The 72,089-nt window shown below is 38.0% G+C and overlaps 1 protein-coding gene across 1 annotated transcript; it reads left to right on the plus strand.

Annotated features, from left to right (window-relative positions):
- Positions 1-4,892: 4,892 nt before the first annotated feature.
- Positions 4,893-43,367, plus strand: LOC149774329 (prestin-like). Its single transcript, XM_089945422.1, has 17 exons — positions 4,893-5,229; positions 9,460-9,570; positions 10,120-10,331; positions 11,501-11,665; positions 13,157-13,318; positions 19,895-19,977; positions 21,386-21,533; positions 23,346-23,459; positions 26,388-26,465; positions 27,396-27,491; positions 33,249-33,355; positions 34,417-34,486; positions 36,862-37,077; positions 38,254-38,436; positions 38,942-38,996; positions 40,559-40,677; positions 41,351-43,367. Exons 1-17 carry the CDS (start codon positions 4,893-4,895, stop codon positions 41,636-41,638), a joined length of 2,544 nt encoding a protein of 847 aa, XP_089801548.1. The 3' UTR covers positions 41,639-43,367.
- Positions 43,368-72,089: the final 28,722 nt, after the last annotated feature.

The raw sequence follows: 72,089 nt of genomic DNA on the forward strand, positions 1-72,089 counted from the left end.
AGATACACGTAGGAAGAGATAAGGATTTTTGAGAGTATCAGAAGTTTGATTTCTAAACGTTGTGCCAGATTAACATTTAGAAGGGCTTGTATTAGGCTGAAATACTTTTCTACCAGAAGACTGCTAAGTGGAAGGCATACTTATGAAAGAAACGTTATGAGCTAAGAAATGCTCGTCAGAAGCACGATCAGCATTTTCCAAGGTTACGACCCTATGCTCATCAAGATAAGTCATAATGTCACTATGGACACAGTTCTTGAACTCTTCAACTAATACGAGTTGTCTGAGACTTTCGTAATCTTTATTAATCTTTTTAGAAGAGCACCACCTATCAAATTGTTGTGCTTTTTCTCATACAAATTTGACATAGGTCTGGTCAGTTGATTTTCTAGAATTCCTAAAACCTTGTCGATAAGTCTCAGGGACTAAAACATAACCCTTCAAGATACAGTCCTTAACCACGTCATAGTCAGCACTTTGCTGTAGTTACAGTGAATTGTAAATATCACTAGCTTTACCAGTAAATTCACATTGTAATAACAGAGTCCAATGCTCCCTTGGCCATTTAAAATTTTCAGCAATTTTTTTCAAACTGAGGAGTATATGTGTTTACTTCTTTTTCTCTAAAAGGAGGCACTAAGCCAGTATTCTTAGTAACATCAAAACTTGAATTTGTTTGTGACGTCGAACGTGCATTTCACTTGCCAGCTCTTTTTCTCTTATTCTAAATTGATATTCCCTCTCTCCTTCCCTTTTTGCGCTCGTAGCTGCATTTCTATTTCTTCTTTGTGTAACTGCATTTGTTCTTTCTGTAATTGCATTTGTCTCTCTCTCTCCTCGTTCTCCGCTTGTAAGTGCATCTGTTTTTCTCACTCCTCTTTCTTCAATAGCATTTATTTTTCTTCTTTCTGAAGTTCAACCTTTCTTAACTCTAATTCCATTTTGTATTTTAAATTTAATTCTTTTACTTTTGTTTCAGATGCAGACTTACTGATCGAAACCAAAGCACTTTTATCCAAAACACTCTTTTCCACTAAATACAGGGCCAAAATGTTTTGTAATTCTTGCTTCGTTAAACAAGCTTTTGCCTCAGAAAAAAATCATATTTTCTAGCAAGTTGAAGCAATTCATGTTTTTTTCAAAAGGTCTAACTGTTCCTTAGTAGGATTTGAAAGAAAGATCTCCATTTTTGATGGCATTGTGAAAAAAAAGCCTGTTGATTTCACTAAAGATTTCTAAAATGTGAAATAATACTTGGGATTTAAAAAAAATTCAAACACTAAAGAAATTTAAATTAAAAAAAAAACACAAAGGTTTCTGAAATATTTTAGCCAAAATTCATATATCCCAAGGACGAGCGCCACAATTTCCTTGTTACGAGTCTAGGCTCCTACAAAAATTAACACGAAAAAGTAAAGACAACAAGCTTAGTAAAGTTTAACAAATAATTTATTTCCCTTCAATATAAAGTGAAAAATGAATAAAAGAGAACATACGATTTTACGAATCAAATCCAAAAACAATACAATAATTAAACATAAAAGTCCTAGTAATAAAATGTCCTGAATGGAAATGAGTTCGAATCCCGATGACGTCTGCTGTAACCTTCAAAGTGCTGCAGTGTCAACAGTGTTTTGCTGAATCACAAAAAAATATTATTCCAGTTTTTGATTTCTGTATAAATTTCGATAAAGATCCATGTCCAATAATTAATTTAGGGCACGTTAGTATTTCCAGGGAAAATAATCACTTGAAATCTAATAATTTGAAGAAAATAAAATCTCAGCCCAAACTGGTCACAACAACACAACTTAGCGTGTCAAAAGTTTAAAGCCCACTGACTACTTCTATAAAAAATAAAATAAAAATCATTAGGTATAAGGCTAACTTAAGACGCAAAACAGACTCCCGGATGGCGGTCAAGAGTTCAACCTTCCAGAAGAAATGAAAGTTTGTTACATGAAAATTATCACGTGATCCCGATATGACCTTGGTTCAACTTAACAATTCTTACTATGAAAAAGAAATTTAAAAAAAAAAAGTTGTTTACCAAAACTGCCACTGATTTTGAAACAAGTTTAGGAAATAGGTCAGCATTAGATACAATGTCTCTATTATTAGTTGTTTATGTCAAAAATTTAAAAAAATCAGTCAGACCTGAACTCTTTTCTAGACAATATCAAATCCAGTAAACAATGTTACATTACAATAGCATAATATAATTTAAGAAAATTTAAAAACTAACAAAAAATAATCAAATTAAGTATACATAACAAAAGCAACGGTTTTTAGATTTTCGGGAGATAGAAAAAAGATTCCCAATGGTCTTATATATCACCCAAGTTCAAGGCCAATGTCACTGAAAGAAGCAAAATTTTCTACATAATAAGTTTAGCTCTGGATGACAGACCTTCAACAAATTTAGTGACAAAGAAAGAAGCCCATTAATTTGGGGATCAAAAGGTCAAAAATCAATGCCACTACGACTAAAAGGATAACACACAGCCAAAATAATTAAAACATGTTGATTGGGGTTCGAAGGTCAGGGTCACTTTGACGCAAACAAGGGAAAAGGTTTCTATAAAACAACACCACTTACTCGGCACATACTGGCTTCATACTTTACAGACGGCTTGCTGGTATGGGAAGGAAATATTGTACAGATCTTGAGTTGCATAGTTTAAATGTCACATCATGTCACATTAACCAAGACAAACATAGTTGGATCATTGTATTATCTTCTTTCACCGACATTTTCAAATGGTTTGGCCTTTGAGCAAGGAACGAACTTATTTTTTCCAGGTTTGAAAGGTTCATTGTCAGTCATCACGTTCAGTAAATACGATACTTTTAGTCAAGCTAAAATATTTCGTTCAAGTATATGCTTAATGTGACCATATTAATATAAAAATGTACATTCCTTGAAAGTATCACTATAAATATCCAAATATTTATTCTTGAACTTTACTGCTAAACTTGTCGTTTGACTTTTTTCCTACAATTCAGGTGCAAAATAAAAACATATTTGACTTACATTAATGTTTGATAAGATAGATCTCTCAACAGTTTGATGGCAACATCGAATCCTTACATTGGTTTCCTCGTCTTCGTCTTTTCTTTTCCCCACTGAACTATTTGTTTGCTTGTGTCAATAGTCTCCAAAAGCACTATCTAAATATTTTCCCGTCATAAAGTAAGAATCGAAATTTGATTATATTTGTGAAGCGCAATGCAGGAAAATTTCAGCCAATTTTCGATAAGAACTATTGAAATATCTAAAGGTGAGAGTGTGGTTAGTAAAATACAAATTTTCTCTGTTAGTTCTACTTTCCTTTTTTAATTTTGTTTTTCTAAAGATATTTATTAAAAGTATTTAACTCTAAAAATGAGACAAACATTACACACAGTCTATAGATTGTCAATCAATTATGTAAAACCTACATATAGGCTTTTCTTTAAAATATACCAACCATGACACCCTCTGGCGCCTCCTACGGCACAACTAAATATTTTGGAGCTAAATTATATGCATAAATACAATCATGATTTATCAAATGCAAGCAAAGGAAGAGACAACAATCCTGATATTTGATGAGTGTGTTTGTATGTTGGCAGACGTTTCATGTGCTAAAAACGCAACGTAGTCTGAATCGTCCTTATAACTAAATATTAAATGCCCTTTAAACGATCATTCCAATAAATTTAGCGTTTGTAATAAATATATCTCACTAGTGAGTCAGATGACAACTATGCACACTTTGTATTTGCTCCTCGGTGTAACTAATTTATCCACGCTACAATCTAGCACTCGTATAAATGTTTGACACCTTTGTTCTCCATGACATAAGAGAATTTTTTTTTGAAATGCTGTCATCTCAATTACACCTATCAATCAAATTGTAACCGACACTATGTACTGTCGATCGCTGAAGGCAAAGAGCAAATCGCGTGAAACGGTCAGAGTTATGAATGAGTATTCCTAGCAAACAAAGAAAATAAATAACAAATATAAACAAAAAGCAAACGAACCAACACATGAACATATCGCACGCGACACACACACACACACACACAAGAGTGGGAAGATTGAAAGATAGAAACACAAACATCGGTATAGAAAGTAATTAGGTAATTGTTCAGGGTGGTTCTGCAAACTTTTTAAAACTCATAATATTTAAAAGAATTGCAAAAAAATCTTCATAATTTTATGCCTGCATGCATGCATATATGTATGTATGTATGTATGTATGATTTTATGATTGTATGTATGTATGGATGTATGGATGTATTCACAACGACGTTATTGTGTGTCCTTTTAGATGAGTCCTTTTATCAAAGGACGTCAAGTTATTATGACTTAACTTTCTCTCCACATTTGTCATATTAAAATTGGAAAGATATGAGAGCAAGTGTTACATTTTTATCTAAAAGCAAGATCACACAGAAGAAAACATATCAACCCTTCCAGCTACAAATACGTGCACTAAGATGTTCAGAGTAAGACTAATCCGTCAATGGAACTGATATTTTGTAATGCTCGCGGGAATACGAGGCGGATGATCGATGGCGTAATCAACTGAACAAATGTCTATAGTTTGAAAACTTCATCCTATCGTACTGAATGTTGTGTCAAAGTGTCATTCACATTGGTCACTCATTTACTGATATTCGTCTAACTACTTCATTTATAGCCCTTTAAAACTTTGACGTCCAGATTTCAACGGCTTCTATCAAGCAGTACGGACGGATTTGTATAGATTACCATCTATTCTCGGAACGGATTCTTCAAATAGTATAATTCAGTTGGTTACTATTGAATTTACAATATTCCTGACATATTTTGACTAGAAAACAGGAGTGGAATTAGACGATATAATTCGCTGATATTCATTATGGTGGCCAATAAAGAGATTCGCGAGTCCCTCCTGCAGCACACGGGGCAGAGAAGACGATTTCGGGTTCACATGCTCAACAAATCCCAGAAGGCACTTAGAAGCAGCGTTAAACAAAGGTTACAGCTGAAGAAATTCTACCAAAATGTTAAAAACACTGGAAGAGAGATACGGAAAGAGATGTGCCCAAAATTCGAATGTTCCAGAAACTGTGTCACGTATTGCATGCACGAGATTTTCCCGTTCATGAAAATCATGCAACGGTATAGCTTGAGGAAGTACTTACTGAGCGATGTTGTGGCCGGGATCACCGTTGGCATCGTACATATTCCACAGGGTAATGTTTAAAACTGCCCTTCGTTATGTCTGTCCACCTATGCACTTGATAGACATTTTGTTAGTTATTACCAACAACACCACCAAAAGCAATAATACTATTATTACTACTACTACTACTACTAGCATCATCGTCGTTAATATTCTTGTCGTCATCGTCATTATGTTTGATAACAATATATAGAACTGCAATGACAATGTCAAACGCTACTATGCTACTAATAATAATACTACTATCGATACTATGTTTGGAATCAATAGCTCCAGCCACAGCGGCCGTAGTAGTAGTAGCAGTAGTTATAGTAGTGATATGAGATCGTCCTGCAATGAACTTGTCCCACTCCATGGAAATCATCTTCACTAGCCAAGGGACGTCGATCCGCTTTGTTCCATATTAGGGACGAAGTGGATCGATGACGCTTATCTATCCAAGAAGCCTAGGAAGGTGCATGCTGTTTGCTTTGTAGAGGGGATGGAGGTGGGGGGGGACGCAATTTCTCAGCGTATGATATGCTATATATGGCGACCATTACAACTGGTGGAGGACGAACCCGGGAAAACTTCAGAAAGAACCACTGACCCACAGGAAATTAATGGCAACTTTCTCACATGCCCACATTGACCGAGCCTGAGATTCGAACGCACGTGGACAGAGGTGAAATGGCAGTGATCGGAAAAGGTGAGCGCTTTTAACCATTAGACCATCCAGCCTATGAAGGTGTAAGATTCAATTATGTTGGTAGCAATGTGACTTTTTTATCGTTTGAGATAGGTCAGAACAAAAACAAACAAACAAAATAAGAAAGAAAGAAAAATCTGACCTTTGGATGCGTTTATTAGGTTAGCTCTGCCCAGAATTAGGCTTATAATAATCTTGAAAACTTGGTAGATTAGCTAACTATTAATTTCTAAAAGAGATGAGCTCTCTTATTAAAATAATGTAGGACAATGGACAAAAATCACGCATAATTTAAGACACCGTCCAAATTCTCAAGCAATGTTGGACACTTGTGAAAATCACGCATAATGTAGGACACAGGCCAACATCACACATAATGTAGGACACAGACCAATATCACACATAATGTAGGCACAGGCCAACATCACACATAACGTAGGACACAGGCCAACATCACACATAATGTAGGACACAGGCCAAAATCACACATAATGTAGGACACAGGCCAACATCACACATAATGTAGGACACAGACCAATATCACACATAATGTAGGCACAGGCCAACATCACACATAACGTAGGACACAGGCCAACATCACACATAATGTAGGACACAGGCCAACATCACACATAATGTAGGACATAGGCCAACATCACACATAATGTAGGACACAGGCCAACATCACGCATAATGTAGGACACTTGCTAAAATCACACATAATGTAGGACACAGGCCAATATCACGCATAATGTAGGACACATCCCAAAATCACACATAATGAAGGACACAGGCCAACATCACACATAATGTAGGACACAGGCCAACATCACACATAATGTAGGACACAGGCCAACATCACACATAATGTAGGACACAGGCCAACATCACGCATAATGTTGGACACTTGCTAAAATCACACATAATGTAGGACACAGGCCAATATCACGCATAATGTAGGACACAGGCCAAAATCACACATAATGTAGGGCACAGGCCAATATCACACATAATGTAGGACACAGGCCAAAATCACACATAATGTAGGACACAGGCCAATATCACGCATAATGTAGGACACATTCCAAAATCACACATAACGTAGGACACATGCTAAAATCACACATAATGTAGGACACATACCAGAATCACACATGATCTAAGGCACAGTCCAAAATCACAAGTAATGTAGGACTCCAGTGAAAATTAAATGCAGTATGGGACACATGCCATGGTGGGTGGCCGAGTGGTCTCATATCTTCCCGTATATGCACTTTTTTTTTCATCTTAAGGTGGGTGGCCGAGTGGTCAAAAGCGCTCGCCTTCATCTATCACTGCCATCTCACCTCTGTTCCTGTGTGGTTCGAATCTCGGGTTTGACCAATGTGGGTATGTGAAAAAGCTTGCCAGTAGCTTCCCGTGTTTCGGTGATTATTACCGGAGTTTCTCAGTTTCTTCCGCCAACAGTTATACTGTATTGCCTATCGTGTGCTGAAATATGGCGTTAACCCCAATAGCGGCAACAACAGGCACAACAACATTTTAGTGTATGGTCATACTTTCCGGTATTTACTCTGCTTTCATGTCAGCATGTATGTTCGTAACTATCTAATTTTAAAACAACTACCCCTTGATTTACAAACTAATTTAATGTATAATGTAATTAAATTATACATGTGCGGGTCTTTACCAAAGTCATGATTACTAATTTTGTAAACTCTTAATAGTATTCATTTATTTTGCTACTCCATGTTTGTATGTTGATATCAACGATTCTCTGCTTGAACAAGCTAATGGAAACCCTATTTCGGTTAAAACAGGTTTCTCCAAAGCCATAAATGAAAGTACACGTTTGATTTCCTTAACAATGGAGTTACAACTTATAGTATAATACAATTTAAGATGCATCTTGCAAGATATTTCAGGAAGTCTGCATTACGTAATCGGTTGAACAATATTCAGACTATTCCTTCATGACTTAACTATAACGAAGCTGTTCATGATAGATCTTGAACGTTTCAGTGTGTATTTACAAGAACTGATAAAGAATTGAAATAAAAAACAAGAGTAACGCCGATAAATCTTTGCAACTAGTTTTGCATTTACTGTATGCCTCTTCAAACACAAAATGTTTTGAAAGAAACCGCTGACGTCTTTATATTTTAAAATAACAATTCAGTACGTCATTGACGTAACGTCATAAATGATATGCATCATCATAACAATTTTATATGCAAAACAGGATGAAAAAGATACACGAGTCTCTAATGAAAACTGAATCAGTGAAATAATAATGACGAGACAAAACATATTTCAAAAATAGAAATTATCCTCTGCATGTAATTGATTCTGTGTTGAACAAAGCATTTAATCTTACTCAACATGAAGCTTTAAACACAGCAAATTGTAGAATAGAGAAAAATTAAATTCCTTACACAATACAATATAATCCTTCATTACCTAATGTAGGCCTTATAATTAATACATATTGGAGCCTCCACAATTTATCAAATAAAAACGACACAATAACACTTTAAAAAAGCCAAACAATTCTTAGTTATAGAAGACTTAAGAGTTTGCAAGATTATTTTTTTTATTGAACTAAAACGACAGAAAATATAAAGACTTTTTTTCATCTAAATATAACAGACGTCGTTGCTCTCAATGCACAAATATTAGAGAAAGTACTTATTTTATTATCTTCATTACAAAAGATGTGTTTTCTCTATTTTATAACATTGAGTATCAACACATGTTATTTATTTGATAACCTGTAAAACGAAAAAGCCCCCCCCCCCCCGCAACAAAAAATAACACACACAAAAAACATGCAATATGCAATATGTTGGAGAAACACTTCAACAAGGTTCTAAGAGAATGAATAATCATCGCTTTCTTAGAAAAAAATCGTATGGATCCTCAGTTCGCCTCTAATGTTTCAATACAGTTTAATACAAATAATCACTCTTTAGGTGATTTTTCTTTCATGCCAATCGATATCGTGCATAGAGACATAAAGAGACTGATTGAAGAAAGTTACTGGATTCATAGGTTAGATACTTTGTATCCCAATGACCTTAATACAATTGCACTGTATAAAACTGTATTAAATTTTAATGATAGAATTGATATGTTGTATATCCTTTATAAATATATAATTGTACTTGTGACTGTTTGTCTCTACATTATCACCAATGTTCGATGTCAGGAACTCGACTAAGAATTTCAGTTCAATCAAACATTAATAGCAGTACCTTTTTATCAAATTATTCTAATTTCTAGCGGAGATAAAGATCTCAAGAGTGGGTGCACCTATTATGTGTTACTCTTGCACGAAAGAAAACTTGGTGAACTGGACAGTTGTCTTTTTGACACCTTGATACTCCATATTGCTGTATATACCAGTATCCTTTGAACTATTTCTGTCCTTATATGAAAACTTGCTCCCCATCCCACCACCTCATTATCTACAAAATCTTCTGAGGAGAAAAGAATTATGTTATTATCATTACAATCGTCAAACTACAACATGTTGGATCAATTTTATTTCAGGTATGGCTTACGGGTTTCTCTCCCAGTTGCCACCAATCTATGGCCTGTACACGTCCTTCATCCCAGTCCTGCTCTACTTCTTCTTTGGCTCATCCAGACATATTTCCATGGGTAATTCTTCTTGCATCAGTGAATATTGGACAAACGTTTTTTTTTTTTTTTACCAGCATTTAATTCAGTTAATTATTATATTGCGATTCTTCAAGTTCCAACAACTGAAAGTACAAGTAAGATTTGTGCATGAAAAACATTTTCGTCTCGATGGCATCAACTTTAATGAGAAGAAACGTTCCTTGCATGAGATATCGGTCTATCCAGTTAAATGACGTTACTATCAAATTTCTGAAATTTTTCACCCGTATCCAAATTAGATGGTGTTTCATAGTTCTGTACAATTCGGCGACAACTAGAAATGGCACTTGACCAAGTTAAATAGAGTGAAATTTTCTTCAGGATTCTTAATGACATTATTTATCTGAGGAAACTTAGATTTTTCAGTTAAAGATTTTTTTTAAGAATAACTGTGTCTAGCTATGTATCTAGCAGAACCATTTTGACACCTATTCATCAAAATCTCTGTCAATTGAGAAACGTCAGGTCGCCTTAGTTGCAATGTTTTTAATCTAGTTACCCGAAATTTTTCGACTATTTCTGTTTCAGGTACATTTGCTGTGGTCAGTCTGATGATAGGTACTGTGGTAACACGTGGCTATCAGATTTACGGCGAGATCCCAGAGAACGTAACCATGATGACCAACAGCACTGTCACAACAACCACAAAACCTAGGTTCTCTCTGATCGCGCAGAATCTGGCTGACCCTGTCAAACTCGGCTTTGCCCTGTCTGTTACGTTCGTTATTGGCTGTGTACAGGTATAGACTTTTTATTACAGAGCAGAACATAATACTATTGTTTCTCTTTTCCTTCTTACAAGTCAATCAATACGAGCAGTGCAACTTATTCTATTCACGCAAATATTGTACATAATGCTTCCAAGTAGTATGGACGCTTATTACATTATCTAGGAGGGTTTCAGTTGGTTACAGGTATGCTAGCCAGTTACAAATATCGTAATTGAACAGTTATTGTTTTAAACACCCTTCTTCAAGGTCGTGTCCTGCTGGCAACATATTGATTCAGAGTAAAGACTAATACAAAAATATGTTATTGTACTTCATTATTCCTATATACGGCCTCAAACAGTATGTCAATATCATGAGAAAGCACAGTGTCGGGAAAAACTTTCTTAAACCAAATACACAGAAATGATGAAGCAGAAATGGCACATTTCCTCGTGTTATTTCAAACATTTAGAATATGCAAAACGTTATATATATATATATATATATATATATATATATATATATATATATATATATATATATATATATATATAATATATGTGATTTGGGCTTTTAAACGTAGCATTAACAATGTTTCAGTCATATCACTACGACGTCTGCAGTGTGGTAGTTTATAGTGATGTCTAGAACTAGGGCATCATGCCGCAGACATGCAGCATCATGTCCCATCCAGTCACATTATCCTGACACCAGGCCGACCAGTCCTAACACTAACCTCTTAATGCTGAGCGCCAAGCGAGGCAGCTGTTAGTACCATTTTTGCAAGTATTTGGTATAACTCGGTCGGGGATCGAACCCACGACCTCCCGCATCCGAGGCGGACGCTCTAACTACTCGGCCACCGGAGCGGTTTTATATCAGATAAAGGATTACAGAATTATAGCTTTGTGTCACATAAGTAACTTAAATATCAGGACAGGGCACCTAATCTAGAACAAACCACAAAAAGGCGGTTATCTGCCATCTGCAGTAAAAACATTGAATGTAACTGTTTTTTTTCTTCATGTGAATTATAATTAATGCATGGGAAAGTGCATATTTATTCTTTTCTTCCTTGTTTTTTTATTTATATAACTTTATCATGCAACAACATGAACCCCGTTTTTTATTTTGGTCACGTCCCATAATCTATTATTATTATTATTATTATTATTATTATTATCATTATTATTATTCAGCTGACGATGGGAATTTGTCGGCTGGGATTTCTAGTATCCTTTCTGTCAGACCCCCTCATCAGCGGGTTCACTACCGGCGCCGCCGTCCACGTCGTCTCTAGCCAAATCAAGCATATTTTCGGAATTCCGGTTGGCGAACACCACGGACCTCTCAACCTCCTCTACGTAAGTTACTTAATACTGAGATGCTACTAGTTTATATTCAGAGTGGGTAGTGTTTCCTTTTGTATCCGACAAGCGTTTTAAGAATATATTTGCTTTTGAACAGCCTTGCTAAAGTCCTTAACCCCGAATTTGTGCCATGTTGGGTGACTTGATCGAAAGAAGGTTGATGAATCTGAACATGCGCCAGTGTTACAAATACCAATCCAACCATGACTCGGAGCACTCCATTCGAGCCATGACTGGGATGATTTTACCTGCTAATCTGAACGTGACAGTTAAACTATGACATTGATGAACATGTAGGCCTATGTAATCAAACTGAGAGAGTTGTCTCCCTCCCCTTTTTCATTCTAACCTAGCGAAATTTAGAATTTTTTAAAAATATTTTAAAACTGTTATTATGCACTCTTCTTACTTTAGTATTTTGTTGTGTCCCCCCCCCCCCTTCGCGATAAGCGGGAGGCACATTATTTGTGTTTCCACCTGTTCATCCGTCCCAAAGGTACTTTCGTTTCCGCCGTATAACTTTAAAGTCGTTTGAAATAAATTGGTTAAAACTTGGTATACTTATCACTTGGCAATGTGTCTTTATATGCTATATGCTGGATTATATCTTACAGGTCAAGACTGCTGGTCAGTATTTTATGTTGTCCTTTTCCTTTATGCTATGTAACTGTGTAATGTTGTTTGACGTTCATGGATACAAGATGGTATATTCTGATATACCGTCACCAGATGGCGTGTCGTTTACCATATCTTCAGAGTCAAGATCCCTGGACAATATTTTAGCCTTCAGTCATATTAGAGTCGCGGTCAATATTTAAGCTTTCAGACACATTAGAGTCGAGGTCAATATTTAAGCTTTTAGTCACATTGGAGTCGCGGTCAATACTTAAACTTTCAGTCACATTGGGCTCGCGGTTAATATTTTAGCTTTCCGTCACATTAGAATCGCGGTCAATATTTAAGCTTTCAGTCACATTCGAGTCGCAGTCAATGTTGTAGTTTTCAGTCACTTTATAGTCGCGGTCAATATCTAAGCTTTCAGTCTCAATAGAGTCGCGGTCAATATTTAAGCTTTCAGTCACATTAGAGTCACGGTCAATATTGTAGCTTTCAGTCACATACTTCTTTCTACTCTTTAGACTACATAATGGCTACTACTTGGTAGACTTGATGATTAGAAGCTGTGTTGGGTCATCACTTTAAAATTAAGTTCACACATCAGCGTTAAGTTCACACATCATTATTTTCTGAAATGGGTTGAGGGCGCTCTGCTTAACAACTTGCAAGGAGTTAGACCCAAAGTCAGGTTCATGACTAATTAAACCGATGGAACTGCCACAGTCACAGTACCGCGTGCTAGAATCATGAAATGTTATTCGTATCAGTGCCGATTATGTTGAAATTAAATATTTTTTAATGCATATTTCTTAATTGATTATTTTTGGCGTACTTTTAACTGTTTTATTAAAATATGATCTATTTCAGTTTTACTCTGAATTTTTCCTAAACATAAAAAACACGAACATCGTAACCCTAGCAGCGTCCATCACATGTGTATTAGTCCTAGTGTTGATCAAGGATGGCATCAACGGTAATAAGAACTGCAACAGGGACCTGCCCATACCCATTCCTATCGAGCTTATACTGGTATGTTTTCTTCTCTCTCTCTCTCTCTCTCTCACACACACACACACACACACACACACACACACACACACACGCACATTTTCATGGATGCGTCGATCAAAAATACGTCTTAATTGTATGCGTCCCTTTAGTTGGCATTTATCTATGATATTTTGAAAACAATATAAACAACAACTATTTCGTTTGTATTTAAGAAGTAATCAGGAAACACAAGCATCTCCCACTCCAGCTTAAACTTTAAAAAAGAGATTTGCTATCTGCTCTTGCCAATCCGAATCGATGTAATTAATAATATAGTTCATAGACAACGGCAACTCTCTTTTAATAAAATGCTGTTAAAGATACATATTCTAAACTCAAGACAATATTGCATAACCGAAGAAATAAAACATCTTTTTCTTTAATAGTCAGTGTTGTGCACTAGCAATTATATGTTGGCGCGACTCACAAATTTCGAGATCTGGAACAAAAGGAAAACCAAAAAATTCAGGAAATCGAAATTGATGATGTTGTTTAATTATATGGACAACTCCTGAGGCCTAAGTGGTTGGAGGGTTCGCCTCGGATGCGGGAGGTCGGGAGTTCGAACCACGGCAGAGTCATGCCAAAGAATTATAAAAATAGTACTAGCAGCTGCCTTGCTTGGCGCTCAGCATTAAGAGATTAGTGTTAGTACTGGTCAGTCTGTTGTCAGAATAATGTGCCTGGGTGGGAGATGATGCTACATGTCTGCGGCATGATGCACCAGTGCTAGACATCACTATAAACTGCTTCACTGCAGACATCGTAGCGATATGACTCAAATTAGTAAAGCTACGTTAAAAATAATTAAAACAAACCAAACACGTAAAGATATGCGTATTAGAAGTATCGGATTGGACGTTGTAGCTCTCCTCTTGATTCCTGACTCACAGCCCGTATCTCCCATGATTTGGCAAGCAAGCGAAATACAGAAATGCGCAACCCGTGGATGATTAATCGATGAAAGAAGAAAAAATGAATACACATTCTTTAGGCTGTACTAGACATCCAATGGTGCTAAATTAATTGATGCTTTCCAGGCTAGTTATCACCTCAGTCTGCGTGAGTTCGAGTCTAGGATTCGGCTAATGTGGTTATGTGAGAAAGCTTGCCAGTAGCTTCTCGTGGGTCGGTGGTTCTTTCCGGGGGTTTCCCGGGTTCTTCCTCCACCATTTATACTGGCCGCGATGTATAGCCTATCTTGTGCTGAAAAATGGCGTTAAACCCTACAACAACAACAACCAGGCTAGTTACTTTGCGATTACGTCATCCAAAACTGAGGTAGATTGTATCAAAATGTCGCTCTTACTCGACTGTTATTGTTTGTAAATCCACAAGAGCACAATTTCTTATCTGTGCTCGGTGATTTTCAATTTTCGTAAGCACTGTCTCGAATTGAGCCATACTAATTATATTATTCTCAAAAGCCACCGAACAGAGTTTACTGATCGAGTTGAGAGTGCCTTGTACCACTGCAAGCAGTTCTGAAAAAAAACGCGGATTTTTTTAATGTAATCGTATCGAAATTATTTTACTAGCATCACCATCACCATAGACACCGGTAACTATCGATATAGCACCGACAATAATTCCGATTGGTGCAGATACGTTGGATGCAGTTGCTATGATTCCAGCTACACAAAGACAAACCGTTGATGCTGCGGAAAAACCACCCAAGTAGCATCTATAACCAAATATGCGGATTTGTATTTTGCGATCAACGTGGTTCTCGTGGTTGTTGTTCTGCTTCGATTTTTTCCACGTCGGTAACAATGAAAGTCTATCACAGGTCTTCTGTTAATGATGCAGTTGCGAATTTCAACTGCTCGACTGGCAGACCTTGTCTGGAATCATCACGTCCAGGTACAATACGCACACGTAGTTCTAGCCAATTGCTTTTTTTTCTCGCACAACTGTCATACAATCATAGAAAACCTCTGCCTCTGGAATATTTAAATTTCAAGCGATTGTACATTTAGCGATATTTTCTATATCCTTTTCATTTACAAACACACAGATTACGCATGTACCTTTTGCATCTAACGATCGTCTTTGTCCAATAACTAATACCCAAAACAAGTGCATCCTTGCTGAAAAAGTCGAGATAATTTTCCTCGTAAGTAAGTCACTGTTGATGTAAAATATTCATTGGTGAACTTAACCAGCTGCGAAAATCACTTCTCTGTTATAGAAACAATCCCGGTGTGTTTTCACATCTGGTGATGAAGTCAACTTTTGGGCGTTTGCCAGTGCGATGGTTCCGAGCTGACCTCGAGGTGGCTCTGGTAGACCAGTGTGATAACAACGGGTGATTTCACCTTGACCCTTAAAACAAAATTATATGGCAGTTTATACAAGGGTTTGGTAACATCACTTTGAAGCAGATATTTATTAAGAATTGGAGCAAAATTGTTGTCATTGTTAGCATCCGTAGCCCGTTGGTCCAAACCCCATCGGTAAATTCCGCAACCACATCTCCGCGGTCAGAATCCATTACTTCAATAATGATAAAATCTAATCTTAAATACAAACACCAAAGATGGGTAAGTTGCCGTCCGGATAGTATAGTACTAAAACCAATAATCTGTTCATCATAAACTAATATTCCCATTCGACCCCAAATGCATATTAGTTATGATAAACAAGTATGATCGCCTTTAAGATGTGACTTTTAGGTCTATCAAAGCCACTACCGATGAAACTAAAAATAAATTGACGATATCCTAAGGTTGAGGCGTCAGTGTCTTCCTCTTTTTCTTTGATTGATATTCACATACTTGTGTTCCGTGAAGTTACTACATGTGGTGAGCTGGCACGTGAGCTATTTCTTCATGCAGGTATTGTCTTATTACAATATTGGTTGTATCAACATAGTTTTTGATAAACGCAACCGATTCCGATTCCTCCGTTTTCAGTGATCTCAGCCGGGTTCTTTACGGTAAAGTCGCCTTTGAGCTTGACAATTAATATATTTAATGTCAACATTAGATGTTTTAAATTTGCCTGTTTGATCTTCATAAATTGCTAGTTCTCCTGGACAAACGCAAACAACAACACGACTAGTAAAATGAGACAAACCCGCTTTGGTGGCAAATCTGCTCAGATCCACATCAGCACCGTGTCGTCTAGCTAAATAACGTCCGTAAATATTAATAAATATTTTGTATAATATTAAGCATACTTTAAAGTGAAATCAATAAGTGCTTGCGGTGTCGGTGAACTTTCCATCGCACGCAACGCTTCAACGACAAAATGCCTGCTTATTGGTCCATCCAAACGTATTTGTAAAGGTATGGTCGAATAAACAATAGTTGTTGTCTGTGCTTAGTTAAATAATTAACAGCTTCAAATGGTGGTGCATGTCCATATGAGTCAAAATAAAAGCGATGTCGAGGTTTCATCAAGTATGAAACCCATTTAATACCAGGCCCTGTTGTCAGATCCTGGTTGACAATACCTGGTCCATGTGTGCTGGGTACCATCAATGCAAGTTCATTTCGCATAAAGACACAACAAAAGTGTTTGATCACCATCGCGAGTAAAACAAGGTTGGTCAATGGACGGATCAACGGCGTGATATTCTGCAACCGAGTAATCGAAGACCTCTGCCCGATGGTATTCGATAACTTGTTTCTGGTAATCGAATGCCTCTTTTTTATGCGTCCACCGATTGCCTTTTTCATCGCCATTTCTGATGCAGTTTCGACAGCTCGTAACGCCTCTATAATAGGCGCAAGACATTTTTCATCCTAAATACGACCGTATCTTTCATCCTCAAGACGAAGACGGCGTTTTTCTACCTCAGTACGGCGACGGTGTTTTTCCTCCTCAATACGGCGACCGTTTTGTTCAAACACGTCTACTATCTCAAGTATGTCAGCTTTTTTTGGTACATCTTGGTATTTCTATATTATGCTAATGTGCATATTATTTTAGTTATAGTACCGTTGCTTTAGTAGTAACAGCCGGTGGTGGAGCACATTGATTTAGTGCAAGTATGGGTCACAATAATTCAAGTCAGTATTTCGTATTCCATGCTGTTGTGCAATTTGCTTTAGCTGAGGCACAGTATGTATATTTATATAAGAGAAATGGTTCTCAATTTAAGAAATTCTCTGCATCATTTTTAAATTTTGTGCTCTAAGAGGATCATAAACTATAATTGCTTTGATCCGAGCTATTATGTCGTTTATTTCTGTATCTGTTTACGCAATCACGGGCAGTAGAGTCAGGCGATTTGGTTTTTCTGCAATAACAAGTGCCTGTGTTTTACGTGCCTTGTAATATTCACGAATAGATCCACCTAACTGGCAAGGTTGATTACGTGATTTGACTCTGATGCTACATTTAAGACATGGTCGAGTACCTGAAACAGTACGTAACACTTGCATATTGTTTTTCAGTATTCACTGTGACATGTTCTGCGCAGAATTAATATTTTTCAAGGCAGATGCCTTTTAATTTGTTGTATTGCAATGCCACAACCATCTCTCATCTTTTCACCCAGATTGAGTATGGAATCCACATGCCACTGATTTATTTCCTCCGGAGCATCAAATGGTATAATGATTTCACGGCTAGATGGATAGAGAACTTTACAGAGTGTATTACGCGACTTTATATTAACTCGGAATTTTAAATCAGACTTTCTCAACTAAAATGGTTTGTTCTTTCTGGTATCTGCAGCAAATGTTGCTAACGTAGATATAAATTCATCTGCAAACACGGATATGTTGAATTCCAAATTATTTTTAACCAAAATTAACTCAAATGACCCATCACTGAATATTACACCAACTCTAGTACGATCAGACGTTTTGCGTTTGTATGCAATAACATCAAACGTCTTGGAGCGGTGGTAGATTTCCTCAACTGGTTTGCTCCATTACTTTTAGCAATAGCTTCTGAAAATTGTTTTCGGTACTTGGGTCACTCCTCTTCTGCGTGTTTGTATTCAATTTCGTATTCCGCTGAAGTTTGGTGAGTTCAGATTCCATTTCTATATATTACCCCAAATTGTCTGTTTAATTAGTCTACTCTTGGATGTCCTCATAATTACAGCTAGAACAATTGCTAAAATAATCACAAGTTTCAGACGCTTCAGACGTGATGAGCGATTTAGTCAGAGACTCTACTTTTCTTGCACAATATTATATAAAACTTTCTTTTTCTTTACTTTCATGCTTGCTTAATTTATTTTGTTCCATTTGTAATGTCACTCCAAAGTTAATCAGTTTATCAATGTTCTCCGAATGTGTCTCTGAAAACGTAGATAACATTGTTGGGCTTCTTTGATATATCAATATGAGGCACTCAGATGATACAGCAATTGAAGTATCTCTTCTACACTTCTTATATCCCAATCGTTTGGTAGTTTAATACCATTTCTAGAGACCTCAGTAAACTCCTTCAAACCAAAGTTAGTATCGACCTGCTTTTATGCCATTACATACCATGGTCATTCTTTAATATAATAGAAAATCTAGCAGTCTGAGCTGTAATTATACCTGTACCAATTACAAGACTTGATTATCGATCGAAACTGCGCTACTTTAAACTGGTAATGCGAGCTTACACATCTTATTTATCGATCGATTCAGCACTGCTGGCTTTCTAGTAGCTGTATGCAGCCTAATGAATGTTTATACATTTTGACTATTTTCGTCGATTAATCATCAACGGCTTGCCCATTTCTGTATTTCTCTTGCTTGTCAAATCATTGGGGATAGAGGCTGCGGCTTTGAGTCATGACTCAGTCGGGACGGGAACCCAAAACGCCCAATCTGACACTACTGTATTTCTACGGATTTCACTTTGAAGTTGTTGTTGTTGTTGTGGGGTTAAACGCCATTTTTCAGCACGATAGGCTATACATGGCGGCCAGTATTAATGGTGGAGGAAGAACCCTGAAAACCCCGGAAAGAACCACCGACCCACGAGAAGCTACTGGCAAGCTTTCTCACATGCCCACATTGGCTGAATCTTAGACTCGAACCGCCGCAAACAGAGGTTCACTTTGAAGTACTTGGTCTATATAATTCTATGGAGGCTACTCATTTAATGACTTAATGAGTCAGTTTGTGACATATCAGGAAATTGTTGCTATGGAACTAGTTGGTTGTGTGTAAATTAAAGACACCGATTGCTACTTTGTATGCCTAGACAAAGTGGGACTGGTCTATTAAGACACTTATTACAGAATTTTGATTAGCATGTCTTTTCTAGAGGTAAAATGTCTTTATTCAAGGTAAATGTCTTTATTCAATGTAAAATGTCTGTATGAGAGGTAAAACATAATTAAAAGGATTGAACAGTTTATATAGTTTTATGTTCAGCAAAGTATGAACAGGGAAAGAAACGCTGCACAAGCTTCATTCGCAAATCACGTAGTATACACATCATTTATTTGGTTCATAGTTTATTGAATGTAAAAACAATAAAAAATGGTAAATCTTCAAGTATTCCTAGTTACCTTATTCATTTGTAACAAATGAACGATCATATCTGTACAATTTTATGTCAACAAACATTGGTTCTTCCTTTCCTTCTCTACAGATTGTTATCAGTACCCTGATGTCCTATTACGCTAACCTGCAGAGGGACTTTGGAGTCCAAGTTGTCGGACACATTCCAAAAGGGTAAATGCTTTTCTCTTCGTAGGCCACTTCACAACACAGAATAGCGAGTGACAGATTCGATGGGAGTCATTGGGGTTTTCGTGTTACTCTGTTAGGAAGTACCAGTGCTAATATTTGAACTTATTATTTCTGTCTCACTTTGTGACCAGTACAAAAATGATGTGCCTTTACTTCCGCTCCATCCTTTTAATTTCCAATAGCTCTATCTCGCCTAGAGTTTGCTCCGTGCTCCTAATTTCTCCGTTCTATGTTATTCTAAAGATTTTCTGTTGCATCCCTTGTTCTGGCATTCATATTGTCTGTCTGAATTGCTTCGATCGTGATTTTGTCACCCAGATAATGTACTTGCTTGCAAACGAAAATATCTTAAGGCAAAACTAATTGAACTATTATCTTCACTATTATCTTCATAAATCATTGAGCGTTTGTTTAATTTTATATAAAAACCTACTTTCGAGTTTTAATAATAGTTGCAGTAGATTTATTAATATTGAAAATCTTTATGCTTGCTTTCAGAAACGCTCGTCCGCGTGCTATCCTTTCATGCGTTAATGTCTAAATGTAACTCCCAGTTACACGAAGCAATGACGAGTTCCTGTGTTAAAGAAGATCGCAAAATGATCGATAAATGACTACGGATGAAACCCTTGCCTGGTCGTTTTCACTACAGTACAACACATATTACTAAGATACTAAAAGTTCTACTGTCTGTTGTAGGCGCAGTCATGATGAGTCTGAACAGTTCTCTGTTATTTGTCATTTATGACCAACAGTTCATGACCAGGTCAGCTACCGAGTCACTGAATTTACTCTAGTGTCTTCTGGTGATCATCCTGCTAAATGATTTCTGTGTTTATCGGCCGCGTGACATACAGTATTCCTCACTTCGTGGTCAAGATCGGACTATGTAGTCCCACGGTGTCTCACTAACAGTAGCTGTAGTCTGTATTTTCTCTGACCCTTCCCACGCCAGTGACACTGGGGCATTTTAGTTTGCTATACCCGCTAGTAAGCGGCTACCCTATGCCGTTATCGCACGGTGGCGGCGAATCCCAACGTTTCGAAAGGCAATTGGCACTGACCACACCCAAACATAACTGTCAAAATATCTAAAATGGGGATGGAGTCCAGTGGAACTTGGACAACATTAGATGTAGTCCTTGGTAATGGAGAGATCGTCAAAGTCACGTAACTAGCGTAAGCTTCCTTGTCATGGGTGTCTCACTTGTTCTAGGTTGGTTACGCGGTTGGTTTGGGACGGGGAAGTCATTATGCCAACACTGTCTCATCTCTAGTGTAGATTTCTGAGGCCCAAATTATCTCACTCGCTAACAGTTTTCCCTGATTTGTATAGTTTACCTAACCATGGCGTTTCCAACTTGCTAACAATAGTTCTTGTCTATTGCAGTTTACCAAGCCCCAGCGTGTTACACTTGCGGTACATCTCAGAGGTGCTTGGGGATGGTATGGTCATAGGCATTGTGGCCTACACGATCTCTTACTCCATGGCCAAGATTCTAGCGGACAAACACAACTACAGGATAAACCCCAACCAGGTACGCTGTACACAGCATTCCTGATTTGAAGATATACAGAACGACTCTCTATTCAAATTCATAACTGAACATATCTTACGTAATTCCTTAAAAAGGGTATACAACTGGTCTACTGGTTTTACGTTTCATTAGTTCCATTCAAACAAGACAAACCCGCTGGTACAGAGCAGTCTTCTAGTTCCATAGTGCAGACGTGGCATTATTTTTTTTTTTTTACGTATGAAGATTGATGTCGGAGTTCCAGTATAAAATTAAACATGTATTATTCATTATCGCTGAATCTGGAGGTAAAACTCTTGAACATTCTTTGAAAATTGTATCCTTATAAGCAGTTTCGTTTACACCAAAAATGCCTTTCCAGCACTGATTTCACCGAACTTTTCAGTTGAAAACAGAAGTACATTAAACACGAGCCTGCTTGATAATAAGCTAAGCAAACTTTACGAATTAATAATGTAATCCGCGGTTAATTTGCGATTTTTTTTTGTTTAAAGATTACGTTGGTCAGATCAAGAACCTATGTAATCATTAGATCGATATCATATGTATGTGATATACAATGAGTAGATCCATATCGTATGTATGTGATATGCAATGAGTAGATCCATATCGTATGTATGTGATATGCAGTGAGTAGATCCATATCGTATGTATGTGATATGCAGTGAGTAGATCCATATCGTATGTATGTGATATACAATGAGTAGATCCATATCGTATGTATGTGATATGCAGTGAGTAGATCCATATCGTATGTATGTGATATGCAGTGAGTAGATCCATATCGTATGTATGTGATATGCAGTGAGTAGATCCATATCGTATGTATGTGATATGCAGTGAGTAGATCCATATCGTATGTATGTGATATGCAGTGAGTAGATCCATATCGTATGTATGTGATATGCAGTGAGTAGATCCATATCGTATGTATGTGATATGCAGTGAGTAGATCCATATCGTATGTATGTGATATGCAGTGAGTAGATCCATATCGTATGTATGTGATATGCAGTGAGTAGATCCATATCGTATGTATGTGATATGCAGTGAGTAGATCCATATCGTATGTATGTGATATGCAGTGAGTAGATCCATATCGTATGTATGTGATATGCAGTGAGTAGATCCATATCGTATGCATGTGATATGCAGTGAGTAGATCCATATCGTATGTATGCGATATGCAATGAGTAGATCCATATCGTATGCATGCGATATGCAATGAGTAGGTCCATATCGTATTCATGTGATATGCAATGAGTAGGTCCAGATCATATGGATGTGATATGCAATGAGTAGATCCATATCGTATGTATGTGATATGCAATCATTAGATCTATATCGTATGTATTTGATATGCAGTCACTAGATCTATATCGTATGTATTTGATAGGCAATCACTAGATCTATATCGTATGTATTTTATAGGTAATCACTAGATCTATATCGTATGTATTTTATAGACAATCACTAGATCTATATCGTATGTATTTTATAGGCAATCACTAGATCTATATCATATGTAGATGATAAGCAAAGGTGCATTTCTGGCTTATTTGATAACAGTTATTAACATATTTGTTCCTAGAGATATCTTATGGCTAATGTTGTCTTTTTCCTGGGGTCATATTCGTTTTATAGGAGCTGGTATCCATAGGGGTGTGTAATCTGGTGGGGGCACTCTTCTCTTGCCTGGCTACCGCAGGAGCACCGTCTGAGACCCTGCTCCAGGAGAGTGCCGGTGGTCAAACTCAGGTGCGTCCAAATCATCCCTCACAAAATGATACCCAGTCTCTTTTCTTTTACCAGGAGCTAGTTGCAAATGGAATCTGTAACTTTGTCGGCTCATTCTTCTCGTGCTATTGCTGTGCAGCTTCCCTCTCTCGGAGTCTCGTACAGGACTCTGCAGGCGGCAAGACTCAGGTGTGTGTATGTGTGTGACTACTATACTGCAATTATTGTTGTTGAATGAAGTTCACAACTCATTTTACAAACCTGACTGAAGTAATATATTCTTCATGACTGCACGTTTTGCTGAATATAGATATGTGCTCGGGGTAATGAAATTAGGTATCAAAAAGAATCGCAGGACAATAATGTTTTTAAAATATTATTATTTAGCCACATTTACTCTAAAAATGTTGCCTTTCCGCAATATTTCTCCTATGACAATGTGTATACTTTGGTGCATACTGTATTGAAAAATGAGGTGCATGTTCCATTTGTAATCGTTACGATTGCATTATATGAGATAGTAAAGTTATTAGGCGATTCAGTACATAGTATTAGTTTTGCTGAAATATACAGGTAAGTTGCGGCCTGCTGTTCTGGCAATGCATATCGCAATACGATTTTTCATGGTCTTGCTTTCAACCTTCAAATCCGTGTATTCCTCACAATATTTCCAATTTAAGTCGAGAACCATATTTTTTTTTACTCGTAGATGCACGCGTAGCACGAGACTGTAAGAGAATGTAAAACGCGATGCACATGACCATTGTTCAGGCAAAGTTTAAGGCGGGGTAGGGGAGGGCAAGTCGAGACCAGGAGATGTTTCCAGTTTTAATTTTTTTTATTATTATAAACTTTACTTACCTCAAATATGTATGTCTTGTTCGTAATGACACTACAAGAACAGTACTCAATCCTGACTTGACCGAGTGAAGCTTGAAGCTGACTTGTTCCGTATTAATGTTGGATGAGAATCCTTTGAAATGGTGGAAAGCCCAGCAGCACAAGTTTCCACTCCTTGCACAAGTATCTAGATAAAGACTATGCATACTTACAACTTTCGTGCCCTCTGAGAGAGTCTTTAGTACAGCAGGAGAGACTGTTACCGCACAGAGGGCTGCTTTGAGTTCAGACTTTGTCAATATGTTCATTTTCTTCAAGAAAAATAAGCAATGACTTATTTAGCGTCTTGCTAAACAAAATTAGACAAGGTAGTTCAAAAGCGTGCAGAGGTTTGAAATAATGCTCATGTGAAAATTAATTTTTTTATAAAAAAAAAAAGACAGACTAGAAATAGCAGTGATATTTTTATTTGCTGATAATTTTACTGCTATCAGTGTTTGTAGATTTGTTTCATCCTTGTGTTAATTTGATATGTTCATTTGACTACCCTTTGAAGACTTACAATATAAATATTATGTGTCAAGTAGTAAATGTTATAGTGATTATTTTATTGTTTTCATTTAGTGTTACAGCACTGCAATACGTATCGTACTATGGGTTTGGCATATTGCAATTTTTGAGTATCGTTCACCCCTTCTTAATACCAATCTGAAAGTTATCTTTAAAATAACAGTCTCGACTAGCGAATCTTCATGTAGAGCATACTGGATCGAGATAAAATGTGTCACACAACTGTAACACTTGTATGCAAGTTATATATTTCTTTATAACAACTTTGCAACGAAAGAAGTGTTGAAATACTTAATGAAATTTCTTATTTTGTTGTCGTTCGACAAAAGCACAGGTGCTCGACGCGAGCTTGATGTTGAGAAAACAAACAATAATCTGAAGGAAACAAAATCATACAGAGTGACAAAAAATACCTTAGATTACCCCCATGGCCCGTTTTGACATAGAACCCTCTCTATCATACTATACAAGAGAGTAGGTACGTAACTTCCCAATACCTAGTTCCACCCATGACCCTCGATTTCCTTGTTATTTCCATCTTTAAAGGCACACGACCATACTCTATGGCTTGTTTTACTCCTGAGATATTTTTCTATTCATCAAGCCATTACTAACTTTTCTGCGTTGTACCAAACTGAAGTTACGCGCTCCGAAACGTGCGATTTTCGCGAAATTTATCTCTTTGGGACAAGTTCGAGCACACGTGACAACCGGTGAAAAGAGCTACATGTACCATGTTTGCGACACTACGATACACCCCTTCTTTAATTACATAACAGTGGTAGATTAAAAAATAAGTTTTTACTTACCATTAACTCAATCCAACTTTAGGAATCATGTTCCATGGAAGAATTAGACATTGTCTTCTTCTCACTGCACATACATCGTATACAAGCGACTCTATTTTCAAAATAGGTAAACTATGCGGCACACACGTTAACGCCGAAATATGATTGGCTCAAAAGGTTATATGTATTGTCACATGAGCTCGGACACGTCTCAGCAGTAAACATTCGCGAAAATCGTAAATTTCCGACCCCATAACTTTAGTTTGGTACAACACAGAAAAGTCATTGATGGCTTGATGAATAGAAAAATATCTCAGGAGAAAAACAAGCCATTGCGAATGGTCGTCTGCCTTTAAAGACGGAAATAGCAGAAGGAAATCGAGGGTTATGGATGGAACGAAGTATCTGGAAGTTCCGTTCCTTCTCTCTTATATAGTATGATATAGAGGGTCCTATGTTAGTACGGTTCATGGGGTTAATCTACGGTATTTTTGTCACTCTGTGTGATTTTTCCCCCCTTCAGATTATTGTGTTTTTTTTTTCTTTCATCATCAAGCTCGCGTCAAGCACTTGTGGACAAAAGTTGCCACTAGTGTGTACAATACAATTCGTTAGTGAAAACTAACTATAGTTTGATTACGTATACAGTTTCTGTTGATCGACCGATCTAATACTGATTGTATATTTTCAATAAATAATGAATAAATGATATAGCATTTTTAGACGGTAAAAAGCAAACAAAATTTGTATAAACTTAAAATAAAAGGATTCCAGTAATGATTAACGTAAAGTCATCTCTGATTCAAGACTTTTCGAACATAAAGAAAGCAAAGAGAATTTAAATGGAAGTGTATATAGATCGCTTCCTGTTCAGCTTACTATATATGCTTATATGTGTAACTCTGGACTTTTATTTCAGGTGGTCAGTTTGGTTTCTTCATTCATTGTGCTGATCGTAGTGCTATACATCGGACCCCTGTTCGAGTCCCTTCCCGAGGTCAGTATTTCCAGAAAAGTCCACATTCTATTGTGTTCCCCATTTCTCTGTACCCGGCTTTCACCTAAATATTATGTCATAAATTGAATAATTTATTGAAAGTCATGAAAATTAAATACATTGATTGGGGTTTTCCAATTTGTATTCATTATTCTAACAAAGTATGTATACAGCGGTTAACATGTTCCGTGCTTCCCTCTCCCCATTAGATTTGTGGACAATCGCTTTCCTCCTTTATTACTTACCCAGACGGTGCCGTCTTCTTTCCGGTTCCATCCTGGAATTGTTTTGCACATCACAAAATTCGTTAATTTACTAAATCAGTGACTCATTTATGTTCCTTTCTTAGTTTCATGGAGACCATTGTTCCGTTTGCAGTGATTATTCCTTAAGAAACAACCGTTAAATGATAAAAATGTATTATCATGGGTCCTGCCTCTCTTGATTCGAAATATTAAAAATATTTGAACGTAGTCATAAACCATAATCAAGTCCTGGTATGACAACATCAGATAAATAGTGTAAGTAGTCCAGTGAAGCTTCATACGGAGAAACCGTCTAACTCGATCGTGAGAAAGAGCACTTTGCGATTTCTGTGGTGTCATTGTAAATTCATAATGCATCTCATAATGTTCTGCAATGTCGTGCGTTTAGCTCTGAAGTTAGATGTTTAAGAACGGGTATGTGCTATAAAAAAAATTCATTTCCTAGCCAGTATCGTGATAGTAATTTCACTCACGTTACTCTGTGTATCCTGGCAAGTACCGAAATATTATGTTTTCTCTCGTCACGCAATGTATCCTGGCCATGATAGTACTTTCACTTCCGTTATGCAGTGTATCCTGCCCAGTATCATGACAGTACTTTTTATTTCGTTATACGGTGTATTCTGGCCAGTACCATGACAGTATTTTTTCTCTCCTTATACAGTGTATCCTGGCCAGTATCGTGATAGTGACCGTCAAGGGGATGTTCCAGCAACTCAGCGAGCTTAAAAGGCTGTGGATCCTTTGTAGGAAAGACTTTGTAAGTAATAACACCAAAGGAAGATAAGAAAGCAGCAGACACAAAATTTAGGATATGCGATGAATACATAACCAAATGCGTCATTGGGGAAAATTATTGTTATAATTAAATGTGTATGTTTTATATTGATATACGATATATATTCTAATTGGCATTATTCTGTTTGCAGTTTTATGTACGTAGAATGTACATTCTGAGTTATATCTTTATCTCTGCCATACTTTCTTTCTAATTTAGATAATGTTTGATATTGGAATGCTGCAATTTCGTACAGTGAAATTATGCACATGGAGTCACCCGCAGTAGGCATTCAGTATTAAGAGGTTAGTGTTAGGACTGGTCGTCCTGGTGTCGTGATAATGTGACTGGGTGGGAATCAAGCTTTATGTTTGCGGTATGATGCCCCAGTGCTAGATATCACTATAAACAGTCACACTGTAGAAATCGTAGCGATATGACTAAAACAAAGTGTTAAAGCTACGTAAAAAATCCAAATCACACACACTTATACTCGCGTTCTACACCACCTCATCAATACGAACATACTCAAGCCTTCCCGCCAATAATCGGAATAAAACCCTCAGAAATACCACAATAGCCAAATTACATGTGCATTTACCTTGTTTCGCAAAATGACCTCATGTGTAGATTATAAATCATCAGGCGTTTATTATGGCGACATAACAGTTGAGATGACTTATTCTCCGCCTAAACATTAGAATTTTATTTTAAAAAATTATATTTTTTTTCTCCAGTTTGAACTTTATGGCAAACAAAATTACGGTTTATTTAAAAATCCATATTTCTCATAGAGTAAATAAGACAATATGTACTGCATAAGATATATACTAAATTATATAAGCTGGCTTTAAGAGATATCCTGTATACTTTAAATATAAGCTTTACGATATTTGCTTTCAAAATATGTAAGATATCGGACATTGTTTGTAACATATCTCATACATTTTATAAGAAATCATCTCACAGATTCTGAGAATGTATCCCCAATCAGACCCATATGCCCCCCCCCCCCCTTGACTGTCTGTGTCTCGCCATTAAATGGAAATTAATTTATTGTTCTGGTGATCTCAATCCAGATATGTTGGCATAATGACTTATATTTCCATCAATATTTAATCATATTTATTTATTTATTTGTTTTCATAGCAGCCTATCGGAATTTGGGACCAATACAAATTTACAAAATGGGGCAATCCTTGGATATAGATACACACAAAAAATACCACTTTTCGCTTTAATGTCAGGAGATTAAATGATACGCTTCTTCTGTCTGTCTGTACGTATTTTTGTATGGCAAATAGAGGATATATACGTTTTTGAGTAGATATAAGGAATATATTGCCTCTCCTGATAATACAAACTGTTTTGATTTCACGAGGGAAATATTTCCTAATTATCTATTAAAACACATAGACATCCTTGTCATTATATATTTTGAAGGTAAAAGCCGTCGTTTCGCTTCGATTTATTTTCAGTCCACTCTACGACAATACAATTGAGAGAGAGAGAGAGAGAAAAAAAGAAAAAAAATACATGGTCAGATATATTTCCTAAAAGCCATTTTCTTTCACTTTGATATTTTAATATCATTTTACGAAATATCTGATAAATATCTTTAAGGGGGTGGGTAAAGTTTACCTTCTTTCCGAACGTTCCAGGAGGGGTATTGTCTCTTCATATGCACACATTCAGAATAATTAAATCTAATGTATTATTTTTTATTATTTAAAATTTAAGTTTTTAACACTTGTTATGACAACCACTTATAAAAAAAAAAATTCGTTTTTCATGTTTTCGACACGTCGATATACCACCTCCAACATTGCAGCTTCCTAATATATATATATATATATATATATATATATATATATATATATATATATATATATATATATATATATATATATATATATATATATATATATATATATATATATATATATATATATATATATATATATATATATATATATATTTATATATATATATTTTCAATAAACAGACAACGAACAATGCGAATAATTAATTTTTGTAGAAACAGCCATGTAAAGTTTCGCAAACATAACCGTTTTTCTGTTTTATTTGTTTGTCTAGTCTGTTTTGTATTTGCCTTTGAAAAATACTCATTAAAGAGTCGAAAGCGCTCAGGCTAGTTAGATACTAGTTTCGGACTGTTCGTTGTCAGTTTATTGAATGTATCTAATCAATCCCTGACATATATTATGATCCCTTGCTGGATCCAGTGCACTTGAAAGGATTGTTATTCGTCACATATATATATTGTTACGAATCTATGGTATTAAACTACATAACAAGTAAGAGCAGACCAATAAGATTTGTATAATTGTGAAATATAATTTATTTCCCTAAAATACAGAGTGAAAGAATTAAAAAATAACTAACAGTATGATTAACGAATTCTAAAATCCTAAGAGTTCTATCAATTCCAATAGTTCCGAGTAATCTGAATAAGCTCCAAAGGTATTCCGAATGATATCACTTCTGTACTGATGTGTCACTGTTATAACACCAAACTATGTTTAAATGAATTCGCAGTACTTCCAATACAATTATTAATCCAAATGTATTTTAATGAATTCACAGTAAATCCATACGGCTTTTAATCCAAATGTCTTTAAAGGAATGTTAGAGCACTACAGTTCCAATGAATGATTAAAATTAAATAAATGAATCAGTGCTCTCTTTGTAATTCTTCCAAGATCAAGAGTACTATTAAGAATGTCTGATTCCGCGTAATAGTTTTTTTATGTACTTAGACAATACGCAATAGAAAGCAAATGAAATACGGGGCTTTGAACGAATAATCTGGCATTTTGAAATACTCAATCAATAAGCAAGGGTCACGTGGTTTACATAAACTAGTCTGGAAAGAGGTCATTTTGGAACAAAATCACGATCTGCATGCACAAGAACTCTTTTCAATGTTGGATTAGGTGATGTTTACTGGTATTACAGTACATCTCAACCTTGAAGCTTATGAGTTAAACAATATACAGGTTATACATGACTCATCTTAAAAGTACAGACTGCTATCATAGGATATTAGCATTAAAAATGTCATTAACTAAATGACTATTACAAAAGCTAGTATTACTACGCATAACATAAATATGTATGTATGTATGTATGTATGTATGTATGTATGTATGTATGTATGTATGTATGTATGAATGTATGTATGTATGTATGTATGTATATTTTGTGAGCTGCAGCGGCTCAGTAACTAGCGTTTTGGACTCGCTATCAAAGATGCCAATGACCCCAGGTTGGTATTCTGTTCGTTGTTGTTGTTGTTGTTGTGAGGTTTAACGCCATTTTTCAGCACGATAGGCTATACATGGCGGCCAGTATTAATGGTGGAGGAAGAACCCGGAAAACCCCGGAAAGAACCACCGACCCACGAGAAGCTACTGGCAAGCTTTCTCACATGCCCACATTGGCTGAATCTTTGACTCGAACCGCCGCAGACAGAGGTGAGATGGCAGTGATCCGTAACGAAGAGCGCTTTAGACCACTCGGCCACTCGGGGCCCCGTATTCTGTTCGTTACAGCCCGGCTGCTGTGGTGTGTCTCTGGGCAAGACAATTTACTTCCTTTAGCTCAGTACTATATATCATTTCACGTGTTAATATGCCGATAAACACCGAACAAAAATACCCCCTCTCTCTTTTCAAACTGTGTTCGAAATAATGTTATGGATCAACTAAGTGTGACATATTTAGGACCGACACATGTCCCACTGAAACGGAGGAGACGGTTCCCCACTGTTTGGCTTATATAAACTATTTTTAGATGTCTTAAATTTGTCACTTGAGCGCTTCTAAAATAAATCGCTAATGATTCTTAAACAGTTTTTCAAATAAATGGTTGGAAAAATGCAAAACTTTTCCAAAACTTACATTTAATAAAAGAAAGATATATACAAAGTCCTAAATCCGAATTACTAAGCAAGAAGTAAGATTTTATTTTTATTTCTTATAGCTATAAACAAAAAAATGACAAGTATATTAATCATTCAAATTATATTAAATATCCTTGTGCCAATTATGCTTCTCGTGGTTTTTTTTTCCATCACGCGAAGCTCTTGTGAAGTTATTCCCGTAAAGAGTAAATTTTTAGAGCTGACCTTTATTTTCCTATGGACTGATATTGCTAATATATGTTTCTCATTTCTTATACATGTACACATATATCGCTGACAATTTATTTGCGACCTAATTGTAAGTTCAGATGGTGCACGACCAATAAACATCAAACAAGATAATCTTTAATTGCACATCAGAATTAGACGAATATTATTTAAACGGCCGTAAATGCACCGTTATATTATTATTATTATTATTACTGAAAACAGCAACAAGCTACATATATTTCAGTGTTAAGCCATGGAGTAAATAGTTAAGATTCACTACAGGAATTGGTTATTTCATCAACTTTTTCTATCATTTATCTTGTACAATTTCCTTCTGCCGTAATTCAGTTAAAACTATCGTTACAACTGTATGGTCAAACAGAAAAAAGCCGAACCAACAAGTTTAATAAAATTCGATAATTAGTGTCATTCTCTAAGTTATAAAATTAAACTTTTAAGAACTTACAGTATTGTGAATAAATCAAAAAAAAATCCTAAAAGTAATATCACAAGGCCAAAAGAATAGAACGTTCCGAATGAATTCCATGTCTTGAATGTGCAAAGGTACCAGTAGCCTTGAATGTAATGACACGTCAACAATCTTGCTGTATGACAATGATATAACCAAAGATGTCTTTGAATGAATTCCCAATAATCCCAGAATAGTGATTTAGTCCAGTCATATGAGCACTTTGTAATTCCAGTAAATACTTTCCATAAACGATTTATATAAAATTAAATCTAAACGCAACAGCAAATACTTCTGCAGACTGAAAATAAAATAGGAATAGGAATAACTGTGTACTTCCTGCCCTTTATATACATCTTCACAACTCTATATCCCATTATAACCCTACTTCACATACGTCGTGATATCAGCATACGGGTGGTGGTGGTGGTGAATCTTTGAAAAAGAATAACGTGTACAAGCAAAGTTAAATAAACATATTGAAAAGGAAATATTGTCAAAATCAGCAACACTAGGCTAAAGGACGGAGACATAATGATCATGCGTTCATGCTTGCTAATCCACACTTCCAACCCGGTCATTTTATCATTTAGTTTAAACAATCCGTCGCTGACTTCCGGAGAAAAGCAGAACGAGGGTGTCTTATGTCAGTGGGATTATTTTAGATCAATATCTATTTCCTTTTCTGCGTCATAATAGGTGAATCTTAATGAAACATTTTAGATGGTGGTCATAAAAATATCGTAAAAAAGAAAGAACAAATATTATATTTAGATACTCATTTTTTTTCATTATGTTCGTGTCCTTTTCTTCTCTGTACATCTTTTTGAACTGAATTTCATGCAATAAATCCTCAGCTTTTTAACAGTCCAATATGGCGTCTTGTTAAACTTATTAACATGGTTATATTTATTCAAATGACACAGAGAACTTTGATTGCTTGAAATAAATATATTAAAGATTATTTTATTTTGTTCTTTTTGTTGTTGTTGCTATTGATTCATTTCGTGACACACACGCCCTTTAAAATCCGTCGTCAGTTTCATGACCTGCTCCAAAACCATTTATGAATTAACTGATGTTTATTTTGGAGCTGTTTATCTATCTCTTTCAGATAGTGTGGTTAGGAACGTTTGTGGCCGTCGTGGTACTGGACATTGCCCTGGGATTATTGACAGGAGTTGTACTGTCCCTCTACTTCGTCCTCCGACACACTCAAAAGTAAGCTGTACATTTTGAGCTCAATTCTGCACGTTCTTCCAGGAAGAAAACAGCCATCTTTACACGCCTTTTCATGTTATTTGTGTTAAAGAATGACCATTTATAAACACATTTTTGCTGTATTCGTGTGAAATAACGGGCACCTCTAGAGTCCTCTTAGTTATATTGTGTTAAGTATTCATCTTGAATCAACGTCGCATTTGTCGGACATTGTTTCTGAATGTCATCTTCGGTCAGAAGTGCGTTCCACCTCCTCGACTCCCATATACACTAAAATGTATCTACGTGCGACTTTTTTTGTGATATGATCATTTAAGTCAATATTGCTTATTGCCTCTTTCAAAAGACTCATGCATTATTCAAAAAGGCCCATGTAATATTCAGAAAGGCCCATCTAGTATAAAGAATGGCCCACGTAGTATTCAAACAGCAATAATATTTCAAAATACTTCCAATTTCTCAAAAGATAAGAACACGTTTATTCGATTTGAAACCAGATATGTCCAATTATGAACATTAAAAAATATATTTCATACATTTGAGAGTTCCAGTGTAACCAAATTTTGGGCAAGTATTTATTTTCGCATTTGGTTGTGCTTCCATCTTTCTTACTAATTAAATAAATAAATGTTCGCATTTGTCCCACATTAAATTATAATCTCTACACGATATCTCTGTAAGTGTAATATTTAATTTGACTCCAGATCATGCTTATTTAAAATTATAATACCGGAAGGTAATTTTTAACGCAATTTGTTTCTAAATTGATAAAAAGAATAAAATAACCTTCTATGTGTTAAGGGCAGGTGCTGTTTAATTTCTGATGAAATGAAGGATCATCGTCAATCCATATAATTCCAGTTCTTTTCTGCATTCTGTATGAGTAGGTCATTTAGAGTGTTAAATTACAAATAGAACCCGAATTTCACAATTTATGTGTACATGCATAAAAAAATCATAGTGCGTTTTGCCTACTTACAACTGCAATGTCTAGGGAAATTAGGGTCCTAATGAGATATTTTCTCAGGTATCATACTTTACAGGTCTTCTTTTTCTTCCAGACCTCAGATGAGTATGCTCGGACAAATTCCTGGGACGGGAGCTTATAAAGATGTCAATACTACCAATGAGGTAAGGCAGTGTAGATTAAGTAAAAACGAATCAGGGCTTGGTTTTGTGGGGTTTACCACCATTTTTCAGCACATGATAGTCTATACAGAGCAGCCAGTATATTTGGCAGAGGAAGACCCAGGGAATAACCACCGACCCACGAGAAACTACTTGCAAGCTTTCTCACATACCTATCTTGCCCGAGCCGAATGTCGAACCAATGCATCAAGTTCCCAACTGTTACAAAATTAATCATATCCCACGTATTTCACAAGCACATACTTTAGTACTGTTCATTCTTTTGGTCTTTGTGATTGTTTCAGCTTTGTATATGTCCTCTTGTTTGTCGTATAGAGATAAATGTTGTTCGTAAAACATTCACTTTATGTCCTCTCCCTTTAAATAGTCTAGTTAGTAAATGAATGGATTACCTAATATTACTTGTCTCATTTTAATTATTTCTTCGGTAAAGTTAGGAACGTAGCCCTTGCAAACGTTATTTTTTATATTTCAGAACTCTATTTCCCACATCTGAAATTCAGTTTACCAAATGTATTGGTTGCCAGGTAACCGACTGAATTGATCTAAACTTTTGATCCTCTTGTCTTCCTTGCTTACATAAACTGGAGTAATGTCTTTTGATGTTTTGTTTCCTTGCTTGCTTCAAATGTCTATTGATCTGAATTCTTTCTTGCTTGCTTAAACTGGATTAATGTCTATTTATCTGTTTTCTTCCCTTCCTGCTTAAGCTGAAGTATTGATCTTTTTTCCGCATTAGTTACTTAAACTGGATTAATGTATATCTATCTGTTTTCTTAAATTTTTCTTTAGTTGCAGTATTGATCTGTTTACTTCATTAGTTACTTAAACTTGATTAATGTCTATTTATCTGTGTTCTTACCTTCTTGCTTAAATTGGAGTAATGTCTATTGATCTGTTTTCTTTCTTGCTTGTGTAAACTGGAGTAATGTCTATTGATCTGTTTTCTTTCTTGCTTGTGTAAACTGGAGTAATGTCTATTGATCTGTTTTCTTTCTTGCTTGTGTAAACTGGAGTAATGTCTATTGATCTGTTTTCTTTCTTGCTTGTGTAAACTGGAGTAATGTCTATTAATTTGATTTATTTCTTGCTTGTGTAAACTGGAGTAATGTCTATTAATTTGATTTCTTCTTGCTTGTGTAAACTGGAGTAATGTCTATTTATCTGTTTTCTTCCCTTCCTGCTTAAGTTGAAGTATTGATCTTTTTGATGCATTAGTTACTTAAACTGGATTAATGTATATTTATCTGTTTTCTTCAATCCTTCTTTAGTTGCAGTATTGATCTGTTTTCTTCATTAGTTACTTAAACTTGATTAATGTCTATTTATCTGTGTTCTTACCTTCTTGCTTAAATTGGAGTAATGTCTATTGATCTGTTTTCTTTCTTGCTTGTGTAAACTGGAGTAATGTCTATTGATCTGTTTTCTTTCTTGCTTGTGTAAACTGGAGTAATGTCTATTGATCTGTTTTCTTGCTTGCTTGTGTAAACTGGAGTAATGTCTATTGATCTGTTTTCTTTCTTGCTTGTGTCAACTGGAGTAATGTCTATTAATTTGATTTCTTTCTTGCTTGTGTAAACTGGAGTAATGTCTATTGATTTGATTTCTTTCTTGCTTGTGTAAACTGGAGTAATATCTATTGATCTGTTTTCTTTCTTGCTTGTGTAAACTGGAGTAATGTCTATTGATCTGTTTTCTTTCTTGCTTGTGTAAACTGGAGTAATGTCTATTGATCTGTTTTCTTTCTTGCTTGTGTCAACTGGAGTAATGTCTATTAATTTAATTTCTTTCCTGCTTGTGTAAACTGGAGTAATGTCTATTGATCTGTTATCTTTCTTGCTTGTGTAAACTGGAGTAATGTCTTTTGATATGTGATGAGTGCTTTTTTAGTCCTCAAAACATCAACTCATTTTCTAGATTAATTTTGTGTCAAATACTTCCATATTCTAGACTTTAGACTGCTTGTTTGTTAGTTGAAGAGATGTAAATATTTTTGTTGTGACACTCTTTTCCGTTATCAAATTGTATCTTTACAGGTTTTCTCTCTTTGAAGATTTCTGCAACCTTTGTCGGTCTTACTTTTCGACCTCTGTCAGCTTATCTTTGTTCAAATTAGTTTTATATGTACATTTTTCTTTTTAATTAGTGTCTTTAATTGTCTACATAATCCGACTGGTAAAGTAATTATTAGCTATTTCAAAATATTTCCAAGTCCACCTTGGGCGAGGATCCAGTAAAGTCACAGTACTCTTAACTCATATACTTGCTTGCCTACCTAACTATCCCTGTCTCTATGTATCTTGGTTTATCTGATCGATCGATGTATCTATGCATATTTCTTTATTTATTTATTTCAGGTTGAACAGGTACCAGGAATCAAGATCTTTCAGTTTGAGACATCCATCTACTTTGCCAATGCTGAACATTTCAGGGACAGATTACTCGAGAAAACAGGGCTATATCCGGATAAACTGAAAAGGAGGAAGAAGCATGCGATGCATGACATACTGAAGCGACGTCAGCTAGAGCTGGAACAAGCAGAACTGGAGAGAAAGAAAGAAAGAGTGAAAAGGGTAAGCAGGAATCATATTGATCACTTGAAACAGCTGTCCTCATTGACTTTACAAGAGGACTTCAGAAAGATCTTTTCGCTCAGTTCAAAAGTGATTTTAAAGAACTCTAACCAGTATTATCATAATTCTGTCATAGTTTCCCATATTTCAGGCGTTCGTGTGGTTTCGATTGATGAACCTTCCCTTCCTACGTTTTTTAACATTATGTAATCACTTCAACCACGACTAACAGCCCTTATTTTTGCTCATGAGATATGGGCATACTAAATGAGACTAACGTAGTGAGCCATTAATTGGCTAATGATTGATTCCAGCCATCAATAAATTTAATCGTAACAAATCAGTATTGCAAATGCCAATACTAAGACTGGGTTGTATGACATTAAATAATTGCATCTCTACTCAAAGAATGCAATCGCATCTGTACAAAAGCATATCAGAATGTCCTAATTTATCGGATACTGTCATACCAAAACATTTCAGAATGTCTAAATTGTAGGAGAATAATGTCTGAATTCTAGGAGAATGTATAAAACCAAAACATTTTCGAATGTCTGAATTCTAGGAGAATGTAAAAAACCAAAACATTTTAGAATGTCTGAATTCTAGGAGAATGTAAAAAACCAAAACATTTCAGAATGTCCGAATTCTAGGAGAATGTAAAAAACCAAAACATTTCCGAATGTCCGAATTCTAGGAGAAGGTAAAAACTAAAACATTTCAGAATGTCTGAATTCTAGGAGAATGTAAAAAACTAAAACATTTTAGAATGTCCGCATTCTAGGACAACGTAAAAAAAAAAACAACATTTCAGATTGTCTAAATTCTAGGAGAATGTCAAAACCAAAACATTTCAGAATGTCCGAATTCTATGAGAATGTCATATTATAAAGCATACAAAATTATATATATATATATATATATATATATATATATATATATATATATATATATATATATATATATATATATATATATATATATATATATATATAATCCATCCCATCTTATTTATATATTACATGTATACTTGAAATTAAAATTTCCAAATAACCTTTGTCCAAAAAGATCAATTTTAATTTCAAATTTGCTAGTCTAATAAGAAGTTGGAGTTATTTCCACGTTGGTAAAAGGGGATAATACTATTGATTTATGTTTCAGGAGCGCGAAGGGAAGCAGAGCGGTGCGATAGAGATAGTGGTGGTTGACAAGGAGACTGATCGCCTTGAAAAAGAGCGGGAAAAGAAACTCATCTTGGACAGATTTGTGCAAACGTGGCAACCACCAATCAAAACAATCATTATAGATGTCACGGTGGTCAACTATATAGATTCTGTGGCCGTCAAGTGTCTTATGCAGGTACAGGTTTCATCGAAGCTCCATATTCAACGACTTTGAATTAGTAAAAACGTTTTATATCATATGGTAATGTCCTTCCAAACGAACCTAAATAATTTATTTCAAAGCTTCTTTTGTGAATATGATTTGTAGGACTACCATTTCTAACACGCGCGTCTTTGCTGTGATATACTGATTTCTACAAAGAGATGTGGGTGTTGTTCTCCATCGATGATTATCAAAGTATTTTTAGATATTTCATCTTAAGACGGGGAATTGACAAGCGTTCTCTATTATAAACCTAAGACGTATTTCTTTATCTATATGCCTCTGTGATTACTAGTTTAAATAGCTTTTCCCTCCAGGTCTCATTCTCGTTTTTTTTTTTTTTTTTTTTTTTTTTGTTATATATATTTTGGTATCCCTTGTCCACTTAAAAAGTCGCTTCTGACACCTTGCTCTCACTTTAATTTCTTGCTTCATTCAGATTAAATGTCCAATTTATTTATTTATTCATTTATTTCAGGTTGTAAATGATTACAAAGAAGTTGGAATCAAAGTTTTTCTGGCCGGATGCAAACGTAAGGAACATATGAAGATGTATCCCATAATATTCTTTCGTTCTAAACATGGAAAGATTTCTATCACTAAGAACAACTCGCTATTGATGATTAAATATATAAAAACTGTTTATGTTACATTGTTTTTATCAGATGAGTTTTATTTTCTACTTTGGCATTAGAGTAAACGTATATAACATCAATCACTTAATCAGTTCTTCATTTATTTTAAAGTTCTGAGACAACACTCTTTGTATATATATATATATATATATATATATATATATATATATATATATATATACGCAGTATCAGTGATATACCACGAGATGTATACATTTTTCATTAATAGGAAACTAGGCTTGCCGAGTTTCCTGTTAATAAACTTTTTTTTTTTTACAACGAGTGGTATATCATTGATACAGCGTACATACTGAACATATATTTTATTTATGTCACATACCAATACATATATTTGCCCTTTGAACTAAGTTAAGATTTGGTACAAGCAGCTGTGTATTGACCGAGTGAATGAACTCACATCCCCGAATGTGTCCGCTACAAAATGTAATTATATGCCGTTTGTGGCTATTCACAATCACCATTGCATATTGATAAGTTGATTGTTTTCTTTTTTAGTTTCTATTTTACTTCACATTGATTAAATCAATATAATGCACACTTATGATTTAAACATGAAAGATGGCTTTAATGATAAAAGTATAGCACTACGAACACATGGTTAGCTACGCCATTCACATGAAAGCGTAGCCATTTACGTACCGGCGCATGGAAATTCGTGTGGAATAGAAACTAAGCGAAATGACGAATCAACAAGAGGCATATAAGATATTTTAATATATGTACAGTTGATCTAAGTTGATAATCGATTTTTACAAGACTAATGTATGTTTAAGAAACAACAACAACAACACAACTTTAAATACATCACAGTATGTGTACCAAGTAACCGAGAAATTTACCGTATAATGTCGACATGGTTTGCAATTTTGTATCATTGATAAACACTGTAGATAAATCCCAAGGAAAGAGCACACACATCGTTACGACGAACCATATTCTTGTAGGCTACTTGGTGTAATTTCTATTTCAAGGTTTTAATCCAGCCCACATTCCTTTTCTCTCTCACTCCGCATTTCTACGTAGTTTGTCCGTTATGCATGAGAGGGGAGGGGGGAACCGAAAGCAGAAAGGATTGTGATGAAAATGTGTACCACATTATATTCATTTAGAAAGCTGGAATTATTAATACCTTTTATCGTTATTTTCATACGTCACTAATATTTAATGTGTGGAAATTGATCATTGATCTAGAATCAACTGTAGACTCTAGTAAGAATGTTTATATATGCGTATTATTGCGCCATGGGCGGATCACCAACCATTTGATATATCAATAGTATTGATATATTAAATTACTTTATATGAACACCTTAAATGCCATGTATATATATATATATATATATATATATATATATATATATATATATATATATATATATACTCTTATACTTCAAGATTGCCTAGCGATGGTTTTAGATTTTTTTTTTCTCCTTTCTTAGCTGATGTGCGCGCCATTCTACGCCAGGCAAACTTCTACAGTATCGTTGACCACAATATCTTGTTCTACACTGTCCACGAAGCTGTTGTTATAGCACAGGAAATAAACCAGGAAGAAATGGTAACGTATGGCCCAAATTTTGACATTAGATTTGAGTAACCTAATATGATGGAATAAGTTCACGCCTTTCCTCAATTCTGGGTTTTTTATTTCTTGTATCTTGTGCATTGTAAGCTTCCATTGAAAACGATACAGCATTGATTCTTAATAATCTGGGGTCTCTATGTAGGTGCGATAAGAATGCCGATATTGTCACGTGAGACGGTCGAGCAATGCCCATCCCGTGGTCTGCACGTGAGCACTTTTCATTTTCCACCTTCTTGGATATGTGCCATTGTCGGAGGAAGTTACATGGACTGAAAAATTTATTAATTTTGGATAAATGTCTCTCCCCAAAGAAGGTCATCAATATATATTTTTGTTGGGAATAACATTATAAAATTGGAATAGGACACATTTCAATTTTTCTTTTTCAAACAAAAGAATATTTGGGAGATTTTCGTTTTTCTTTCCTATACTTTCTTCTTCTTAAAATATATAACATTTCTTAATAGTTACAAATGTTTTATGTAAAGTGATATTCAGATAAATAAACTTTTTAAACTGAACATTATATGCGTCCTTTGAATAGCTTATATACAAAAAATACTAATGGACGTGGAAAGAATCTGTAATATTCTTTTGTCATGCCAGTTGTGTTATTGTTCTTTTCACAATACAATATGTCCCACAGAAGCCGTCTCGGACGGATGTACAGTTACTGAACGAAGTGTCTAAGAAAACCCAAGGGGAAGGGGAGGTGGTAGATGATGAAGATGAGGAACAGTACGACACATCGCCAGAAGACGATCTTGATACCATTGAAACAGGAACTTGTTTATATGACGCGGACGGTGGCGACGCCTCTGAAGCTGCACAGTTGCTTCATACAGAAGAGCGCATGTTCGACTCGTCCAAAGGAAGAAGAAAAATATGTGATTCTGATGGCTTTGAGATGATTAGCTTGTCCTCACCAAGCTAGAGAGAATATAGTTGGTCACCGTTTTCTATGTCTGTCTGTCTGTCTGTATGTATGTATGTATGTATGTATGTATGTATGTATGTATGTAATCCGAGTATCCTCTGACCATCCCCGCCCATTTTAGATTTGTGAACATTTATGGTGGGGTGTACAAATGTGTGCAAATATCCAAAATAACAAATAGGGTTGGAAAGGTCATAGGAAACTCGGATTAGTATGTATGCATGTTTGTCTGTCTGTCTGTATGCACGCACGCACGCACGTACGTATGTATGTATGTATGTATGTTTGTTTGTTACGATGAATGTACAAGTATGTCTTTTCTTTAATCTTCACCATTTTCATCAGCTTTTGGTTTTGAATATGTCTCGATCTTAGAGCAGAAAGGATCCATATGAGAAATTAAGTCATGTTCATGCAGTTAGTTTTATGTATCAGTTATATCCAGTATAACCACTATTCTGATATTAGTATGGATGATTTGACACAAAGCAGTGATATTGGCAGAGATCTATGAAAGTAAGTGTGCGGCTCCATCAAAATATTGAATACATCATATTATGAGTGTAGAGTCCCATTCCATATACGAAGAGAAATGTATGGAACATCAGGACTGTCTTCCATTGTTGACATTTTATATATGCGGTACTTACTTCATTATACTTGGCGGATGTGGTGCATACTTCAATATACGCAGCGTACATTTCATTTTACGTGGAGCATATCCCATTATACGTGGCGCTTATTACATTATACATGTACATATTCCATTATTCCTTATGCTTATTTCATTATACGTGGTACATATGCCATTATACGTGGTGTATATTCCATTATATGTGGTGCTTATTTCATTTTAAGTGGCGGATATTCCAGTATATGTGGTACATATTTCATTACAACGTGGTGCTTATTTTATTGTACGTGGTGAATTTTCCAGTTTACGTGATACATATTTCATTATATGTGGCGCATATTCCTTTGTACATGTTGCTTTTTACAATATACGTGGTGCATTACACCATTATGCGTGGTGCATTATACGTGGTGCATTTTAAACTATACGTGTTGCATATATGCGTTTTATTATATGCTCATTTTTGTCTCCGTTAACTTAACATTGTCAGAATGATGCAGTATTGTACATATACTGAACACGGAACACGTTGATATTGCACACATGTGCACGATATGTGTGCCTAAAATAGTAAGGTGTATTAGGAACTACTTTATGAACAAACAATGCACAGTCATGGAGTAGAAGCTTTAGGTTTTTTAATTTATTAGATTTGTTTTTAGGATGAATTAAATCAGCTGTTATGTCTATGTGAAAGTAGAGATGATAACGTGAACAATGTGGACGAGTTTACTGAGTCACATATGAAATTTTCAAGCATGCAAATGAATGAACGTGATATTCACATTGTCCACAACAAACGCACGAGATGCAGTATTGAAAATATAATTCTGATCATTTATGCAGTTATTTTGGAGAAGTGTTCATAACTTTTTGTTAATGGAATGGTTCACACTATGACCAGTGTTCTATGGGATATATAAAAATAACATAGAAAAGCAAATGTATTTTCTTAGTTCTGCAAATTCGAATTACAGGAACTATGTTATGGGTTCTAAAGCTTGATTGTACATTGCAAATTTGTACTGTAATTTTGACATTTCCAACTGCAATAGCATTCTCCTTACTGCATTAAAAATTAAATGAACGTGATATTCCAATGCGTCTTTTTTATAATTACAATTGAAAGAGTTCACAGTTTTCCTACATTATGATTCCAAACATTCGATGATAGAACAAAAACACACATGCAGCTGAGTCAAGACGCATCCCTCCCTGATCAAATACAGACAGTCCACAATCAGAGAAATTGAGCAGAATCGAAAAAACAACCCAAATCCATTAATTCCAGACCAAATAGAAAAGCTGCTGCAATGCACATTCATTCACAATATGACTCTAACTTTCGATTTTAAGTAGACCAAAAGCGACAGTTCTTTTTGAAACCGATGTTTAGCGCGCGACTTAGTTCAAAAATTGGTGGGTGGTGCTATGTGCGCATTAATATTCTTATTGTGTGTAGATGAATCTACAGTTGTGTATTTATTTTGGAATACAACATAAATTCAATTACTTTGTTTCTGTATTGTATTTTTTATAATTAAGACTTAGCTAGAATACGAAAATGGGTATGCAATAATAAGGTTACTACATTTGTATGGGAAAATGTGAACTCGTTTTCTTTGATGAATTCAGCAATCCCAAAGGTCGTGCAGTATTAATCGGAAAATAACCTGGTTTATATTTCCCCATACAAATGCAGTAATCTTTAAATATGTGGTACATATTTCAATATACGCGGTCCATTCAACTTTATTTGCGGTGCTTTTTGCATTAAAGTATTTCACTAATATGATACTTTTCGCTACTCTTACGGACGTTACCGAGTATCCCCGAAGGCGGAGTGTTCTCATTCATCAAATGTTTACCCGCACATTTTAAATTCAGAGTTAACTAGACCAAAAAGTAGACGATATAATGTTAGAGTCGCTGTTTGATGTAGACCTGGCAAGGATGGGTGTTGACATAATTGGGGACAGTATCCGATTCAAGGAAATAATGAACATCTGAAGACCGCAGGCGAACACAAGTGCGATCTACCACCTGTGTCAGGTAAACTTCTGAGCAAATTTGATTTGCTATAAAATGAAGATGGTTACCTAGGGTATATCAATATTTCGAAGGCTATTATTTGACAATGTATTTAACATTTCAATTACATACACAAAAAATAGAGAAAGCTGACCTGAAGCTTTTGTGCTCACGCTAAGGACTTCATCAGCAGACTGCTGTGATCTCTACTGACTGTCAACATCGCTCGATGGAATGGTAAGCGATATTAATTAACAGATCTGGGGCAATCTGTTAACATCGCTCACCATTCCATCATGCGATGTTGACAGCCAGTATGCTCATTCAGTGCGCTTCACGCGTATTGCAGGCAACTCCGTAGAAACAAGACGCAGTCTTTAATGTTCGGGTCACAGATCGGTGGTTAAGTTCGCGCGAGCGTGTGTGTGTGTTAGAGAAATATATTAGGTCAGTGGAGAAGAGTATATGGCTAAAAATCTGTCAGTGTTTTGTCGCAAACATTTGTCCTTAGCCAGACTTCTTTTCAATAGTTAACAAGATTTTTTCATTTACGAAACAAAGTTTCGTGAAATTATTGAAGAATAAGGTCAGCTTTTTAGGGGAGTGTTAGTCGATTGATTGATATATATATATATATATATATATATATATATATATATATATATATATATGCTGATTTTAATTATATTCTAGGTCACGGATGTAGAAAAAGACACAAAAGATCTCACACTTGTACTTTTACTTCTATATCGTAAAGACATATTTCACAGGAATCATATTACGTTCAAGTCCTTGTTTCGATGTTACATTTTTTTTTGCAAGTTTGCAATTGACGATTTCACTTAATTTTATGTTTTAAGAATTTAATTATTACTGTGTGAAAGGAATGATATGTAAAATTGATTGTGAAATATGTCATTTAGTTTATTTATGCACGTGCACTGTTAAATGCTTTTGGGCAAATGGAGGTTTCATTACCCGTCTGAGACAGTATATGTCCGCCTCACGTCCCTTCAAAATTTAGTTCATCGGACTAATTAAAGAAAGAAAATATTTTTGTCAGATATCATTCTGGGCTTATCTGTTTAGGACTAGAATAATGTAATGATAGTTTGAAATTTTAGTTAAGTTAAATTCAAAGCTTTTTGACGATGGTTTGTGTTTGCTTTGTAACTAAGAGATTTGTTGCACATGTATTGCCTCTTTATAATTATCTGCTAGAAATGAAATTGATTGATGAAGCTTTTAAATATATCCTAATATATTTAGATGTGCACAGCTGTATAGTCTTGAACCTCATTTTAGCCTAATCATTTACCATACCGGCGTAAGCCCTATTTCCGGTAGGTGTAAACTTTTTCCGTTCGCTCAGAGCTTATCCACAGTCATATTTCCCAAAGTGTCAATCTCACTAATTTTAAACTTCTTTGAAATTAATCTCATAAAGGTCCGGTAAATAAATAATATAATGATTTTTATGGGCGAATTTTCTCTAAAAAATAAAAGTAGCGCCAGGGCGGTTATTTTATCATTTTGTTTGTCTCGGACATTAGGAAAGTTGTATGGATAAATACCGAACAAATCAAATATCCAGATGAAGAAATACTGACTTTCGATTGATTTATGCTGATAAAGATGTCGATGATAAAATGTATCACCGCTGAAAACAGAATAAGTATGTCAATTTTATCTGTGTTAATAAACTTACTTTTTATTTTAACGAATTTACTAAAAAGATCCAACAAGTTGACTAAGAAGCAGAAGAGATGAAGTACCATATTATCAAAACCAGAAATGTATAGTTCTTTTTTGTATATAAAAAAAATCCCTTATCTGATGTAGCCATTCTGTGAGATAATCAATACAGCTGGTCTGAGTTTTCCATCTTGAAATCAGATTAGGTCCTTCTAAAGTACTCACTATTTAAAAAAGACCATTTCATCAGGACCAAACTTCTCTAATCATATCGAGATATTGCTAACAGTTATCTGTAGAAGCTGTTTGTGCCATTCTTTGTTTTCCTTTCAGTGAGAAGAAACTGGATGTTTCTCACTGGATGACAGAAGTATCTTTCACAATGGCGCACAACACAATGAAGCTAATATGTCACAAAACAAAGGCTTTACAAAGTCTGACAAGTAAAGACAATTAGGTATTTCACCACAAATACTCAATCTTCCTAAAATTTGGGTACATGTATTTTTTTTACTTTCGTGATAAAGGTTGTAGGTTCTTGGATCATCCAACATTATTGTTGAAATACAACTTTTACTGAGACACATTGTAGGTCTTTCCACGCGATTATCGGAATTTTCACTAACTAAAGTTTGTTATTTTTCGGATACGAAAGTAAAGTTAGGTACTTCTTGGAGACTTAATTAAAGTTCGGTGCTTCTTGGATACTTAACTAAAGTTAGATACTTCTTGGATACTTAGCTAAAGGTCGGTACTTGGATACTTAACTAAAGTTAGGTACTTCATAGGTACTTAACTAAAGTTAGGTACTTCATAGATATACTTAACTAAAGTTAGGCTCTTCTTGGATACTTAACTAAATTTAGATACTTCTTGGACGCTTAACTAAAGTTAGGTAGTTCTTGGATATACTTGACTAAAGTTAGGAACTTCATAGACAATTAACTAAAGTTAGGTACTTCCTGGATACTTAACTAAAGCTAGATACTTCATAGATACTTAACCAATGTTGTGTATTTCTTGTATGCTCAACTAAAGTTAGGTACTTCAGAGATACTTAACTAAAGTTAGGGACTTGGATGCTTCACTAAAGATAGGTACTTCTTAGATTCTTAACTAAAGTTAGTTACTTCTTGGATACTTAACTAAAGTTTGGTACTTCATAGATACTTAACTAAAGTTATGTATTTCTTGTGTACTCAACTAAAGTTAGGTACGTCATAGAGAGAAGGTCGAAAGGGGAAACGAAGAATGGGAAAAGAAGCAGCAGCAAGAACAGGGTGAAGAGTCTAGTCCACCTGTAGAAAGAAAATATTCAGTCTGATCAATCAATACCACCCATCTGTGTTGATACTTATGGACTGTTTGTGCGTCTGAAGCTACCTGTTTAGCATTAAAAAAAATCTGCATTTTCGCCATATACAAATATGTCAAGAATAATACAGCGTACAATTCAGACATTTAGAGCTATCTGGTAAAAGCTGTGTATGCCACGAAGTTCAAAATGGCCAGAGGACATAGAATTGTTTTATTCCTTGTGGATTTAAAACTCGTCAAATATAGGAGCTGATCCGGAAATTTTCTGTTCATATCGTCCAAAAGATCTTTCAAGCGACGGTAGCTCAAGAGGCTCTTTTAACAATGGTAAGTGTTTAAAATGGACACCGATGTGCTTTGGACAGATCTGTCTGCACAGGATTCCTCGGTTTTACGAATAGGTGACATCAAACCCACAAATCGTATCCACACAGGTCTGGGGGTGATTTTACAGACTAGAGAAGATCCTGTGCTATAGTGAAACCCATAGCGAGACATAGACGTCCTGGATATCATCGACAATATCATCTAGGATGACAACCGACGCACTTTTCATGGGTCACTAACATCCCTAATTAAAGAGATATTGTTCAAAGTGTTGCCAATAAACGTGTTTGTATGTTTTCTTACACCTTTTACAACTAAAACTGAAATCCTCGCTAATCCAGTGCAATGGTGTGCTTGTGGTTATGAAAACCTGAGAGAGGTCCTCAGTTAGATGAGAGAGTGGAGTGTTAGATGAGAGAGTGGATTGTTTCCCGTGTTGGGTAAAGGAGATGGAGTGTCGCCCTAACAAGAGTAATCTAAAGAGGAAGACGATCTCCTTGAAAATAGCAAAGGAGTTCATTAGCAAAGTGCAGAACAAAGAAGAGGAGAAGATCAGCGAAGAAGCTCCGGATGGACGGCGAAGATGGAAATGGAGCGTCAGATGACAGAGATTGAATCCACCCCCCCCCCCAAAAAAAAAACAAAAAGAATGCGGTAGAGGGGAGAAAAAGATTGGATACCTAAATGGAAGGAGGAAGATGATTGGAAAAAGGAACCTTATTTTAGGAACAATCTTTTAACCAGAAGATCTTTTGAATCCTTGGATTAGATGTGTCCTATTTGCTGAGCTGAACCCAAGAGGTAAAATTCTCCTGAATATGATAAACACCATTGATCCAAGACAATACCCAAATGCCCTTTTAAATAACAAAAAAAGAGATACTACTTAAAAATATTGCCAAGATTTGTTTGAATGTTTCTGTAAGTCTCTCTATGTTTATGCTCATAACCAAACTAAAACTTAAAACTACTGCACCCTAGGTGTCTTATATTATGTTTTGTGGTATCATGTTCCTATAAATACTACATATCCTTGCCTTGTGTGTGGCAGTTTGTGTTTTTAAGTATACTGAGTGTAAGCACTCCGAGCCTTTTCGTTCAAAAGTAGGTGTTTTTTATATATAGTAAATACAGTGTGCTGGATAGTATGTGTGCATGCTGAATCAAAACGTGGTATGTTGTTAGCAATAAAAAAAAATTGGTTTTGCATAGTAGCAAAAAAGTGATGTGTTGGACAGTACTCAAATTGTGGTCCATTCGATAGTGATCAAAAAGTGGTAAAGTGATCCCTTGTCAAATCGAGTAGTATGATAATAAAGGTTTTAAATCATTTACTGATCGACGTTAACCCGTTCTAACCCTTCCCCAAGACAATGTCTTCATATCACAAACTCATGCCCACGCATGAAATTTACCCACTGAAAGAAATTCATCTACGGGAGATTGCTTTAACTTAGATCAGTAATCAACAAAATCGGTATTATTATACTGATATTGTCAATCAATCGATTGAGAAATCATGCGAGTGATGAATATGAACATATAATAAATGGACTTTCAAATAGATGCTCAGTTTTCAATGTCTGCAAATCCACTGCCCGCCTTGGCTCACACCAGTTATGAAGCTGTTCTCTTAGTCGCCGGTGGTTTTCCATTTCCGCAAATATGGTGTGTTCGGCATACTAATTGTTCTATCCTTATTCTGTTATATCCTATCCTAACGGTTGTTTCTTTAATAACCATCCAATAGGGATTGGTAATGATATTATGACTGTTTTGTTACGTATCAAGATGTCATGAAGACATGAATTTGCGAATGCAGCCATGACGAGGTTATTTTACCAGCGCCTTCAGTTACATCCGTTACTACTGATATGGCTTCAGTGACAATTCCTATTGAAATGATTATAATAGTTGCTACAGTCGTGATTCCCGCCACACCCAGACCAGCGGTTGCTGCTGCGACGATTCCGTGAATAGCATCTCACAAGTACCGCAGTTATCTTGATTAAATCTCACAGCTGTTATTTTGCTTCGAATATTTTCTCTCGTTGGCAGCATTGAAGGCCTATTATAGTTTTTCTATTGATAATGCGATCGCGAATTATACTGGTTCGACAATCTCTCCTCATTTAGGTGCGAAATGCACAGGCACTTCTAACCAGTTACTCATTTTTACTGGTACAACTGTCAACAATTATAGAAAATCTCTGCCTGAGAAATATTTAAGTCTCCGGCGAGTGTGTGTTCTGAAGGCCTAACACCAATGTCCTATAGAAACATATGATTACGCCATTGAATGATGCTGAAACGATCGTTCTAGTCTTCGGGTAAAAGCTATTACAAGTTGAGATTTTCCTATGCTTGGTTAACTCATGCTGGTGCAACATGATCAACGGAAAATGCAACTGGGATGGATTTGTCTGGCGAATTCCACTTCATTCTTGAAAGAAACCATGAGCGCTTTCACACCTGGTGGTGCAGTCAACAACCAGACGATTTCACGTACCAATGCAACCATTCCAAACTGGCTTCGAGTTCGTATTAGTACATCAGGGTATACCAACGGTCGGTTTCTATTTGATTTATAACACAAATATATTTCACTGTAAATGAGGGTGTATTAATGACATAAGTTTGAGGCAGATATGCATATACAAGAGGAATAAAATCAATCTCGATGTTGGCATCTTTAGCCACCCAACCCACCACTCCGTCGGCAGATTCAGCTAAAGCATCGCCGCGGTTAGAACCCATCACTTATCTGTAATAACAAATCTTAAACCTAACGCCAACGAGGGTTAATACCATGTCATCCACAATATTTAACCAATGTATGTATATATATATTCTTTCGTCTTTATTGATCTTAAGTGAGCCTGCAACTGTAAACGGTTTAAGTGACTTTGTCATTGGGAACTGACCAGATTTAAGAATCGTAAGATTCTAATATTTTAGCTCCAAGAGTCTTAGGATTTCTTCCAATGATTGTCTTTATGCTGCTAATCGAATATTAAGAGATCCACACGCTATAGCAGACGTGTGCACTATATAAAAATATCCAGATCTTTTAGCAGCAAGTCTAAATCCAACACTGGGATAAAACCCATTCATACTGACAACTGATGACTAAATGCGTGAATTAGTAGTTTTAGTAGCTCACTCGCCGTTACAAACGTTGTCATTTTTGCTTTTCCAATTGCGACCTTGAAATCAAATTAGTTTTGCATTAATGTATTGTTTCATCGCAGCCTCGGCTACATCAGTGTAATTCTTGATAAATGCCATATACACACCAGTGTCTCTGTTACATGTTTAGGCCCGAATAAACAGTAACACAAGAAAGAGTGAAAACAACAAGCTCTGAAAAATGTAACAAATACGTTCCCCTGAAAAAAAATACTGTAAAAAAAAATGAGAAGAGAAAAAATAGGAACTTACGGTTTAGAGAATCAAATCAAAAATAATCCAAGAAAAATTCCACGAATAAATTTTGTAGAAATCCTACTATTGAAATGTTCTAACGAATTCAAGTTCAAGTCCCGACGAAGAATCCAAGATTGAACGCGATGACGTATGTTGTATCCTGTACTGTGTTGTTGTCTACAGTTCCTTGTAGAAACACAAGAAATAACACTCCGATTTTGGAAATCCATATAAAATGTTTAAGAAATGCCTTTGTTCAAGAATTCTGTATGAACACTCAAAATATGTCCAGAGAAACGAATTAATCCTTTTAAAATCCAAACAGTTTGAATAAACATTAAAATGTAATTCCCAAAATGACACAAGAAAAGAAACACCTTTACGTCTCAGTGTTTAGAGCCCAACTGAGATTAGTTCTCTAAAACGATGGTTTAAAACTTGCATTTTACGCAAAACAGATGCCCGGATAAGGGTCGCGTGATCATGTTTACATACTCTCATCATGGTCCTGACAAGAAACAATCATTTTACTCTGAGGAAAAAGTTGTTTACTTCATTAAAATCTATTTACAAGTCGAGGGTCACACAGCTTCGACATCAGCCGTCTTATTCCCACAATAAAAATAAATTAAAAATAACTGGAAAAAGTATCGAGTTCCTAGTAAACAGAATTGCATTATTTTGACTTAGCATCTCTGGTACTGGATTTTTTTTTTTTGCGACGGCGCCTCGCATCTACAAAACAATATATTTAATATCTAAGTTAGCTCTTTTAAGTTTCCAGCTCTATCTTAAAAAATTCACAAGCTCGCCCCAGTCGAAGTCAACAACAGCCGGATTGGTAAACTCAGTCAAATCCACTTTGATGGGAAACCTGATCAGATACACATCAGGGTCGCGTTGTCAGTCGTCCGTAAATATCGATAGTCATTTTGTATTCTACTAAGCATACTTTCAAAGTGACGAAGTAAAATCAATAAGCGTTTACGGGGTTGGTGAACGCTCGAGTGCACGCGTAGCTTTAAGAACAAGATGTCGGCATATGAGGCCGTCCAGCCGAGTTTGCAAATGCAGAATGAAGCAGGTTTAATGTCCACCATCCATGGTTAAATATTCCACAAGTCCACGTGGCAGCGTAAGCCCGTACGAGTGAAAATATAAAACATGTTTGCGTGTCACCACATACGCGACCCAATGGGTGTCAGGTCCTGTTGCTACATCAAGGTTGAGGATCCCAGTTTCCTTTTTGTGGAAAAACGTTTGTGTTTGTGTTGTTGTTTGTTTTTTTTTTTAAACGTAGCATTAACAATTTTTAAGTCATATCGCTACGATGTCTGCAGTGTGGCAGTATATAGTATGTCTAGCACTGGGGCATCATGTCGCAGACATGTAGCGTGATATCCCACCCAGTCACATTATCTTGACACCAGGCCGATCAGTCCTAGCACTAACCTCGTAATGTTGAGCGCCAAGCGAGGAAGCTGTTAGTACCAAAGCTGTTAGTAAAACTTTTGTAAGTCTTTGTTATGACTCGGCCGGGATCGAACCCACGACCTCACGCATCCGAGGCGGACGCTCTAACCACTAGGCCACCGGAGCGTTTTTTTGTTGTTGCGGGAAATCATCGCTCCGAAGTTCATCACGCATAAAGACAACAGTAGTGAAGGGGGTAAGATTAGCGTCAATGGGAATTAGCGTTAAAAACACCCCTGGGTCAGATTAGCGTCAAGGGAAATTTAACATGGAGAAAAATCGTGGGTCAGATTAGCATCAAGGGAAATTAACATGGAGAAAAATCGTGGGTCGGTTTAGCGTCAAGGGAATTTAAACAGGGTGGGACTTTATAGCGTCAAGGGAAATTGAACATGGGATTTTTTTTTTATAAATTTTTTTAAAAAAAAGGGGTAGGCAATTGAAATTCTATCTCTTTTCGAGAAATATGGCTGGCCCTGAAAAGGGCCTTTGGGTTTCTTCTTCTTCTTCTTCTAACTCCTTAACTTCTTCCACCAAGTCCTCACTTTTTCCATTATTCCTTTCTTCTTCTTTTTCTCCTCTGGCATCCAGTCTGGATGGCCCAAGGCTCTGAACTTTTCCTGGACTTTGATCCAATTCTGATTTAGCCTATCAAAATCAGCCTGTTTCTTTTTGTTTTCCTGATCTTTTCTTTCTTTATACCATCTCTCTTTAATCTTCTTTACCTCTACCTCCATCACTTTTCTCATCAACTCCTCTCCTTTCCTAAGTCTTTCCTGACCTCTCTCCACATAAGAGCACTCTGTCCCATGTGACATTTTTTCAAGAAAGCACCTGACTTGGCTTGCATTGTCAAGTGCTTCCTTTAGGCTTCCCACTCTGACATAGGTGGGATTTATCATACCTCTCAATCTCTTTTCCTCCTCTTCTATCATTCCTGCTATCAGTTCTTTGGCTATGTTTAGACATTTAGCGTACTCCAGGTACTCTGCTATCTTCCATTCTTTTTCTAGTCTCTCCACTACATAGATACCATCTATTATCCAGTTGTATATATGTACCAAATTGTTGAACAAGTCACTTGCAACCACCATCTTCGCTTTTTTATTATTCCGTAGAATGGTTCTAATGACGAACGTGGTGGGTTCTTATAGTGAAAGCGCGGACGTGATGGAAAACATCCCCCTAAAACATAAAATTGATCTTACCTAGATAATGACCCAACAACGCGCGGACGTGAAGGAAAACATCCCCCTACTTTCTCATTTCATATAATATAACCCTAACTATACTCTTCACATACGCTAAGAAACCCATAATCTACTATTCACTCAAACATACCTGAGCTCTTACAAACACAAACACACAAACACACAAACACATACCCTCACATTTTTTAAAAAGAGTTAGTGTTTATATTCACACTACTCTACCTACACATTGGCAAATTAATAGTTATTTCTTTTCTAGAGTATTGGGTAGCCCTGAAAAGGGCTGTTTTTTTTTTAACTCCAGATGCAACTATCTAATGATTGCACCTTCCTGGCCTGGCGCCGCACACGCATCTTCTTCCCCAGTCTCCTTTCACCTTTCTTCTGGGGAGCGAAGAGGGAGGATGATTCGCTTCAGCACCCCAATCCTCTGACTCGGGAATATTGAACGACATCCTCTCTTCTCTTTTCTTTTCCTCCTCTTCCCTCTGTCTTCTCTCCTCCTCTTCCTTCTTTATTCTTTCTTCTTCTATTATAGCCTCCGCAGCCAGTTCATTTACCAGGCGCCTGACATATTCCAGATGTATCTGGAGTTCAAGAAGTTTGCTTATTCTGCTACTATTCATTCTTGTGTTGATCAATCAACAAGGGTAGCTAGACTGCCGAGCGAGTTTCAATTTATACTGAAAGCGCGGACGTGATGGAAAACATCCCCCTAAAAACATAAAATTGATCTTACCTAGATCATAACCAAAAACAACAACGCGCGGACCTAAAAGAAACACTCACTTTTTTATGCTACCCATCACTATTTTAAAATTTTTTATAAATCACTTCAATAGACTATCCACATACGCAAAGCAATCCAATCTAACCTCAAATATACACCTCAAACACCAAAAAAGACATCATTTTAATCTACTATCCATACCAACCTAGTTGATCACTTACAAACACAAACTCACAAACACATACCCTTACATTTTTTTAAAGAAAGAGTTAGTGTTTATATTCACACTACTCTACCTACACATTGGCAAATTAATAGTTATTTCTTTTCTAGAGTATTGGGGTAGCCCTGAAAAGGGCTGTTTTTTTTTGTTTGCTATGGCATTCCTTTTTTAGTTTCTAAGAATGCAATGTCCTCTGAGGATAGACTTTCTGGCGATAGGTCTGCTTCTTCGGAAAGAGAAGAAGAACTCTTTGGTGTCGATACGACAATCGACAAAGCCTCTGTCAGGTTCAGGTTGCTGCTGTTGTTGTTGTTGTTGCTGCTGTTGCTGCTGTCTCTGAAGTCTGTACTTCTCTGTCCATTCTTCTTTTTCCCGGTTCATTTCTTCTCTGAAGAGCTCTTCTATCAGGTCTTCAGTGACTTTTAACATTCTCACATTCTCTATTTCTTCTGGCTTCGGTATCAAACTGTGTCTGACCCTATGCAAATTCACGTAGGCTTCGTTGAGCTTAGCTAGTTTGGAGCACATCTTCGTAGGAGGATGAGTCGACAATGGATGGTTAGACTGGAAACAACCCCCGGTTCTTAAAGTCAAAGCGCGGACGTGTAGGAAAACATCCCCCACACGGTTTTTCGAGCCGCAACGTTCAGTGAGTGTCATGAGAGGGATAGTAAGAAATGAAAGAGCATCAATCCAACATTCTTATAGCTAAACAAACCACAAAGGCATTTTTTTCAAAACACAACATTTTTTATTCAAAAATCATTTAACACTAAACAACAACTCTAACATTTTTAATCCAACAATAATCCAACATTATAACATCAAACAATTTTTTCAAAACATCTAACATTTTTCTTCAAATACAATCTACTTTAAACAGGGCTGACAACGTTGTGAATGAAATTGTGATTTCCACTTTTGGAAATCATTAGGCCATTGATGGACACTACGTTTCCTAGCTTGAGACAAAAGATAAGCATAATGGTCACAAAACCATCGATCTACTTTCACATCTTTTCTAGTAGAAGAACGAGGATCAAAATGAGTCACTAAATGTTCTAAGGAATAGCCCAGGCTGCGATGATGCAGAAAATACACACAGTACTGTCCATACACCAAGGAATCTGTGCCTTGTAATTTCACGTTATTGAATCGGGTGGTTTGAGCATTTCTTCTCATAAAGTCAATGATATCGTCTTCCAAAGGGGGCAATCCGTACGAATCGAAATATTCCACACATCCATCTTGAGGAAAGTAGACGGCTACCCAGTGGGTTCCTGGGAGATGACTGTCGTCCGTGTTGATCACGTAAGCTTGATGGTCTTGAGGTTTGCGATGAGGGAGTTCATCTTTAGCACAGACGACAGGATTCCAAGAAGCCGTATACGAACTGTGGTTCAAAAGGTAATAAAGTTCCCAGGTATCCATGTTTTGTGTGTGCTTTTTTCTTCTTCTTCACAGGTAATAATAAGTCGTCAATTCGATCCTGACTTTTTGCTTGAAAATGTCTGACGAATGAACGGTTATTCGTTCTGTTTCCTCACTCTGATTCAGGAGAGCTTCGATACGATGGATCTCTTGATTGGTTAATGGTGGACAAGAATGTTCACGCAAGTCTTTATACCACTGATGCAACACGTCTTTGTCCGAGATGAGACTCCAAGCTTCGTCCAGATACTCGTCCAATTTTTCTTCTTGACTCAACATCAGGCATTTATCGTGTTGAATTTGACTGTGATGATCGTTTTGACATCCATAGCAATTTTTCTTGATCAATTCCGTCATTTTTTCGACCAAGTGTTTGGCAAAACAGGAGACTAAATGGGCTTCTTGTTCTGGCCATCTCGATTTCATCATGATCACTTTTTCTTCTTTTTCCACGGTCTCCTCACATTTCATGTCCAAAGTTTCTCCACTAGGTAAAGAGGGATAACAGTCTTCCATGGCTTCTAATAATCTAGGATGACTTCTCTCAAACTGTTGATTTCTATGGTATTATCGAATTCTGCATACAGGATGACGTTCACTGTCTTTGGCAGTTCTTTTGCAAACTGAAGTTCCACACGAATCTGGCCTGATTTTATAGGGTGGAAATGTCCCTCGTCGCTGCCTTGGTCTGGAGTGAAATCGAAAGCCCACAAAGCATAACCTCCTGCGTAATCGTCGTACGTAATGCCGTGACTGGTGTTGGTTCCTAACTGACCCGTGGCTTCGTACAGGGACAAGTACGATCTCAAGTAATTCGTCTTAGTCTCGTCGTCACTAAAGACAGGTTCGAAAGGTCTGGTACACAAGGTCTTGCCATCGCGACTGACTTCGACTTTCTTCACAAAAAAGTGTTTAAACTCAAAAGGATTTTCAGCGAAGGCTCCGTTGAAGGCTTCATTCTCGACCATACCAAGGATTAAACGCTTGGGTAACTGTCCTTGAAACAGATGATCTTCGATCATGGAATGCTGTCCAGCAGGAATGGTGAACGTTTTCACTTCCACACGTCGTATGGGATACTTGGCGGTCGTTCTGCTCAACGTTTGACTGATGTCGTTTCCCACTTTAGGTAACACTTCCACGCGTCGTACGTAGAGTTTGGCCTCCTCGATTTTGCTTTTGGGATTGCCACCAGTAGTAGCATCCTCATCAGCCAACAAATGGAAAGCGGCACTACTGCGATTCAGTCTCAAGCGGACATTCACCCCGTTCAGCAAATATTTCTCTTGCAACCACATGTCCAAATGCAAACGATCCATCAGTTCTAAACTCTTTCCATCTTTGATTCTGTTTCTTCGTTCTACAAATCCCTCATTGGTGGTTGTTTTTGATTTGGGGTCAGCTTCAAGATTTTTTGTATCGAATTCGCCCGCTTCGTCAGGTTCCCACAACACACAGGCATTGAGATGAGTATCCTTGGCATCTATTCCGTACGTCAAGAGATTTTCCAGGTAGGCACGGTAAGGGTAAGTATCCATGCTGCTGCTAACCAGTTTGTTGTTCAAGTACAAGTCCACTGAGCTGAACAAGGAATGCATGAAATTGTTGACGGGAGCTACTTTCTCTTCGCCGTTTATAGTATCTCCTCCCTTATCTAGAACTTTGACTTTCAAGTACAAGTAACTGCTATTCAGATCGATGTAATCTTCGGGCTGTCCCTTGATTTCAAACTCGATGGGAGCGGAATCGGCCAGTGAGGAGACGGGATGAAATTCCACCCATTGGGATTCTTGCATGGTCATCATGGTGGGGAGCATGGCAAACAGATCCAGTTCCGTCTTGGAACAGGCGCAAGACTCTCGGTGCATCATTTTTTTTGTTCTGTTCTTTCTCAATAATCGAAAACGTCTAAGTCTCGAACGGTTCTTCTTCTTTTCTTGATCTTTCTCGCTTGAAGTCTGGTGAAAGGATATTTTCTTCGTCGTCTCTTTCTGCCTTGTCCTTGCTGAATGCCTGACTCGGTAGCGTGCAGGGCATTTATAGGTGTGTCTCGTCGACCCAAAATGTCTTTGCCCGTTTGCAGCAAGACATTTTTGCCTGCCCTCATGAAGGCTTCTTTAGGGTTCTGTTTGTCGATGATGACATTTTGGAGGAATTCTTTGCCTTGCGTCAGTGCCGCATCTTTCAAGGCGTGCAATCCGCGTGTCACCATCGGTTTCAAGACTGGGGCCACCGAACGAAAGGCCGATTTTAACATATCTCCTAAACCGTGTCCCCGCTGTCGTGCAACCCCTCGGTACACTGGATATATGACTTACTTACGAGTCGTGAGAAAACCGTTTTCGAAAATGGAGTTTCACTGTGACTTTTCCTTTGGTGAATGGAATATTTTGTCCCAAATCTCCTTTTATAGCAATGTTGACCGTGTCCAAATACGACTTGCTGACGGGCAAATAATGAGGATGGACAAATTCGCGGTGAACGTGGTAAGTGTTTCCACCTTCCTCGTCAGTGGCCGTGGCAGAATTTACTTTGAAAGGAATGACACGCAGTAACGGTACGGAGGTGTGTCCCACCACGTTGTATTCCACCACATCGGAGTACACAAAGATCAAATTCAGTCCCTGGTTCAGTTCTACCGGGAAACGAAAATACCTTGCAAAATGCCCGTTGTTGTCAATCTCTGCGATGTGAATTTGTTTGGTCTGCTTATCCGTGACCATATTGAGGTCTCCACCCAGAATGTCATACAATCCAGGGCAAAATTTAATACGTATACTTTTTTCCTCACTTTCAAATTTGATGAATAGACGGTGAGACAGTTCGTGGTACTCCATGGTGACACGTTTTTTTAGTCCGGTCAGAACTTTGTCAAAGGCTGCATAGAATTTGTCAGCGATGGCCTCCACCAGATGTTGACCACTAAAATAATGGCCTGAGTTAATTTTAAAGTGATACACGTAAAGAGGAGGAGAAGTGTCACTGCTGCGGGGTATTGGGGTCTTCGGAAGTGATTTATGTTGAGAAGTGGTCGTCATGGTTTGCTGCACTGTTGGGTCCAGAATTTCGACGTCAAAAGTGTTTTGAGTTTCAGTGATGTTTTTGATTTGTGTTGGGTGAATCATTTCTACCAAAGCCACTTCCCAATGGGCTTCGTGATCTAAGGGGATGGCCTGAGGTAATTTGGCCGTGTAACAGCACAACGTGTTGTGGGGAAACACCTCCATGGAACTGTCGCTGGGTAAGGTTAAGTAAAATTGGTTTTGGTGACTCATAATTCCAGAGTTCTGTGGCTGTCCGAGGGGTTATTACTGGACGTCAGAGGCGTGTCTCCACCAAAAATGGGGTTCTGGTTGTGGTTGGACTGGTGACTGGCACTGGCACTGGACACAAGGTTTCCGCGGTTCCCGTTCGAGGAGAATTTCAGGGAAGGATTGGGAAGCAGGTAACCGATGCAACTGCTCAATAAAATGGTCCACAATTGTTTGTCTCCTTGTTGCAAACTCAAATTGGCAATGGCTGCCCCGATGACACAATACACCACGGAGATTTGGCAGAAAAAGACGATTTGCGTTTTAGGCACACGTTCTCCACACCACACCCACAAGGGTTGTTTTTGTAAATCTTGCACAGAAGAACTAGGTGAAGAAGGAGTGGTCGACGTAGCTGCGTCTGCTGTGTGAAAGGGCATGATGGTCACTTCTTCTTTTTATAGTCGATGACTTGCGATTCGTCGATCCAAGAATCGAAACTGGGTGGATATCCTTTCCAACGTACTTTGACTTCTTTGACACGTCGTTTGCCCACTTTACGGGTTCTGCGTTCGAGAATGCTTTCGATGTCGTACACGTCGTCTTCTTTTTTGGTGACACGTTGTAACTCGGGCAAATAAAACGTTCCTTTGAGCACTTCTCCGTTCATGTCTTCCAATTTATAGACGGCAGGATGACGGCAATGCACTCGTCCAGTGACGCGAAACAGTTCGGTCGTCCAGTTAGGTAAGTAACCTTTGTCGAAAGTGCGTTTAGTTTTGCCAATGCGTACCCAGTCTCCTACGGCCAACTCTCCACTTTTCTTGGGGACAGCCCTCGTCGGGGACGTACCAAACAGGCGCTCAAACACCAACACTTCGTTGTCGGGAGTCACGTCTTGCGGGGCACGTCCGATGCTTCGATGGTAAGATTGGTTGTACGCTTGCACCAGGTGAGGTAAGATGTCGATGTACTTCAGAGTGTGGTGATGCGTAAAATATTTCCACATGCGTTCTTTCAAAGTGCGTTGAAAACGTTCCACGATGCTGGCTTTGGTTTCGGGATTCTCGGTGGTAAAAAAATGAATGTCACGTTTCTTTAATTCTTTTTGGAAAGCTTGGTTCAGAAATTCGGTGCCTTTGTCTGTTTGCCATCGAAGAGGGTGACGGCCACTTTGTTTCAACACTCGTTGCAGGGCTCGCACTAACTCGCTGCTCGATTTGGAAGTCAAGGGCACGACCCAGGCAAATTTGGAAAAGACGTCGATGACACAAAACAAATATTTGTAGCCACGATTGTAGCTGGCCAAATGAGAGACATCGGCTAAATCGGCTTGCCATTGATGATCGATGCCTTCCACTCGGGTGCGACTTCTGGCAAACTTGCGTCGAATGGGTTTGTGCAAAGTGTAGGTAGCTTGTTCTTGTAACCATCGTTGCACTTGAGGTAAACGGAGACTTTTCAGTCGAGTTTTGGCAGCACGATACAATTTTTGAACTCCTGCGTAACCTGCAGGATCGTAGTAAATGCTGGCTAAGACTTTTTCCATTTTTTGTGTGTTAATAAGTCACCCACTCTTCGGTGATGCTACTTTGGGTGGGACGGAAGGGTGGTTTGGAAACGGATTTACGTGTCCGATGGGCTACGAGAGTAGAAGTCGAAGGTAGTGGTGGTGGTGGTGGAGGTGGCAATGGAATGGCTTTGGTTTTCTTTTCTATTTTCGCTTCTGGTTTCCCTTCTTTCTTTTTCACTTCTGTCGAAGGAGGAGTGGACATCATCTTTTTAACCCAAGCTTTCATTTCTTCTCGTTGGGTTTGGGGGACGGTGTCAACAAGGATGCTGCAATCTTACTTGAAATGGGAGCTGCTGACGGTGTTTGAAACACTTCTCGCATCTCTTCTTCCTCAGGTCTTCGTGGGGTAGCATCTCTGGTGACCCCTGGGGATGGTAGTAGTGGTGGTGGTGGTAATAATGATGGTGCTGGACTTTTCATCAAGGTCTTAAAATCTTTCAAAGTGGGTAGAGCTGTTTCGTCTAAAGCTTTCTGGTGAAAGAGTTGCAGTCGTTGCAAGAGTTGACCGTACTTTTGCGATTTTTCTGTTTCGGACAAATCTTGGCGATCCATCAAGGACTGTAATTCGTGTTGTAACTGGGACATCTCGCTCAAATGGGGATTGGGAGGTAAATGCTGGGTGCGTTGTTCTTGCCACCGATGGTATTCCATCCATCGTTTGTAAGGCACTAAAGCTAGTTTTCGTCCTTCCATGGGGTTGTCAGGGGTCGATTCTGAGATCTTGGGACTTCCGAGGGCCTTTTTATCTTGCTCCCACCAGTCCTCCCAACATGGTTCCCAAGACTCCTTTCAGTAAGGGGCCTAACAAGAGAGGCAAAATGCCTCCACGTTGCACTAACATCTTCTTTTTTTGACGAATGGGAATTTTCTTTCGAACCATTTGGCGAAGAACGTGACGATGTTTGCTTAAGCATTGTTTCTGGTGATTGGACAAAGGGATCGTGCCTTTCAAGACGTTCAAACAACATTCGCACACGGTATCGATGACCTCTTTGGAGGCTGTTTGAATGAGTTTTTTTCGTAGGGGTGGAGAAGCTTTGGACAGGACAGATAACATGTCCCCATGTTTGGCTAAACGTGGTGGCAGTCCTTTCCTTTTCTTTCCTTGGGGTTTTCTGGAGGGTGACATCTTTGAGTCTTCAGGAGCACCAAAAAAACACTGATACCTTACTTGGTCACAGGTCTTTTTTATACTGGAACGCGTCGCCACTGATTGTCTTTACGTCGTATTAGTTTGAGGACAGGCATGACACGTCGTGCAGGGGTACGCAACGGACTAAATCGAGCCAGTTCTTGCTTGGACAAATCCAGTAAACTTTGTAACATGCCCGATCTTTCATGGACTTTGATTTTGGGAGAAGGTTCTTTGTGAGCAGCAGCCACTGCCACTAAATTGGAGGGTCCTGCCACTGGGGAAGTTCTTTTGGGGGTCATCAACGGAGAAGTTCTTGGTGTGATCAACGTCTCCAAGTACTCTTCAGTACCTGGTGTCATCAACGGAGAAGTGGACAAACGTGAGGATGCCGGAGACGCAGTCACTGCCGTGGTGGCAGATCGTGGTTTGCGAGTGTAAGGTTGTGTCCTGGCCGAAGTACCTCTCTTGCGACTAGTTTTCTTCTGTGGACTTTTCTTTTTCTGGGGACTTTTTCTCTGTTTATTTTTCTATGGGCTTCTTTTCTTTTTCCAGGGTGGTGTCTGGTAAGAGGAGGGTCCCGCCACTGGAGAAGTTCTTCGTGGGGACCTGGTCTTTTTCTTTTTCTTCTTGGGGCTTCGTTGGACTTTTGTCTTGGGGATGACTTTGGGGGCATTAGGATCCCATCTTAAGAGTGAGCGAATGATGACGCCTTCTAGAGTACCGCTCCCTCCAGGTTTCAAAATGATTTGTTTTTTGGTTTGAGTGTCGATGCGGGGATCGGCCAGTTGGACCAAAGCGACTTTGTTTCGATCGAAAAAGCGTTTGGTTTGATGAGGAATCTGAATGATTCCTTGGAGTAATTGACGTGTCGTCACCGTGAACCATCGTAAGACTTCTTTGAGACTAGCTTCTAAGACACGAGCTCGTGTTTGTGGATTTTTTTCTCGACTGATGCCATACAAGGCACGAATCAATTTGACGGGAAGATGCGACTGAAGGGACGTCATGTTCACACTGTGTGAGACAGACGAAAAAGGGTCTGAGGTTTTTATAGATTTTTTTATGGGGAGTGAAATGAAGTCGAGGACGGAGACGTGTACAGGACAGGCCCTCCGTCTTGGCACCAGTGGTGAAATCGCAAATCCTAGGGAGTCGTAGGTTTCAAATCGACGAGTAAATAGGCGTGTGGTGTTTGAGTGGCATCGTCGTACGCCTGAGTCAGCCAAGGCGTTCCTAACTGTTTGGCTAAGACTTGCACTTGCGATTTATCTCGAGGGCTTTTAAACAAGACCACATAATGCGCATTGAGACTGATGGTGCGATGGGCTTTACTTTGTTGAAACAAATTTTGGGTGATGTAAACGACACTGGCATTACGGTGATGCCCTTTGCGCGTGAACCACAGTTTAATTTCTTCTTCGTCTTCTCCTAACATGTCGTCGAAAATGACCAAATGGGTTTGACGGGAGTCAGAGACGATGCCGTCGTCTTCTTTAGGAATGCCTTCCACAAACACGATGGAATCGCCTTGACTTTCTCGCAAGAGGCTGTACGCCGATTGCCACTCTTTGTAACACCACACGATCCGTTGAGGTGGCCGATCGATCAAATGATGTTTATGTTCGATCAAACGTTTGACGAATTCGGTTTTGCCTGAACCGCTAGGTCCAGCAATGAGCATGTTAAAGGGATGGCGAAGATACAAAGCCTCCCAACTGGCACGATCTAAGTGTTCGTCGATGACTTTGACAGTAGAGGAAGAGGGAGCAGAGACAGCAGAGGTAGCCATGGTGTGAGAAATGTCACTTGTGACGCGAAAACAAACAAGACAAGAGTTTATATACTTTTTTCAGAACACGTTTATTGAATGTTTCAAACATGAATACGAAAGACAAAAATACATAAAAGCCAAAGGCTTAAGTACAAGGATAAAAGGCACATGATAACTATGAACGTGGAATAAACACAAGTGTCTGTACAACATGTTTTGGGTAATGTTCTAACCAGTTCTATAGTAGGGGGTAAGGTCACACAAGTGTCCTCCCGAAAGGGTCTTTCAGGCCTGTCCACGACAGTCCTGTCCTGGGTGACGGGTTCTTCTGGCACCGTCACTAACACGGGTTGAAAAGTAACTTTTTTCCTTGAACAACTCTCGTGCATACTGGGCCACTTCTTGGGTCCAAGCCTCAAAACCCCATTCTTTCCAGGCACGGACATCTGTCCAATGGGGATGTAAGTCACAAGCTACACACACATCGTCATACACGTCTTGGGTAGCTAAAAGTTGACGAATCTTTTTTTCCTGTTGAGGTCGAGAAGTATCCAGATGAAAACGCAAGGCTTTGAGCAAAAGGAGTTTTTCGTGACCATTTAAGGCCATTGAGGTGGTAAGTACTGATCGTAAAGAGTCCACAAAGAATCGGCTGGTAAACGAAATCCCAGAAAACAAGTCACTAAGACACACACCACTTGTCGTCCCAGATTGAATGGATACAGTTCTTGTAATAATCGATGGTAATGATCCACGGTTTGAATATGGTCATTGAGTTCCTTCCACGGAATCTGTTGAATGATATGTGACATAATCCGTGGCATGGCAACTTGATTTTATAGTGTCTTTGTTTCGGAAGCAATAAAGGTAATTTCTAACCAAACACATTCGTTCTCCAGTAGGGAATTTAAATGTTACATACTGTAACTGAAACGTCAGAGTTTGTCTAGAGGTTTCGTCTTTTTCTAAGCAGATTCCATGTAACAAATGTTGGTAATCCTTTAACTCGTCTTCCTCAATACGTTGCAGTAAGTGAATCTCGAAGTAACCAAAATTACGAACGTCTGGTCCATCATCATCATTCATACACTGAAAGTGTTCAACAAGGTCTGACCACTGAAAAAATTTCTGACGAATCAGTCCTCTTATACCATTCAGGTACCAGTGGTTAAAGATCTGGTGACGTAACGGATGCAATTGTTCTTTACGTTTCACTTGTATTTTCACCAGCTCTCGGTAAATCCTTTCTCTCAACTCCTCAGGCAAGCCCAAAATGTTCTCTTGTAAAGTATCCATAAGTATATACACTGTTTTTGGAATCGTTGGGTGGTGGCCAATAGCCTCGTTTAACTTTGTGCCTAATGTAATATCCACTCATAATCAGTCTTCTTGTACTTTGGAACATAGCATAATTTAAAAACGGATGAATCACTTTGAGTTTGCGTTTCACTTGTATTTTGATCAGTTCTGGGTAAATGCGTTCTCTCAACTCCACAGGCAAAGCACGAATGTTCTATAGCAAAGTATCCATGAATAGGTCATACTAAATCCTCTTTGGTCTGACACAAGAAATGTACTCTTTGCACAAACATGGTTTTACTTCAGTGTCGAATTTAAATCGTTGAGTCACTAATCTACACATTACAATTCGTTCAGAAGTTTCCTCTTTCACTAAGCTGACATTGTGTTCAAGATGTTGGTAATTCGTTAACTCTTCCTCTGGAATTCGATGCAGTACGTTTACAATGATGTAGGTAGAATCGTCCATACCAAACCAATCCTTTTTAAAACTAGAGGATCGTTGATCAATGTCTGTCCGATGGAACACTTTCAATTGAATCAATCCTTGTATAGCCTTCAGGTACCAGTGGTTCAAACACCGGTGACGTAACGGATGCAATTGTTCTTTACGTTTCACTTGTATTTTGATCAGTTCTCGGTAAATGCGTTCTCTCAACTCCACAGGCAAAGCACGAATGTTCTCTTGTAAAGTATCCATGAACAGATTATTATGGTAAGAAGTTACTTCAATGTCTCGGTCCCACTAAGGGTAAGTAATGACAATTCGGTGACCATCGAGCATGTTCTACGTAGGCCGAATCTTGCGGTTCCCAGTGGTGAAGTGACACACCGCAACTGAAGCACTTGACTTTATCTCCTTCGCCCAAGTAGAAAAATCCGGCTCTGGCTAATTCTTCGGGGGTCGGTCCTCCAAGATACTTAGGCCATTTTCCTTTGAACGATTGAAGACGATTTTCAAAGTCGCAGTATTCCGACAAACGCACAGGGAACGAATATTCGTCTTTCACAGGTTCGTTTCGATGAGGGTTGGGTGACAGGAACAGGAGTTTGCTCAGGGCTGGATGACATCCGTAGGGAGGTAAACGTGAAGGTCGACATTCCCCTTTAAACCCAGTAAAATGTCCAAGAGGACGAGCGGCATCACTTTCGCATCCCTCAGGTTTGACACGCACAGCATCACTTTCCATGATAGGGGTAGTGACACTAAAGTTCCCATGATGCTTTACGGCATCGCTCAGGTCACAACGTACAGCATCGTACCCATCGCAAGGCTCACAATCGCATTCCACTTCCGAAGCCTCACACTTGAATTGTGCCCTTCTAAACAACTTGTTCTGTGTTTCTCTGAAAGTATTCATCTTGTTCGCTCGGTCTTGGTAGTCACAATGAACTATCGATCTTGACCATAGCCCCCTTTTTATACTAGTCGCAATGAAGTCTCCAGCTTGTACATCTTTCCTTTTTTACGTTTTCTATGTCCTGTTCTGGAAGGTACCGTCTCTAAGGTACCGTCAACATTGTACCGTAGTGTGATGGGTGGAAAGGCCATAGAAAGGTAAGGGCAGTGCGGAGACCATCGAGTATGTTCCAGAATAGCTGAATCTTTATAGATACATAGATCCATTCGTAACTTCAGTCCGCAAGCGAAACACTGTACCTCGTATCCCAATCCTGACTCAGGTCCCAAGTAGACAAATCCTGTTCTAGCTAAAACATGCGAAGAAGGTAATCCTTCCCTATCCGTAGGCCATTTCTGAAACGTGTCCAATCGACGGGTACAATCACAACAGTCAGGTAAGAAGACTGGAAAATGGTAGGGTTTGAACTTGGAGTTCTCATCGGGTTTCTCACTCGATTCTTGCTGTGGTGAAGTCATCTTTCTGGTGGGTGACTATCCTCTTACAACCAATGTTTTATACCAACATGTCCATACGCTAAGGTGAAATGATTGGGAAGTCGCACTCGCTTCTGGTATACGATTTGATAGACTTTTTCCAAGGGTCGACTGACGATGTGGTGAGTGGGTAAACGTACAATCTTGTTCGGTTGGTGAGTGGTCACTTTAAAGTTTCCATCCTCTCCCGATTGCAAGGCTTCTTTCAATACCCCAAAGTTGACCACTCGACTGGTACGATAATTCAGAGTCAGTCCTTTCACTTTGCACGTCGTGTGCACTTCTCCTTGTTTGTCCCGGTATTCGTAGCCGTAATTTTTGGGACCGCCACTGACGAAACTTAGAATCTTGTCGTCGGGATGCTCATCTGTCCAGGCTCCTAAACGGTCTCCTTCGATGTCAGGGTGATGTTGAATAGGGTGATGGATGTAAATGCAACTGTCCGTGTCAAAGTACAGGACGCGTTCCCCTAACAGTTCTAAAGCTTCGTACAATTTTAAGCGAGCATGAGCTGTCACGTAAGCCGCAATGATGACATTTCCAAAAGGGTCGTCTTGTACAAAGTCCAGATCTTCTTCGTAATTGACCAAGATCAAATTCTCTCGAACGACGTCCACGTGTTTCATGTATTTGGTTTTGTCGTGAATCATCTGGAAGTAGCGGGAAGGTTCTGTCAAATATTCCGTCTTGGGTAAACACGGTCGTTGTGCCATTTTACCCCACAAGCAATTTAACATCACTTTGGCAAACGATCACCTGCCTTCGTTTTTCTCGATGTGGTCTAAAGTGATGCCTTCTTGTTCCCGGTATTTCTCTTTGAATTGTATTTGGTCTTCGGGAGTGTGACACCAGGAAGGATAGCCGCTGGCTTCTTGCTTCAGTTTCAAAAAGGCATCCACGTAGTCAGCGAAAATGCCTTTCTGACTGGGATCACCCTTGTGGTATTGTTGTGTCTTGGGAAAGTGACAAATTTCGTACACTTCTAACAGTTGGTATCCCATGTCCAGAGCTTTGAACAATTCTACGCTGACCCAGGTTCCCGTCAAGGCACGTTCTTCCTGGGTGTGATGACAAGGGTGGTCTTGGTTGCACGTTTCGGCACAAGTACGGCACAATGGAAACATCAGTTTGCCTTGACAATGGTGAGGTAAGACGGGATGGTATAGGTTCGTGGGAGGCAAAACTTTACACTTGATCAAGCCTTCGTATTGTCGAATGTTTTTCAGGTCGATGTGTTCCGTTAACAATTGCGGGTGCCCTACAGGAAAGCGACAATATTTGCACACGTAGGGATACAGCGAACACACGTCCAAGTATTTGATTTCTTCTCCTTTCTCTTCGTCGGCTTGGTACAGCAAACAGGTGGCATTGGTCCTTCCTCCGTACAAACTATCCCTCGGGTTCAGCGGGTCCATGAACTGGTAACTTTCCACGAGGCGTTTAAACTCGGGATCGGTTTTCATACGGTGATCGTACTCGTGTTCCCACATTTCCACCACTTGGTATCCTTCCTGTTCCAACTTTAGGCGCCGCTGACACGTGTCCCGGTACAAGTCTTCCATGGTTCGTTGCAAAAACTGATTTTTAGTGCTACGATCAGGGTAACAGACGGGACATCCGTGAAATAAGCAACCGTTAAACTCGTACACGATCTTGGGGTTTTCTAAGTCCCAGCCATCGACCGAATACGTTCCGATGGTCTTTTCGCCCCCTCCGTTGCGGGCATGCTGAATCCATTTGTCTTCCTTGTCGCACAAGTAATGTAACCAGCGTAGTGCTTTGACCGAGTATTGACGCTTGACATAGTGGGTCGTTTGAGGGCTGATGACAGCTACGGTGTTTTCAGGCATGAATCGTTGGCGGTACACTAAGGAACACGCTTTGGCAATGGTGCAAGCTTCTTTCAAAGGATCGACCCCTCCGTGTTCCATGAACAGTTCTCGAAATTTTCCACAGCAACGCCGTAAAATGTCCACGTCGGAACGACAATACTTTAGCATTTCTTCCTGAAAGTCGAAAGGGTCCGAGGCGTGAGCCTGGTACCAAGCGTAGAAAGCTTCTCGTTGTTCGGTACGCATGTTGTCGGCGTCGTAATAGTGAGCCTCAGGTAAATGGGGTAGAACGGCATGTTGATTGGCTTCCGTATTGAAAAAGTGTGGAAAGTACCCTTTAGCCATTTCTGTCATTCCAAACGTTTTAGGCATTCGACTCAAAGGCATGGCCAAGTAACTCATCGAATCTTTAAACTGCACTTGTCCCACTTGCATGAAAATGATTTTGGCTCCGTTCAAAGTGACTTTAGGACGCTCGGTGCCTTGTTCCGTATAGTATCTGAGAAGAAACTGTCCATCGTATCCGGAGAAATTGTGAGCCATCACCGTGGCATGACGATGACAATCTCCGTAAAGTTCGATGTCCTCTTGGCTCCACGTCTTGTCGATGGGGTCTAAGACCCATTGGGCAAAATCGGCTAACGTGTTCGGCCCCCGAAAGATTTTTTCACGCCCTCCAGGAATCTTGCTACAGAGAGGGCAATGACTGAAGATAGGTTCTTGAATGCACTTCTCGCACGCTCGATGAGCCACGCAGAAATTAGGAATGTGAATGCCAGTCTCTTGCATGCATTCGAAATCGAAAAAGATGAAATTGCCTTTCTTCTTGTGACCGTCCTCTTTCTTTGGTGGGGGTTGGTATTTTTGCACGTAACATTGGTGTTCCAAGTCCACGATGTGGTGACAAATGTGACATTTTTTCTTTCCTGAACATACGTGTGCCTTAGTATTATTGGTACGTATGACTTGTTCACACGTAGGGCACAATCTCAGGAGTTGACAAGCACATTTCTTCTGTGAACCTTGCGTTTTCAGATGTTGTTGGTAACAGGTAGGGCTGACAAACGTGCGCAGACAAGTTGAACAAGGCACTGGTTCTTCGCTCAGACAGGGTGAAGAGGCCAAACATCCTGAGCATTTCAATCCACAATGCTTGTGTTGCTCTCGATTATTATAATCATGGTCACATTTCTCACAGTAATAACTATATCCCAGGAATCCGGTGATACTGGTAATGGTATCGAAATGTTCATCGTGATGATAGACATGAATGTATTTTCCGTCCTTAAAATCTTGCCCTCGAAACAACAGAGGCCCGCGCATTTCTTGAGGGTGCACTTTCAAGGTGTATCGTGGAGCTAGGGCATCTTGCAATTTTTGCATTTCAGGAATGCCACAGGGTGTGTCTTTGGACAGGCCAGCTTGTTGCAACAGGAGTTCCGCTTCGTTTCGTTGTTTGGCTCGGTCCGATTGTTGAATAGTTTTCCAGGCTCTTTTCCATTCTGCCGTGTCGTTCTTGTTGGCATAGGTTCGTCCCACCACGATGGCTCGGGCTAAGCACATCTGGTCTTGAGGGTTGTTAATTTGGACGAGACTCTTTTTGGTGCTGCGAAGGTCGTTCACCAATAACATCATTTTGCATCCAGTCCCTTGAGGAGGAGAGACGTGGGTCATGTCCAGTGTGGCTTTACCATCGGTGATGTCAAACTGATCATTAGATTGTTGTACGTGTTGAATCTTGTCCATGACTTTGGAAGTGGTCAATTCTGCAGGGGTGCTAAACTCGATCCAAACAGGGGATTTCAAACCGTCGTGTTGTATGAAAAGTCTCAAGCGATCGTCTTCTTTGGGTTGACATTGTCGCTTGAGTGTGGTGAGCAAAGAATCCCACACCCCAGTGATGAACACTTCTGCTTTCTCTAACGGCACTTCAGCCTTGAAATCTTTAAACTTCACCGTGTATTTGTAAGCCGTGGTTCTAAATTTTCTAGAGGAGCGCTTTTCCGTCTCTCGAATGGAATAGTATTTTTCAGGGTTGACTAAGGGTGGTGAACTTGGTTTAGAGGTTTCAAATTCTGGTTCACTCATGTCCTCTTCAAAATCACTGACATGAATTTGTGCCAAGATTTCAGCCCTGGTACGAGGCGATAGATCACGTTTCTGCCTCTTACTTTCTTCTTCTTCTTTCTTCTCAAATGAATAGGATCGTTTCATCTTGAGTGAAAAACGTCAAATGACTCAAGTTCAAACACCATAGACTAATTTATAGTCATGGCAGACTAGCGTATATAAAAGGGTGTGTGTCTTGTTCTTTCACTATTCATTTCACTCTCAAGCCGAGCACAACGATGGAAGAGACTAACCAAATCGAACGTTTCGTCAGAGCTTTGCGAGGGGTCATTAGAAAATTCTCTTTAGACCAGCCTACGGACTACTCTCCTTCCTTTCGAGATAAAAGTCAAGATACTTGCTATATCTGTCAGAAGAAAGGGCATTGGTCTTCAGAGTGTCCAGACCGTCAAAAAAGAACAAAAACAGGGACAAAAAAAGACAAAAGTCAAGATACCTGTTATTATTGTAAAGAAAAAGGACATTGGTCTCCAGATTGCCCAAAAAAGAAACAAGAGGAGTCAGAAGAAAAGAGGGATTCTTCAGAGGAAGAGAGGGATTCTTCAAAGGAAGAAGAGGAAGAAAGAAGACAATTCTATTTAAATGAGGCAAAGAAACAGGAGAAGAAAAGAAGAAGGGAAGAAAATGAGGAGAAAGAAGAGGAAAAGACGGTGAAGAAATTCAAAAAACAGAGAGACTAAACAAGGAGAAAGAAGAGGTTAATGAACTTTTTATTAAAGTGTTGTGTTGTGAATTGGATTGTAAAAAAAATGGATAAAAAGAATAAATGAATGATATAAGGTAAGTGTCTTTGAGTTATGATTTTAAAATAAGAACGTACACTCACGCACTCATACACAGAAACGTACTATAAGGGTAAAATGGGTGGGGTTTTTTTTTTGATTGATTGGCAAATTGAAAGGCTATCTCTTTTCGAGAAATGTGGGTGGCCCTGAAAAGGGCCTTTTTTCTTTATGGTGTAGTTTAAGCAATCAACTTTAACTGCCTTAAGCCTTTGCCACGGCCAAGGCCTACTTCTGGACTGCGTAATGTTGATGATGATTGGGTTGAAATCACTAAGGG

This window comes from Sinohyriopsis cumingii, unplaced genomic scaffold, assembly GCF_028554795.1.
Source record: "Sinohyriopsis cumingii isolate HCF-2022 unplaced genomic scaffold, ASM2855479v2 utg000349l, whole genome shotgun sequence".
Taxonomy (NCBI): Eukaryota; Metazoa; Mollusca; class Bivalvia; order Unionida; family Unionidae; genus Sinohyriopsis; species Sinohyriopsis cumingii.

What these genes read in the sequence shown, in the direction of transcription:
- LOC149774329 (XM_089945422.1), top strand. Translation starts at nt 4,893, where the DNA reads ATGGTGGCCAATAAAGAGATTCGCGAGTCCCTCCTGCAGCACACGGGG. An exon ending in TCCTTTGTAGGAAAGACTTT is followed by an intron (nt 27,492 to 33,248) that starts GTAAGTAATAAC and finishes TATCTCTTTCAG; the next exon opens with ATAGTGTGGTTAGGAACGTT. An exon ending in AAATAAACCAGGAAGAAATG is followed by an intron (nt 40,678 to 41,350) that starts GTAACGTATGGC and finishes TATGTCCCACAG; the next exon opens with AAGCCGTCTCGGACGGATGT.